The sequence below is a fragment of the Aegilops tauschii genome, chromosome 5, assembly GCF_002575655.3.
Source record: "Aegilops tauschii subsp. strangulata cultivar AL8/78 chromosome 5, Aet v6.0, whole genome shotgun sequence".
In the NCBI taxonomy this organism is placed as follows: domain Eukaryota; kingdom Viridiplantae; phylum Streptophyta; class Magnoliopsida; order Poales; family Poaceae; genus Aegilops; species Aegilops tauschii.
Genome location: NC_053039.3, coordinates 407,880,048 through 407,952,136, shown reverse-complemented (window position 1 = coordinate 407,952,136; position 72,089 = coordinate 407,880,048). Strand labels below are relative to the sequence as shown.

The following is a 72,089-nucleotide window of genomic DNA, read 5'->3' as shown; positions in this document are numbered from 1 at the left end:
TGTAATCCAAAATACACTATATACTGGAGTACTCAGTACACTTATACTCCACACTCAAAATATACTGAATTTAGGGAGCACTAACTGAATTTATATGTACGTACTGAATATGGAGTTATATAAATTTAGTACACCTGTTATCTACTCTTGTTCACAGTACAAATTTAGGTGCATATAAATTAACTGAATTAACATCTGAACATTTACATCTACCTCTTGCAAAGGAGAAGCAAATTAACTGAATTTTTAGAACAGGCAAATGTAATAGGTTGACTACAGTGAATCCAATTTGCAATCTTGACTACATAAATTTTGCAAATAATCCAAGGGGACAAATAGAACACTGGCAAAGTCAATTCAGGTTTATTTGAACTGACAGCAGTGTAATCATCTCAATAGCACCTAAATCCATTTATCCTAAATTCGGTTATCTTACTGTGAATTCAGGTTTGTTTGAATTGTTGTACAACAAAGATTTGACTACTCCAAATTCAGGTTTATTTGAATTGCTATACAACAAAGATTTGACTACTGTAAATTCAGGTTTATTTGAATTGTTGTACAGCAAAGATTTGACTACTGTAAATTCAACTATCTTAAACTCAGTGATCCTAAATTGCTGCATCATCTTCTACTTGTTCTTCTACTTCTACTTGTACTTCTCCTTCTACTTCTTCTTCTACTTCTACTTGTACTTATTCTTCTTCTTCATCTTGCATATTCATATCTTCAGGACAAAATGGATCTCCCTGACCTCAACTTCACTCCACCTGCAGAAGATATGGACGGAATGGATGAAGATGCAGAAAATGAAATGGAAGGAGATGTAGAAGATGGAATGGAAGGAGATGAAATTGTTCAAAATCCAGGTACAGTTACAGTTGATCATTTCATCACTTGATCATTTCATCATTTCATCACTTGATCATTTAATAATTTCTTTGTTGTATGTCTTGGTGCAGGTGCTGGGCAAGTTGGCAGAAAAAATAAAACCCTCAATGACCAGCAAAACTTTGCTGCTTATGTGGCATTGCATACACTGTGTATGAGTAGAGGAGGCACTTTTAAGAGAACTGATATGCAAGATATTGCATTTTTTTTGGAGTGGGTGTTTGGAATATACAAAGAATTTGGAGGAAAGCAATGTTGCAAATACAACAAGGTCAAGAGGTGGATGTTGCCAATCGGAGAAAAGGAAATTGTGTAAGAAAGCCTAAGGACATTAACCTAGAAAAAATCCTAACAATCCCATTCAATAGAAGGTCTACTATTAGGTCACTAGCCTGGCAACTGGGATGTAGCCCTACCACACTTCATAGAAAGTTTATGCTGAATTTGATAAGGAGGCATACAAACTGTGTGAAGCCAGCTCTAAAGGAAAAGAATAAGATGGATAGGAAAAAAAATTGTTTGTCGATGCTTGATGAGGCAACAATAACAACTGCGAAGCCTAAGTTCAAGACTATGCATAATGTTGTCCATATTCACGAGAAGTGGTTTAACATGACAAAGAAGAATAGAACATATTATCTACTGGATGGGGAGGAAGAGCCTACGAGGCCTATACATGGCAATTGTATTGGCAAGGTGATGTTCTTAACGACCGTTGCTAGGCCAAGGTGGGATAGTGAAGGAAACGTGACCTTCTCTGGGAAAATCGGTATCTGGCCATTCGTGAAAGAAGTTCCTACTCAGAGGAGAAGCGACAACAGGCCCAAAGGTACAATAGAGACAAAGTCAATAAAGGTCGACCGAAAAGTGATGAGGGAGTTCCTGATAGAGAAGGTCTTGCCAGCGATACAAGCTGTTTGGCCAGAAAGTGATGCTGGACAGACCATCTACATTTAGCAAAATAATGCTAAGCCCCATATCTTACCAGATGATCCAGAATTTCTATCAGCTATCGCAAAAACTGGACTTGACATTAGAATAATACAACAGCCCGCCAACAGTCCTGATTTGAATGTGCTTGATCTGGGGTTTTTCAACTCGCTGCAATCCCTGACAGATTGTCTGAGTCCTAAAACACTACAAGACCTTATTGCAGGTGTTTTGGAGGAATTTGAAGGCTATGAGGTTTACAAGCTCAACAAAATTTTCCTAACTCTACAGTTGTGCATGATTGAAATCCTCAGCCATGCAGGGGGCAATGGGTATAAAACACCACATGTTAACAAGGAAAGGCTTGAGGGTCATTGGCAGCTACCTCCAAGACTAACATGACCTAAAGAGGTTTACGCATGCCCTATACAACTTAGAGCTAATGGAGAGGGTTCGGTGATGAGGCTTGTGCTGCTTGAGATGAGGCTTGTTCAGATGCTTGACATGAGGCTTGCTCAGATGCTTGAGATGAGGTTGTGATCTACTGATGATGCTTGTGATGCTTGCGATGAGGCTGTGATGCTAGTGATGATGCTTGTGATGAGGCTGTGATGCTAGTGATGATGCTTGTGATGCTTGCGATGAGGCTGTGATGCTAGTGATGATGCTTGTGATGAGGCTGTGATGCTAGTGATGATGCTTGTGATGCTTGCGATGAGGCTGTGATGCTAGTGATGATGCTTGCGATGAGGCTGTGATGCTAGTGATGATGCTTGCGATGAGGCCGTGATGCTTGTGATGCTGTGACAGCCTGGTTTTTGCCTTCTCTCTTTTTCCGGACTTCTTTGCAACTGATTTTGAATTTGGAGTTTTGAATCAATTCAAATGGACTTCAACACTTGGGCATGTCCTTGATTTTCACCAAAGTGACCCATCCATCTCAAAATCATCATTCATTCTCTGAAAAATCTCAAAATGACCCAACGAATATTTTTCATAAAAGAAAAATATTCATTTTCCTCTCTGAAATTCAATTCAGCAACATATGCTCCAAAGCAACCCTCATTTTTCTTGCACCCAAAAGTCTAAGAAAATTCCCAAATATTCTGTGGACCTTGGCACACCTCCCTGAGCAAAAATATTGCATAAGTTTTAGGAATATTTTTGCTACAGAAAATCAATTATGTTCTGGCCTCAAAATGCAGTTTCTACAGCAAGTATATTTTTCCTTGATCTTATGAGGCTGTTTTTCTTGAGCCTCATTACCCTCCTAAGAAAACCTTAACCCCAGGAGATTATCCCTAAACTCTTTCTAGAACCTCTCCAAAAACAGTGCCAAAGTTTCTGACCAGAAACTTGCTGGCTAGCTCACGTTCCAACTGGTCGGCCTGGCAGTGTGCCATCTCTTCCTCTAGACTAAACACTACACGGACAACACACTAGACACGGTTTGGCATCGCCTGGGCATCGTTTTGACTGAGCTAGCGTGGTGACCGCGTGAGGACACGACCCTGGCAACGCGTTCGATGCGCTCTGCGCCGCGCCCGTGCTTCTGTTCAACGCGTGCTCGTCTCAGAGCTTGCCGACGACTGTCGCACCGTTCCACCAGCTTTGTCTCATCGCCCATGACCTCTCCCTGGCGCTCACCAACGCTGGAGCCGCCGAAGCGAGCACGGGCACGATGCGGCCAAAGCCACAGTGCGCCCCATGCCACTATCTTCGTCCGCGCCCGCGCTCCTGTGCTCGTCCGCAAGCTCCACAGTGGCCGCATGATCCCTGGGCCCTCTCCACCCCTCCCTGGCACCGCTCGTCGCCGTGCACTACTTCCAGAGAGCTCCGGCGGAGCCGCGAACCCCCATCCCCTCCGCCTATAAATACCGAGCCCCCTGGCCTCTCTGAGCTCACTCATCCACTTCGCCATCCACCACAAGTAGTAGAGGAGCCGCAGCCCGGCCGGGCAGGCCTCGGGCCGCCGTCCTCAAGCTCGAGCTCGCCAGCGATCCCCTCTACTTTCCCCCACTCATCCATCCCCTCTTGAGCTCGTGCCACTTCTCCAGCGACTCCCTGGTGCCTCACTGGTGCCTGCCAACCCGTTTGGAGCCCCTGGAACCGCCTCTCTCCGTCGTCTTCTTCAACTCCTGCGAAACCCGACCGCAGCCGCCGCTTGGGAGGTTGATGCCGAGCTGCTCCGGCCACCTCTCGATGAGCCACAGGTACAGGAAGGTGCGCCGTGACCCCCTCTAGCTTTCTATCCCTCTCAGATCGGCTGACAAGCCCTCCTCGCCCGCGTGAGCTCCGGTGGAGGACCGACAGCCCTCTGTTTCTCTCTCTCTCTCCATACCTGACAGGCGGGGCCCACTGTCAGCCTCTCCACTCGCGCCCGAAGTGATACGAGTGGAGGCGTATTCTCAAAATACGCTTTCGACGTCACCCCCTGGAATTCTTTTAATTGAATTTAATTCAAATATTTTGACTAGAAACTTTGACCAGCCATAACTTTTAAATCATAAGTCCAAATGAGTTGATTCTTTTTGCATTGTCTTTGTTTTGAAAAGTTCTAGCAGCACACCAAAATAGAGATTTTTCTCAGCTGTCTAGAATTTCTGGTGATTTTTAGAATGATTCTTGATATTTTCTTTTGCTGTTTTTAATTATTTTCAGAGGGAGAAGCTTGTCTTGAAGATAACCGGGAGGAGTGTGAACCTCCTCTGCACTAAGGCAAGCCACACCAACATTTGTATGGTGTCATTTCAATATCTATGATTTTTTTCCAACTTGAATATGGATTATTTCATGCATTTAATTATTTAAAGGAATATTGCTTATGGTAGTTACTTTGTCATGGTTGAAATGCTTAGTTTACATCACTGTTTGAATGCATGGACTAGTTTAAGGCAGTAGAATTTTTTTTGATTGTGTGGTTATGCTCTTGGATATGATTGATAACATTTTCCTTATGTGATGAATTAATTTTAATATATTATGGTATAACCAAAATGATGAGTGTTAAAACCAGTGAAGTAAAATCAGTAAAGCTTAATGATGAGTAGTGCAAGTAGAAAACTTTGATGATGTTGATCTGTTTATTTTAAGTGCTTTGTAATGCATGTCGAATAGTTGCATGTTCATGGCATATTGTGACTCTAGTATTTTCACTTCAAGTAAACCTGATGTTAATTCAACGTGAACATAATATTGATCGAGTCATGGTGCCACTGAATCGAGTTTTCCCAGTGCAACCACATTTGCCAGCTTTCAGGAAAGTCTTATCAGATCAGAGTGCTTCCCGTGTCTAGATCGTGTCCACATCGGTGTCCCTGTGCTATGGAGTTCCACACCGTTGTCGTTCCGATGACGCGTAGTTATCGTGATCGAAACCCCTTCATGTTCATTAAATAATGTACATATTGTTCAGCCGCACTGTGTGTGCCGCTTGGCCTCGCTACTTGATGTAGTATCAAACCTATGTTTCCGGTAGCATCAATAAAGCGGTTGTTTTCTGTAACAAGTTATTGTGTGTTGCTAGAAGACTTGATCTCTGGGCTGGCAATGCAGGGTAAACCGGTTGCTCTGAGCTAGGGTGCCACAACACTTGGTATCAGAACCGCGCTTACTGTAGGACACGCTAGACCGTCATCGCACTAGTTGAACGGTAGCTAGTTTAGTTTGAGTGATGGTAGTGATAGAAATTGGTTGCTGCATTGCATGCATTTTAATTATTATTATTGCTAACCGTCTAATGATTGTGAGTGTAGATGGCCCCAGTTCCATTCCTGTACTAGTCCGAGCCAGCACCGTACACCTCGTCGCATCTGCTTCAGAACGTGTGGCGTCGACTTTACCCAGAGGGTGCTGATCCAGTGTACCAGGTGTATCGGGAGCATCTGGCCGGCTCACTATACGAGTATTACACGGAGGCCACTTTACACCACAGTTCCCCTTCCAGCGCTTACACCCGTTCCTCTAAGGGTGGTTTCGCTTCCACGCCATCTCAGGCCATCCAGTTTGCTGCACTCGAGGCTCTTGTAGACTTGCGCTACACGAGGTTCGCATGCAGGCCCATCCAGGTTTCAATTTCTACCCGTCTCTGCACGAGAACGGGCGTATCCGCTTTCCTTTTATTGATTCGGCGTGTGATCGTCCTTCTAGCCACCTTTCTCGCTATATCACTGCCAGTTATCTCTTGATCTATGAGTTGGCCCGAGAGTTAACCCGAGCCCGGATAGCTCTTGCCGCTGCTCGGAATAGGAACCCTCCACCTACTGTCGGATTTACCCCGTTCGTTCCTCAAGCCTCTGCTACTCCTGTTACTCCGGTGACCACTCAGGTTACCACGAACCCTTTGGCAGTGACTCCTTGCAGTGCTCCTGCTGCGTGGGCTTCCCTTGTCGCTACTCTTGCAGCCCCTATGCTCCAGTCTCACCCTGCACCTGCCCCTGAGGGAGAGTCCTCGAGGCAGCGCTGTCGTGTCACTTTTAACCCGGAGGTTTCCACTATCAGCTCAAGATCTGAGTCCGGCTCAGGAGAGGAGCCACAGCACCAGCCGAGCACTAGATCGTTAGAGTATCCGCAGTCATCATGAGGTTGATGTACGGATGTAGTTGTACGTGTCATGATGCTTAGTTTCATGTATGAGGGTAGTAGAACCCGTCATGATGTTTGTTTTTCATGTATGAGTCTATGTATAATTATGTTGGGACTTTTTATTATTAGCCTTGATTTTTTTCTCTATTTTCTTCCGGGTTTGTCGCTGGCTTTTCTTCCCATTTTTGGATATTGCTCATCTCGGTTGCTTTATATTGGGAAAACAAACAATAGGATGACGCGGGGAGGCAGCAGCAGCCACACTTGTGAGGATGTCCCTGTTCGTCGCTCCGCAAGACAGGCAGGACATTCCCCCGAGCCGTATCCTCCGCCACCGCCTCCACCGCCACATCCGCCATCCACTTAGTAAATCATGCGCATGTTTGAAGAAAGAAGGAACAACGACCTGATTGAGCTGTTGAAAAGTGTGCAAGCTATGGTTGGGCAGGAAATCAGAATGGTCATCACTCCAAGCTGTCAGATTTTCAGAGGACCAAGCCTCCCAACTTCAGTCAAGTTATCGATCCTTTGGAAGCCGATGATTGGCTAAGGACTATTGAGAAAAAGCTTGAGATTGCTCGCACTGAAGAAGCTGATAAGGTTTCGTTCGCCACGCATTATCTTGAAGGAGCTGCCGCTATATGGTGGGATAATGCTAAAGCTATGTGGCCTGTGGACGAAGAAATCACTTGGACTAAATTCAAGGACCATTTCCGCAAGTACCATATTCCCGCCGGGATTATGAAGGTCAAGCAGCATGAATTCCTTGCTCTCACTCAAGGAAGCCTGTCAGTAAGTGAGTACCTGCATAAGTTCAGCCATTTGGCCCGTTATTCTCTCTATGATGTGGCCACAGAAGAAAGGAAGTTTGATAGATTTCTTGGAGGACTGAATCAACACCTCAGATGCACTCTCAGTATGCTCGACTTTCCGGATTTCCAGACTCTGATAAACAAAGCCCTCATTGCAGAAAGAGAACACAAGCTCGTGCACGACAACAGACCCACCAATAATGATAACAAGCGAAAATTCGAGCCTAAGAAGGATGGACAACCAGTGCAGAAGGCTCGTACCTGGCAGCAGACTCAGGTTGAGTACAAGCCCAATTGGCAGCAGAACGTGACCAAGACCACTACTCAAGTCAAGAATGTCGTAACCAGCCCGGCGCACGGAGAATGTCAGCGCAACAATTCATGCATCAATTGTGGGCAAACCGGACATTATGCTAGATAGTGCCCTAAGAATGGCAAGCCAAATGCCCCAGTCAGGCCGCAAGTCAACCACATGGGGCCATACCATGTCCAGAGGACCATCCAAGGGCAAGTTCACCACCTCTCCGTAGACGAAGCCCAAGAGGACCCGGAAGTCATCATTGGTATGTTTCCTGTTAATAGCATACCTACAATAATTTTATTTGACTCTGGGGCTTCCCACTCTTTTATTTCGCGGAGTTTTGTTGCCCAAGACAAGTCTCCTTGCTCGATTTTGGGAAAAAGTATGATGGTACAATCCCTGGGATCCTTGCTCAGAAGCAATCTGGTCTGCTGTAATTTGGAAATTGATATCAAGGGACTCTATTTCCCAACTTCCTTGATAGTCATCGAGTCTGCCAAGTTGGATATTATTTTAGGGATGAACTGGTTGAGCCAATATCAAGTGTGCATCAACTGTGCGACTAGAGAAGTCATCTTGACAAGCCAGGAAGGTCGAACCAAAAAATTCTATGCCCGTAGGAGCATACCCAAGAAAGAAATGGTCTTCACCACTGTAGCTGAAGAATTGGAGTTAATTCCTGCGGTCAGTGAGTTTCCAGATGTATTCCCTGAGGAATTACCAGGAATGCCACCAGACCGGGAGCTTGAGTTTGCAATTGATCTTGTGCCGGGGACCGCATCGTTATACAAGAAGTACTATGATGCCTTCATCAGAATTAGTGGAATTAAAGAAACAGCTTGATGAGATGCTTCAGAAAGGATACATCCATCCGAGCTCTTCACCATGGGGATCACCCGCAATATTTGTGGACAAGAAAGACGACAATCTCCGGATGTGTGTGGATTACCGTCAGTTGAATGATGTCACTATCAAAAACAAATATCCACTACAGAGGATTGATGATTTGTTTGATCAACTCAGTGGGGCAAAAGTATTCTCCAAGATTGATTGAGGACCGGATACCACCAGCTCAAGATTAAGAAGGAAGATATTCCTAAGACCGTGTTCACTACTCGATACGGTCTTTACGAATATACAGTTATGTCTTTCGGCCTCACCAATGCCCCTGCTTTCTTCATGCATATGATGAATAAGGTATTCATAGATTTCTTGGATAAGTTTGTGGTGGTCTTCATCGATGACATCCTCATATACTCGAAAGGGGAAGAAGAACACAAGGAACACCTCAGAGCAGTTTTGCAAAGGCTCCGTGACCATCAGCTATATGCGAAATTCATCAAATGTGAGTTTTGGCTCAAGCAAGTCGGATTTTTAGGGCATGTTCTCTCAGCAGAAAGCATAGCCGTGGATCCAAGTAAGGTGAAGGGCATGCTTGATTGGACGGCACCCACGGAAGTATCTGAGATCCGGAGTTTCCTTGGATTAGGCGGATACTACCACTGCTTCATCGAAGGTTTCTCTAAGATTGCCAAGCCAATGACAGAGCTCCTCAAGAAAGATAAGAAATTTGAATGGACTGAGGACTGTGAGAAAAGCTTCAATGAGCTAAAGACCAGGCTGACAACAGCACCTGTGTTGACCCTTCCAGACATCTAACACAACTTTGATGTATACTGTGACGCTTCTAGGAGAGGCATTGGATGTGTATTCATGCAAGATGGCAAGGTTGTAGCATACGCATCTCGGCAGCTACGACCTCACGAAGGGAACTATCCAACACATGATTTGGAGTTGGCCGCAGTTGTGCATGCTCTAAAAATTTGGAGACACTACCTCATTGGAAAAAGGTGTCAGATATTTACCGACCACAAGAATCTCAAGTATATATTCACTCAACCGGACTTAAACCTTAGATAGCGAAGATGGCTCGAGTTGGTCAAGGATTATGATCTTGGAATCAATTACCACCCCGGTAAGGCTAATGTTGTTGCCGATGCTCTCAGCCGCAAGCCTGCCAGCTTGAACGCCCTGATAGAGTCCTTGCCTCCCAAACTCCAAGAAGAGATCGCTCAGCTCAATTTGGTTATTGTTGATGCGGGCCTTGCCAATATATTGGAAGTCACTCCTACTCTCGAGGATGAAGTCCGCATGGCCCAGCAAAATGACCCAGTCCTGCAAAAACATGTCACGCGCATGCAAGAAGGCAAGACCCAGGATTTCTCTAAAGATAAGCAAGGTACTCTAAGGTTTCGAGGAAGGATTTGCATACGTGAGCAAGCATACCTGAGAAAGAAAATATTGGCAGAGGAGCATGAATCTTCATACTCGATTCACCCAGGAGGTACCAAAATGTACGAAGACCTTCGACGGATATTTTGGTGGGATGGAATGAAGAAAGACATCGTATACTTTGTCGCTTGCTACGATATATGCAACAAAGTGAAGGCGGAACACTAGAAACCCACCAAACTTCTTCAACCCCTACCCATTTCACAGTGGAAGTGGGATGATATCTGCATGTACTTCATCATAGGCCTACCAAGGACTCACCGAGGCAATGATGCAGTATGGGTCATGGTGGACACCCTGACACTTCATTCCCATTCGAACCACCTACCGAGCCGATCAACTCGCACAGTTATATGTGTCCAGAATCATCAGTTTGCATGGAGTGCCAAGAACAATCCCTTTAGACCGAGGTTCTCTCTTTACCTCAGCATTCCGGTCACGTCTCCATCAAGCCTTGGGGACTGCCGTAAAATACAGCACAGCCTATCATCCTCGGACAGACGGGCAGTCTGAGCGAGTAAACCAGATACTTGAAGATATGCTCCAAGCATGTGCTCTGCCCAAGGACCCAAGTGGGAAGATTGCCTGCCGTATGCTGAGTTCTCCTACAACAAAAGTTTCCAAACCATCCTGAAGATGTCAACTTATGAAGCTCTGTATGGCCGTAAGTGCCGCACTCCGCTAAACTGGTCTCAAACCAGAGATAGCCGCATTTTCGGAACTGATTTAATGATGGAGGCTGAAAAGCAAGTCAAGGAAATCCGAGATAGACTGTAGTTGGCTAAGTCCCGACAGAAGAGTTATTATGATGTGAAGCACTCTCAGATCAGTTTTGAACCCGGAGAGCATGTGTACCTCCGAGTCACACCCATGAAAAGAGTCAAGAGATTTCAGACCCGAGAAAAACTGGCACCCAGATATATTGGTCCGTTCCCAGTTATGACCAGAGTTGGCACAGTTGCTTATTAGTTGGAATTGCCACCAGAATTGTCAGAAGTGCACGATGTGTTCCATGTCTCACAGTTAAGAAGGTGTATTTTGCCACCCGAGAAAAGGACTGATATGGCAGAAATAGAGCTTGTTAAAGATTTAACATATGAGGAGAGACCGTTCAGAATATTGGATGAGACATAAAGAGTCACTCGCAGTAAAGTGATAAAGTTTTATAAGGTTCAGTGGGAGCATCACACCGAGGAAGAAGCAACTTGGGAAAGAGGAATTTTGAAGGACAGCCTACCCAGAATTGTTTTCCCAAGCAACTGAATCTCGAGGACGAGATTCATCCTAAGTGGGGGAGGTTTGTGATAGCCTAGTTTTTGCCTTCTCTCTTTTTCCGGACTTCTTTGCGACTGATTTTGAATTTGGAGTTTTGAATCAATTCAAATGGACTTAAACACTTGGGCATGTCCTTGATTTTCACCCAAGTGACCCATCCGTCTCAATATCATCATTCTTTCTCTGAAAAATCTCAAAATGACCCAAGGAACATTTTTCATAAAAGAAAAATATTCATTTTCCTCTCTGAAATTCAATTCAGCAACATATGCTCCAAAGCAACCCTTATTTTTCTTGCACCCAAAAATCTAAGAAAATTCCCAAATATTCTGTGGACCTTGGCACACCTCCCTGAGCAAAAATATTGCATAAGTTTTTAGAATATTTTTGCTATAGAAAATCATTTATGTTCTGGCCTCAAAATGCAGTTTCTACAGCAAGTATATTTTTCCTTGATCTTATGAGGCTGATTTTTCTTGAGCCTCATTACCCTCCTAAGAAAACCTTAACCCCACGAGATTGGCCCTAAACTCTTTCTAGAATTTCTCCAAAAACAGTGCCAAAGTTTCTGACCAGAAACTTGCTTGCTAGCTCACGTTCCATCTGGTCGGCCTGGCAGTGTGCCATCTCTTCCTCTAGACTAAACACCGCACGGACAACACACTAGACACGGTTTGGCATCGCCTGGGCATCGTTTTGACCAAGCTAGCGTGGTGACCGTGTGAGGACACGACCCTGGCAACGCGTTCGACGCGCTCTGCGCTGCGCCCGTGCTTCTGTTCAACGCGTGCTCGTCTCAGAGCTCACCGACGACTGCCGCACCACGCCACTAGCTTCGTCTCATCACCCTTAACCTCTCCCTGGCGCTCGCCGATGCCGGAGCCGCCGCAGCGAGCATGGGCACGACGCGGCCAAAGCTACAGTGCACCCCGTGCCACTGTCTTCGTCCGCACCCGCGCTCTTGTGCTCGTCCGCAAGCTCCAAAGTGGCCGCGTGATCGCTGAGCCCTCTCCACCCCTCCCCGGCACTGCTCGTCGCCGCGCCGCTTCCAAAGAGCTTCGGCGGAGCCGCGAACCCCCATCCCCTCCGCCTATAAATACCGAGCCCCCAGGCCTCTCCGAGCTCACTCATCCACTCCGCCATCCACCACAAGTAGTAGAGGAGCCGTAGCCCGGCCAGGCAGGCCTCGGGCTGCCATCCTCAATCTTGAGCTCGCCGGCGATCCCCTCAGCTTTCCCCCACTCATCCAGCCCCTCTCGAGCTCGTGCCACTTCTCCGGTGACTCCCTGGTGCTTCACTGGTGCCTGCTGACCCAGTTGGAGCCCCTGGAACCGCCACTCTCCGTCGTCTTCTTCAACTCCGGCGAAACCCGACCGCAGCCGCCGCTTGGGAGGTTGATTCCGAGCTGCTCCGGCCACCTCTCGACGAGCCATGGGTACAGGCAGGTGCGCCGTGACCCCCTCTAGCTTTCTATCCCTCTCAGATCGGCCGACGAGCCCTCCTCGCCAGCGTGAGCTCCGGCGGAGCACCGCCACCCCTCTGTCTCTCTCTCTCTCTCTCTCTCTCTCCACACCTGACAGGCAGGGCCCACTGTCAGCCTCTTCACTCGCGCCCGAAGCGGTACGAGTGGAGGCATATTCTCAAAATACGCTTTCGACGTCACCCCCTGGAATTCTTTTAATTGAATTTAATTCAAATATTTTGACCAAAAACTTTGACCATCCATAACTTTTAAACCATAAGTCCAAATGAGTTGATTATTTTTTGCATTGTGTTTGTTTTGAAAAGTTCTAGCAGCACACCGAAATGTAGTTTTTTCTCAGCTGTCTAGAATTTTTGGTGATTTTTAGAATGATTCTTGATATTTTCTTTTGCTGTTTTTAATTATTTTCAGAGGGAGAAGCTTGTCTTGAAGATAAGCAGGAGGAGTGTGAACCTCCTCTGCACTAAGGCAAGCCACACCAACATTTGTATGGTGTCATTTCAATATCTATGATTTTTCCCAACTTGAATATGAGTTATTTCATGCATTTAATTATTTAAATGAATATTGCTTATGATAGTTACTTTGTCATGGTTGAAATGCTTAGTTTACAGTACTGTTTGAATGCATGGCACTGGTGCGCGTCGGTCCTAAACAAACGGTTTAAAACCCCTTTCCGCGACGACATTTGGAACCGTCTCCAAGTGAGTGTGGGCGATAGGGGGATCCTTCCCACACGATCCAGAAACCGTCGGGGATAGGGCCCCTACAGTACTCCTACTCGTTTCTGCTCGCATTGCCATCGCAGTCGGTATCCTGTGGTGCTACGTTTACGATGCGCGGCCCATCACAAACGGTTCACTATTATAGAACGTGTATGATGCGCGGCCCATCACAAATGGTTCACCGTTAAGAAGATTAGCTAATCGTCGTACGAGTGTCGGACAGGATTACGAAACATCGGACCATCGTAACATCGTCGTACACGACAACTATCGCACATGCTATTCCGTGGTGCAACGTTTACGATGCATACTTCATCAGAAACAATTCATGGTTGCGAATCGTGTACGATAAGGCAACTAACACAAACGTTTAGTTTGCCCAAACCATTTGTGATATTGTCTAACATCACACACGCTTTGCAAACGGCAACTGTGAGCATGCTTGCACACGTTTCCTCTCTGTGAACCGTCTCAGATTATGGTGCATATCGCAAACGTTTGTGTTTTACCAACCGTGTGTGCCGTAACAACCTGGAGAGCGTAATTTCACCATAATTTAATTGCTACTTTTCCAAAATGTACCGGATTTGGATTTGAATTTGAATGTATGCTACAGCTTTATTCATATCCATCAGGTTCAAACAACCAATGCATTATTCGATTCATAGGTACATATGTTCAAGAATTACATAAGAACCATAAAGAATGATGAACCACAGTTGTATACTTGTACTATTAAAGACGGTAAAGAAAGAGGCGAAATATATTCTGGTTGCTGAACAAGGTGAGCGGAATGCCCATATTGTGCCCTCCTCCGTGCAGAAGGCACGCACGAATCTAGTCCAACCCCTTGTGATGGCCGACCGCCCATCCTTCACGATCTTCATGAAAACATCTAGATAATCATCGTGTTCTGGTAGAAATACTTTAACCTTTGCATGCCCACCAATCATGTAGTTTGAGAGGTAATCTTGAGTAAACTGCTTTGGCAACCACTGCAAAGGAATAAGATTTCAGACATTGTCATCTAACACAACTCATTATGGGCAGTAAAAAGAAGGCCGCAGAGTTCTTACTTACCATCCTGTTGTTCGCTGTTGTCTTGGATAAAGTGTAAACAAATAGTTTAATTGCCATCTTTGGACCCATTTTACTAACAATCTTTATCAGCTTCCTCACTTGATGCTGGTTCATCGATATCTCATTTCCCCATACGCAGAAAGGGTCGAAACGCGGATCTTTACCAATGACATATGTACCTAAAAGCACCAAGTTAATATTAGAAGCTAAACAGCAATTGCACAATGATGTAGTACAACACTCTTTTATAATATGTCTATATACATCCGTATGTGGTAGTCCATTTGAAATCTCTAAAAAGACAAATATTTAGGAACAGAGGGAGTATCTTATAACATCCAATATACTCACATATTAGATGAATTAACATCTTATATTATGGGCCGGAAGGAGTTTAGTTCATTCTTACAAATTATCTGCTGTTGTATCCACGGGTTACAGTTAGTTTGAGTTAGTTCGGGCTCAAATAGCCCTAAAGTATATCTAAACATGAGGGCTAGTTTGAGCTAGTTGCATCTATAACCTACCCAAAAAAACTAGTATCCAACCCAAGAGGTGCTAATTGGAGCTAGTTCTCCTAGTGCATTTATTGTCAATCTAACCCTACCATCCAAACAACTCTTTGGATGGAGTTAGTTCAGGGTTAGTAATGAGCTAGAAACTAACTCTAACCTCTAGCTAAGTTGAGTATCCAAACAGGGCTATGTTGTTGCTGTTGCTGCTGCTGCTCTTCTACGTATATCTAGACATCATTAGAACATTAATGTAACACTCTTCCTTGTTGCTATGTAGCCTAGGATTGCATATTTAGACATTAAGTACAGTTCATGTTGCTATGTAGCCTCAGATATATTACATATGGCCCTAGTTAACCTAAGGGAAAAATGGATTGCAGATATATTCATTTAAAAGTCCGATTCACCGATTAGTCCCTTATCAGCCGCCGGCCTATATGGTACCAGCTACGGATATCCTGAACAGTGAACAGATATAAGCCATGGGATGAAACTAACCTCGATGGAAAACAACAGTCGTTCCCAAAATTGTCCTGTGTAGGTACATCAAGAAGCATGTTAAGCACAATAGGCTAAACATCAACCAAAATTACACATGGCAGACAAAATAATCTCCAAAAGATAGCTTCAATGTGTAGGTTTAAGCACGCTAGTAAAGCAAAACAAGTGGAAAGGTGTGCTAACTGCAACAGGCCTAACATTTAACAACAAGCAAACATGGTCATTCAAACTGGTATTGTGCCGGTCTAAGTACACTGGTTATGGTTAAATAAAAATGGAAAGGCGTGTTAACTACAAGATGCAGCAACCAAATGTAGTCATTCATAGTGGTATTGTTGAAACTGGTACTGATGAAATTGAACTGCACAGTTCATACTTGCACATATAGAACATCACGTTGTGAATAAATGGCATAAACAAGGCATACTATGAACAACCAAAGATAGCATTTGAAACTGAACATATGTTAACTACAAACAACCGAACAATCAAAAAACTTTAAAAGAGGCATATGCTAGCTATAACAGGCTTAACAACAGGCAAATATATGCATTCCTATCGGTATGTTTAAAACTGGATTGATGAAATGTACTGCACAATAAATAAGTACACATATAGAGCATCACATTGTGAACAACTGAAATAAACAAATCATGGGTTTCCTCACTTGTCACAGATGGGCTCGTTCCCATGGGAAGAGCACGGACCCTGGATGCACTCCATGTTGTCGCAGATGGGCTCCTTCCCCTTGGAAAAGCACGGCTGTAGGGTGCCATCCCTAATGTCGCAGACGGGCGATTTCCCCTTGGAAGAGCAGATGGGCTCTTTCCCCTTGGAAGAGCCGGAGAGGGTGCCCTCCTCGTGGTCACCGTCGATGAGGTCTAACTTGGAAGCTGTGGATCCCAAGCCAGCGTCGCAGAACATGTCCTTCAAAAATGACAAAAGGGGCTCGATGGCGATGTAGAATGGCAAATTGTTGACAGCGAGCCAGAGGAGATCAGCGGCGGGGCCATGGATGAGATCGACGGCGGTTGAACCCGAGGGGTTGGGGGTGGGCCACTTAGCCTGTGACACAGCCCGCCTCAGGGCGTCGCTGTCGATGACCTCGATGTCATAGCCGGCGGACGAGACATGCCCGCATACTCTAGCCCGCTGCTTGAGTGTCTGCCACCGGTAATGGTCGTCAGCTTCCTCGGCGACGTCGGGCGAAGAGACCGCTATACACCTCTTTTGGGCTAGTCGCTCCTCGAGCTCCACGGGAAGCGTAGCCGGGCTTAGGCTGTGATGCTCTGGAGTGGGGGATGGGGAGGGGGATCTGTGGGAAAGGGGGCGTTTGGCAGGCGTCATCTAAGAAACTCAGGGCGGCCTGGGTATGGAGATCGGTGGGTAAGCTGCACGGGCAAACCGGCAGATGTTGACAATGGAGGCCTTGCGGCGGCGGCGGGGACTTTGCTAGGGTTTCGAGTGAGGGAGGGTGTGTGTGTGTGTGTGCGCGCACGCCCGAGGAGGTTTTGGTGTGTGTGTGTGTGTGTGTGGAGGGGGGGCGCGGGGTGTTTGAGGAAATGGCGCGGGTACTGAAAATTTTACTACGCGGGAGTCAAACACGGGAGTGAAATGCCGGGCTATTGAAAATTTTGATGATAGTGCATTGCACACGGTCCGAAGATAACAACCGTGTGTTATGAAAAAGAAAAACCCTCGAGGCGGGCAGATATTTTCGATGCAGGCGGGATTGGGAACAAGAAACATCGCACACGGTCCAAAGATAACAACCGTGTGTTATTGATAACCCACAAGTATAGGGGATCAATTGTAGCCTCTTTCGATAAGTAAGAGTGTCGAAACCAACGAGGAGCTAAAGGTAGAACAAATATTCCCTCAAGTTCTATCGACCACCGATACAACTCTACGCACGCTTAACGTTCGCTTTACCTAAAACAAGTATGAAACTAGAAGTACTTTGTAGGTGTTTTTGGATAGGTTTGCAAGATAATAAAGAGCACGTAAATAAAAAGTAGGGGCTGTTTAGATAAAGAAGTAATAAAGTTAGTATAGCGAGTGTGGAAAAGTGGTGGTAGGAGTTGTGAAATTGTCCCTAAGCAATTGACTACTTTACTAGACCGATAGCAAGTTTTTTGTGGGAGAGGCCACTGCTAGCATGTCATCCCTGACTTGGAATTCTATGCACTTATGATTGGAACTATTAGCAAGCATCCGCAACTACTAACGTTCATTAAGGTAAAACCCAACGATAGCATTAAGATATATTGGTCCCCCTTCAATCCCGTATGCATCAATTTCTATGCTAGGTTGAAGCTTCTGTCACTCTTGCCCTCCAATTGATAGTCCTATCAACATACAACTAACCCAATGGTGTGATCCACGCGCGCGCTCATATGATGGGCACCAAAGGACAGCAACATAACCACAAGCAAATTAAACCAATCATAGCAATTCATCAATTACCGATAGGACAACGAAAATCTACTAAGACATCATAGGATGGCAACACATCATTGCATAATAATATGAAGCATAAAGCACCATGTTCAAGTAGAGGGTACAGCGGGTTGCGGGAGAGTGGACCACTGTAGATAGATGGGGGAAGGTGATGGAGATGTTGGTGAAGATGGCGGAGGTGTTGGTGTAGATTGCGGTGATGATGATGGCCCCGGCGGCGTTCCAGCGCCACCGGGAGAGAGGGGGAGAGAGCCCCCCTTCTTCTTCTTCTTCCTTGACCTTCTCCTTAGATGGGAGAAGGGTTTCCCCTCTGGTCCATGGTCTCCATGGCGTGGGAGGGGCGAGAGCCCCTCCGAGATTGGATCTATCTCTCTGTCTCTCTCTCTGTTTCTGCGTTCCCAGATCTGGCCTTTCACCGTTTCTTTTATAACCGGAGATCCGTAACTCCGATTGGGCTGAATTTTGGACACGATCTCTATCCGGATATTAGCTTTCTTGCGGCGAAAGAAGGGCCCCAACCGCCTTACGGGGTGTCCACGAGGGTCAGGGGCGCCCCCTGCCTCGTGGCCCCCTCGGGCATCGTCTCGCGTTGATTCTTCTTCCCAAAAATCATAAATATTCCAAAAAAATCTCCGTCAGTTTTTATCCCGTTTGCACTCTGTTTGATATGGGTTTTCTGCGAAACAAAAAACATGCAACAGACATGAACTGGCACTGGGCACTGGATCAATATGTTAGTCCCAAAAATGGTATAAAAAGTTGCCAAAAGTATATGAAAGTCATAGAATATTGGCATGGAACAATCAAAAATTATAGATACGACGGAGACGTATCTGCATTCCCAAGCTTAATTCCTGCTCGTCCTCGAGTAGGTAAATGATAAAAAAGATAATTTTTGATGTGGAATGCTACCTAGCATAATCTTGATCACATAATCTAATCATGGCATGAATATTAAGACACGAGTGATTCAAAGCAATAGTCTATCATTTGACATTAAGACAATAATACTTCAAGCATACTAACCAAGAAATTATGTCCTCTCAAAATAACATAGCCAAAGAAAGCTCATCCCTACAAAATCATATAGTTTGGCCATGCTTCATTTCTGTCACACAAAATGCTCCCATCATGCACAACCCCGATGACAAGCCAAGCAATTGGTTCATATTTTTTAACGCGCTTCAGCCTTTTCAAACCTCACGCAATACATGAGCGCAAGCCATGGACATAGCACTGTGGGTGGAATAGAATATGATGATGGAGGTTGTGTGGAGAAGACAAAAAGGAGAAAGTCTCACATCGACGTGGCTAATCAACGGGCTATGGAGATGCCCATCAATTGATGTCAATGTGAGGAGTAGGAATTGCCATACAACGGATGCACTAAGAGCTATAAGTGTATGAAAGCTCAAACTGGAAACTAAGTGGGTGTGCATCCAACTTGCTTGCTCATGAAGACCTCGGGAATTTGAGGAAGCCCATCATCGGAATATACAAGCCAAGTTCTATAATGAAAATTCCCACTAGTATATGAAAGTGATAACTCAAGAGACTCTCTATATGAAGAACATGGTGCTACTCTGAAGCACAAGTGTGGTAAAAGGATAGTAACATTGCCCCTTCTCTCTTTTTCTCTCATTTTTTTTGTTTTTTTTTTTGTTTTGGTGGGCTTCTTTGGCCTCTCTTTTTTATTTGGGCTTCTTTGGCCTCTTTTTTTAAAGTCCGGAGTCTCATCCCGACTTGTGGGGGAATCATAGTCTCCATCATCCTTTCCTCACTGGGGCAATGCTCCAATAATGATGATCATCACACTTTTATTTACTTACAACTCAATATTACAACTCGATACTATAACAAAAATATGACTCTATATGAATGCCTCCGGCGGTGTACCGGGATGTGCAATGATCTAGCGTAGCAATGACATCAAAAAAGGACAAGCCATGAAAACATCATGCTAGCTATCTTACAATCATGCAAAGCAATATGACAATGAATGCTCAAGTCATGTATATGATGATGATGGAAGTTGCATGGCAATATATCTCGGAATGGCTATGGAAATGCCATGATAGGTAGGTATGGTGGCTGTTTTGAGGAAGATATAAGGAGGCTTATGTGTGATAGAGCGTGTCGTATCACGGGGTTTGGATGCACCAGAGAAGTTTGCACCAACTCTCGAGGTGAGAAAGGGCAATGCACGGTACCGAAGAGGCTAGCAATGATGGAAGGGTGAGAGTGCGTATAATCCATGGACTCACATTAGTCATAAACAACTCATATACTTATTGCAAAAGTTTATTAGCCCTCGAAGAAAATTACTACTATGCATGCCCCTAGGGGGATAGATTGGTAGGAAAAGACCATCGCTCGTCCCCGACCACCACTCATAAGGAAAGCAATCAAAGAACACCCCATGCTTCAAATTTGTAACACAACGTTTACCATACGTGCATGCTACGGGACTTGCAAAACTCAACAGAAGTATTTATCAATTTCACAATTACTCAACTAGCATGACTCTAATATCACCACCTTTATATCGCAAAACTATTGCAAGGAATCAAACATATCATATTCAGTGATCTACAAGTTTTATGTAGGATTTTATGACTAACCATGTGAATGACCAATTCCTGTCATCTCTCTAAATAGATATAAGTGAAGCAAGAGAGTTTAATTCTTTCTACAAAAGATATGCCCACGCTTTAACAAATATAAGTGAAGCAAAATAGCATTCTACAAATGGCGGTTTCTATGTGTAGGGAAACAGGCAATCCAAACTTCAAATTATATAAGTGAAGCACATGAAGCATTCTATAAAGCCATACTCAAAAGATATAAGTAAAGTGCAATGAGCATTCTATAAATCAACCATGTACTATCTCATACCAGTGGTGCATAAAAGAAAAGTGAAAACTAAATGCAAAGGACGCTCCAAGGTTTGCACATATCGCATGAACGAAACGAATCCGAAAACATACCGATATTTGTTGAAGAAAGATGGGATGCCTTCCGGGGCATCCCCAAGCTTAGACGCTTGAGTATCCTTGAATATTTACTTGGGGTGCCTTGGGCATCTCCAAGCTTGAGCTCTTGCTTCTCCTTCTTCTCCTCACATCGAGACATCCTCGATCTTCGACACTTCATCCACACAAAACTCAACAGAAAGCTCGGTAAGATCCGTTAGTATAATAAAGCAAATCACTACTCTAAGTACTGTTGCAAACCAATTCATATTTTGTATTTGCATTGTAGCTACTGTAATATAACTTTTCCATGGCTTAATCCACTGATAGAATCGATAGTTTCATCAAAACAAGCAAACTATGCATCAAAAACAGAATCTGTCTTAAACAGGACAGTCTGTAGTAATCTGAACATTGACCATACTTATGTTACTCCAAAAATTATGCAAAAATTAGGAAAAATAAAAAATTTGTATAAAAATACAGTGCAAAATGTTTCAGAACCATTTGACATTCCAGTAAAAAATGTAAAATTGCGCACTACAGCCAAAGTTTCTGTCCTGCACCGCACAAACCAACAAGCGTTGTAAACATCCTAAAGGCAAACCTTGGCACATTATTTTTATAATACAATGGAATTGTACAAGGGGATAATTATTTTTATTGAAATTTTTCTGTAATTAAGATTCACAAAGTTTCTGTGAGCATGAACAAAGTTCAAGGAGCTCTCCCACTTCAACAATGCTTGTCTCTCTCACTTTCACTTTCCTTTTTGAAAAGTTTTGGTTTCCCCTCTTTATTTTTTTGTTTTGAAACTTTATAAAAGCACTCAACAGAAATAAATGACTCTCTAAAACTTCCGGGTTGTCTCCCTGGCAGCGCTTTCTTTAAAGCCATTAAGCTAGGCATATAGTGCTCAAGTAATGGATCCACCCGGATCCCAAGGTATATCAAAGCCAATTTTAATTAGCAATGATTTTTGATTTAGTAGTGAGCAAAAAGTAACATATATCTTGTAATGACGAAGTCTAACTCTCTTCCTATGCATCGGCATGTCATAAAAGAACAATTCATGCACACATAGTAAAGGCCAATGCATAGTATAAACAGTTTCTTGCAATTTTATCGTATTGGAAACATGGAGAGGCAGAGATGTAGTTCCTCTCTCATAATAATTGCAAGTAGGAGCAGCAAGCACATGCATATTATATCTATCAAAACCATCATGTGTAGTAGTAAAACACAACCCATCAATATATCTTTAATAAGCACAAACTTCTCTGATATAGTGTATTTTGAAGAATTCAAAAGAAAATAGGACTATCATGCGTGGGTGCAATAGCAACAATTTCATGTTTAACATAAGGAACTATAGCAAGTTCATCTCCATAAGCATAATTCATATTGGCATCTTGGCCACAAGCATAGCAAGCATCATCAAAAAGGGATATTTCAAAAGAATCAACGGGATCATAACAATCATCATAGCATTCATCCTTCGGTAAGCACGAAGGTAAATTAAACAATGTATGAGTTGAAGAGTTACTCTCATTAGAAGGTGGGCACGGGTGATCAATCCGCTTTTCCTCCTTTTGTTCTTTGCTCTCCTCCTCATCTTTTTCATCCAATGAGCTCACAGTTTCATCAATTTCTTCTTCCATAGACTCCTGCAAAATATTAGTCTCTTCTTGGACAGCGGAGGAGTCCTCAATATATGGTTTAACATAGGCATTATAAGCATAATTATCATAACAATATTCAAGTATGGCAAAATTTTCAGACTTGTAAAGAGTAGCATCATACTTTTCAATCAAAGAAGCAATTTCATAAGCACCCTTAAAAGCAACAAATTCTTCAATTTGTTGAACATCATAGTAATTATAAACACCCTTAGCATACGAAGATACGATTCCATTATCACTAAACTCACATTGGTAGGGAAGGTGTTTCTTAGGGTTTTCAGAACAACAAGTAACATCGTATATTTCACATAAATTCCAAGCATAGCATTGCAAATGATGAATTTGATCCAGTAAAAGTTTCCCTTTTTGAGATAAGCGATGTCGCACATAACAAGCATGCTCATCTAAAGATTTGCCCTCAACTAAGCTAGTTGGGGTTTCAGCACGAGCACAAAGGGATCGAAGATGATCCAAGTAAAAAGCTTCAGGAGTGTGATATATTTTGAGTGGTTCTTCAACCATTGGTTCAGTAGGTACAACTAATTTTTTTGGTATTTTGCGTTTCCTACCCATAACTAAAGATAGAAAACAACTAAGAACAACAAATAAAAATTACTTAGTGATAACGCAAACAAGCAGACATGAGAATATTCACCCCACGCTATTGCTCCCCGGCAACGGCGCCAGAAAAAGGTCTTGATAACCCACAAGTATAGGGGATCAATTGTAGCCTCTTTCGATAAGTAAGAGTGTCGAACCCAACGAGGAGCTAAAGGTAGAACAAATATTCCCTCAAGTTCTATCGACCACCAATACAACTCTATGCACGCTTAACGTTCGCTTTACCTAAAACAAGTATGAAACTAGAAGTACTTTGTAGGTGTTTTTGGATATGTTTGCAAGATAATAAAGAGCACGTAAATAAAAAGTAGGGGCTGTTTAGATAAAGAAGCAATAAAGTTAGTATAGCGAGTGTGGAAAAGTGGTGGTAGGAGTTGCAAAATTGTCCCTAAGCAATTGACTACTTTACTAGACCGATAGCAAGTTTTATGTGGGAGAAGCCACTGCTAGCATGTCATCCCTGACTTGGAATTCTATGCACTTATGATTGGAACTATTATCAAGCATCCGCAGCTACTAACGTTCATTATGGTAAAACCCAACCATAGCATTAAGATATATTGGTCCCCCTTCAATCCCGTATGCATCAATTTCTATACTAGGTTGAAGCCTCTGTCACTCTTGCCCTCCAATACATAGTCCTATCAACATACAACTAACCCAATGGTGTGATCCACGCGCGCGCTCATATGATGGGCACCAAAGGACAGCAACATAACCACAAGCAAATTAAACCAATCATAGCAATTCATCAATTACCGATAGGACAACGAAACTACTTAGACATCATAGGATGGCAACACATCATTGCATAATAATATGAAGCATAAAGCACCATGTTCAAGTAGAGGGTACAATGGGTTGCGGGAGAGTGCACTGCTGTAGATAGATGGGGGAAGGTGATGGAGATGTTGGTGAAGATGACGGAGGTGTTGGTGTAGATTGCGGTGATGATGATGGCCCCGGCGGCGTTCCGGCGCCACCGGGAGAGAGGGGGAGAGAGCCCCCCTTCTTCTTCTTCTTCCTTGACCTTCTCCCTAGATGGGAGAAGGGTTTCCCCTCTAGTCCATGGTCTCCATGGCATGGGAGGGGCGAGAGCCCCTCCGAGATTGGATCTGTCTCTCTGTCTCTCTCTCTTTGTTTCTGCGTTCCCAGATCTGGCCTTTCACCGTTTCTTTTATAACCGGAGATCAGTAACTCCGATTGGGCTGAATTTTGGACACGATCTCTATCCGGATATTAGCTTTATTGTGGCGAAAGAAGGGCTCCAACCGCCTTACAGGGTGTCCACGAGGGTCAGGGGCGCGCCTGCCCCCCTGGGGCGCGCCCCCTGCCTCGTGGCCCCCTCGGGCATCGTCTCGCGTTGATTCTTGTTCCCAAAAATCATAAATATTCCCAAAAAAATCTCTGTCAGTTTTTATCCCGTTTGGACTCCGTTTGATATCACTACAAGAAATATATCAACTTGTGACCTTGACTATTGGTCACTGAATGGTCATTATTTTCCATTTTGTGACCTTTTTGTGACCAAAAACAGATGGTCAAAAGCTGGCAGTCGTAAACTGAAATTAACGACCTTCTCTGTGAGAAGGTCGTAGACGTTTACGACCAAAATATGCCTACTGTTTTGTTTTGGTCACTAGCAGCCTCCTCAGGCCACGTAGGCATCCGACGTGGCAATCTGATGTGGCACAAGAATCAGCCCGGTCCAATTCGATTTTCTACATGGGCCTAGCCCAACAATTCGGCCTTTTTAATGTATTTTTTCCTGTGCTTTTATTAGCTACATGGGTCTGGCCCAACAATTCAGCCTTATTGATTTCTTTGCGTGGCCCTTTTAACAGCAGATTTTCTTTTTGATCATGTATTTTTCTGGGCCATTTCTTTGCTGGGCCTCTCATGTTTTTCCCTAAAAAATAATTGTCCAATATAACTTGGGCCTAGCCCAGTTCCGAAAAAATTGATCCAATCCAAAAATTTTTATTATGCCATTGATATTACAACACATCACACCACAAGCTATCTTGGGCCTAGCCCAGTTCTGATACATTTTCAAAGCAACGTGCAATGTTATTATATTACAACCATTCATTCCAGCAATACATATCTAAGATATCTTTACATCCGAGGAACAGTAACTGCCAAACAAAACTATTCTACGACAAAGAAAATTAACACAGAAATTTAGATGCTAAGACATAACAGAAGTTCCTATTGTCCTCCTCCTTCCAACATTTGAAAACCTCATTCACCTGCAGTAGATCAATCATGAGTGAGAAACTGTAACAGCCCAAAATTCTAAATTTTGGAATGTTATAATAATAGATAGATTGGATTGATTGTTTGATTGATTGACTGAAAGTGAGTGGAATTCGAAATCTTTTGAAAGTTAAATGAGAGGGAATAAAAGGACTTTCCCAAACTTTCATTTTGCTTTTATGATCTCCATGAATTCAAATTCTTTTCACCACAAAACCCTGGAGAGAAGATGACATGACTTCTTCCATTTATTTAAATGGCAAGGGGTGTTGAAAATATTTGAATTTCATTTGAAAATATTTCCCATTTCTGAAACTTTATGCAACTCAATGATTTTCACGAGAGAAGATAATATGACTTCTTCAAAACATATGAAATATGAGTTGGGAGTTTCAAAGGATTAAATTCAAAGTCCCATTGAAATTATTTTTCAATATTGGAGTTATTTGAGTTTTATTCAAATTATTTTTCTCCAAAATAAAAATATACAGAAAATAGGGTAACATGATTCCCTACATCAGAAAATTGGAGAAAAATAAATTTGAAATCATTTTGGTATTTTTAAAATGATTTTATTGGATTTATTAAGGCAGTAGCACTGTTTGATTTATTAAAATTTGTGTGGATTTTATTTGACTTTACAAAAATGCCCATGCTGTAGGAAATCTTTTTCTGAAAATTTTGGTATATTATATGCCTATAGTATTTTTTATTTATTTAAGGTTTTCTTTATTTTCCTTGCGCTGTTTAAAAAAAAACTTCCTCTCTCCCGAACTGGGCCGGCCCAGCTGAGCCAGCCCAGCCCGCGCCGCCAGCGCCTAGCTCCCATCATGCCCGACAGGGACTCGCCGGAGTCCGGCATCTCCCCGCCGCCGGATGCTCCCTCGCCAAAGAAAGGCCTCGACCCCGTGCCTTTATAAGGCCGGCCCCGGACCCCCTCTCCCCTCGATCCCCGCAACCGCCGCCTCCCGCCGTGGCTTGCTGCCCCGCCGCCGCCGGATCTCACCACCGCCGCCGTGTTTTGCCGCCACCGCCGCCTCGCGCACTCGCCGGAGCAACCCGCACCTTGCCCCGCCGCCGAGGACGAAGCCGCCGCCCATCGGAGCCGCATCCGCGCCTCGCCACCGCGCCATCCCGCCGTCGCCACACTCGCCGGAGATGCGACTCGCCGGAGCCGCCGCCGCCGCGGTAAACCCTAATCCGATCCGCCGCCGGTTTTAACGAAAAAACCGACCCCGACCGGACCAATCCAGATCGGTTTTTTTTTTTAAAATAAACCGTTTCGTTTTATTATTATTTAGCGAATGTTTTCTGCTTAGGTAGTTTTAGCGAACGTTTTTCGTTCGTTAGGATTTCATAACGAACATTCACTACTTAGCTTCTTCTTTTTCTGTTATTTTCGGCCAGGGACCCATCTGTGAATAATTTATTTACAGATTAGCCCCTGATCTTCAAACGTCTACAACTTTTTGCTCGTTGGTCCAAATCCAACGAAACCAACGCCCACGTCTTCGTTATGATCCCCTCTATCCAGTAAAACAACTTAAACATGTTTTTGAAAGTTTTAAAATTTGAATTCAAACAGATTTGTATTCAAACTTCTTTTGTTCATAACTTAAGTTTCGTAGCTCCGTTTGAGTTGATTCTTTTTGCTAATCGAAGCTCTTGACCTAAACTTTCTGATAAGGCCAAATTTACGTAATTTTGGTGCTGTTAGAAATTGTTTTATGTCGCAAGAGTTATTTGCTTGGTTTTGAAGTTTTCCGAATTGTTTTCTTCGTTCTTCTCGATCTTTTGAGTGATTGCTTATGTGTGGTTACCATTGCTTGCTTACGATAGATTGACCGGAGTGTGACGAGTAGATCTATCCAGAGTATTGAGTGTGAATCATCTTCATAAACATTGCAGGCAAGTTCACACGTTGATCATATCCCTTTCATACCCAGTTTTTTTATGCATTAGATTCAACCCTCAAACAATGCATGGTTAGGATCTAATTAAATTGTGGGTATTGGGAAGTAGTTGATGAGGTAGTACCTATTGCCCTGTTTACAATCAAACCCTTGGGAGTTACTTCACGTTTGCTTATATTGCTATGCTATGCTCGTAGACGTGGATTGGGTTTGAGTGAATTTCCATGACAGATGTGAGATTTTAATTAATGGTTCAACTTAAGGTGGCTACTTAAATAAACATCTGGGTGGATTGAGGCACCTGGAGAACCCAGTGTTGCCTGTATTTTTGGATATCCCGGAGTACCCGTGTGATCATCCTATGGACCGCCACCCAGACTCAAAGGGATCATAAGATTATTCATGCTAGAAACTTCCGTGTGCAGCCACAAGCCATTATGGGCTCTGGCATAGTTGAGTAAGTTGTGTGAGCTCTTGAAGAGGTGGACTAGCAGATGTAGGGGGATTGTAGGTGTAACGGTCTGCCCGGAGTAGAGAGTAAATGCTTGTGAAAGATTGTGTCTCGATCATCCGTTTCTCAAACACCATGTAGTGCGAGAAATCCAACGGAGGAGATCGAGTCTTGTGGGGAAAAGTGCGCAAACCTCTGCAGAGTGTACAAACTAATCATGATTAGCCGTGTCCCCGGTTATGGACATCTTGAGTTTCTAGTTCTTGGATTATCCCGTTGATCTCATCATGTTACTTTAATTAATATTGTTGGGTTAATGATGATACTTAATTTGGGATTGAGATGCTGTCAACCATCTCAATGTTTCACAACCACCATGATAGTTAAATAAAATTTATTCCTTTGAAGTAGGGAAAAATTGGCTTTTCGCAAAAACATTATAACCATAGAGCTTTTTCCACCAGCCATACATGCATGTAGTATAGTATTATTCTGTTCATTACTCTCTATGTGTTACATTGCCAGCATATTCCATGTGCTGACCCGTTTTCGGGCTGCAACATTTCATGTTGCAGGATATCTTACGACGAGTAAGTGATACGTTAGGGTTACGATTTCTACACTCAACTTTGCCGTTGGTGTTGATGGGAATCCACAACCTTGTTACTTCCGCTATTTTGGATTGAGGTAATAGTATTTACGTTACTTTATACATGTGATTTACCTCTGTTATAAATCCTCGAGTACTGTGTGTGCCAGCATACCGATCCAGGGATGACACTTAAGCACAGAGACTTGATCCATTCGGGTCGGGTCGCTACAAGATGGTATCAGAGCACATGTTGACTGTAGGACGTGACCCTAGAAACTGGCAAGCCCATAGGAAGGATTTTCTCAAAAAACTTTCCTTTTCAAAAAGATCTTTTACCTCTCTTCTCTTCTGAGCTTATTCAAATATTCCCTTTAAGTGAGACCATACCCTTTTTCCTTTTGGACCACTCGAAGATTCGACGGATAAGACCATTGCAATAAGTACAAGATATCGGACAACTAAGACCATTCGGAATGAAGAGGATTTTACCGTGCATTATGATAATGGAAACTACAACGGTTGAAGACTCCGAAGACTGGGAGAATTTGAAGGCTCTGAAGAATTCCCAGAAAATTTTATGACCTAGGAAGGTTACCCTTATGGAACTTGGCAGACTATGGAAGCCGTCAATACCCGAGACCAAGGTGTATCGGAGAAAGACCGGAACATGGAGCATTAGAACTCAAAGTTTTTGTTAAGAAAACCCAAAGACAGGAGATATCAGTTATGGAATGAAAGCTCATGGCAGTAACATGGGCATAAACACGGCTATCCATGATGTTATCGTCCGCTTATGCTATTATCACCGTGCCGAGTTAAGCATGCATATGCATGGAAGGATTGGATGGTAGAAAACTGATGGAGCACCTATCAGCAAAAGATGAAGTTTTAACTTTAGACCGATGTATCACCAGGATCTGGAACATTACATCAGGAAGTTTAAAGATGAACCTTCAGGAAGCAGTTTTTGACAAAGAAGTGTTTCGTGAAGAACTCAGAACCCAGAAACTGAAAGTAGCCAAGCTAGAGGAGCAAAACCTCGAGACATCAAAGACTCGTCAGGAACTGAAGGACAGTAGGATCATGGTTCATGTCAAGGATGTTGAAACCTAGAAGTTTGGAACGCAACTCCAGAAATTTAAAGGACGTCACGAGAGACTTCGCGTCAACAGAGATGATTTGGCAAAAGAACTTGAGAAGGACAAGCATGATTGGAAGAAGCCATCGGAGACATTAACAAGACTTGAAGAGTTTGGCGACGTTGAAGACTTATTGACCTTTAGAAGACCAAACCCCTGTTATACCTATGTTAGATGCGACGTTTGTGAGCTGTCATTTGTTTGTTGTTTTTTCGACAGCCACAATAAAAAAAAATCTGTCTTTTCAAAATTTTGTTTGTATTGTGTGCATCCCTCTCGACCTCTCTTATCTCACCCCAAACCCATGGACCCAACAGAGGATGAATGGAGATGAGCTTGTATTTTCTGGACCGATGAGTCAATTGGAGACGGACCGATGGATTCAGAACATGGAGGATCACATGAAGAATAACCCTATAGTCGGAAAGGATATGACCCGGCATGCTCTTCAATGTTTTGAAAGAGGTGCTGCTACTTGGTGGACGATGTACCAAACCATCAATGGATGGCAAGGAGTAACCACTTGGAAAGAATTTAAGTGGACTCTACAAAGATCTCGTCTTGTGTCCCAGAAATTGAAGCCTTATGGAAAGGATATGAAGAAACCTTGTGCATACAAGCCTTGTGGAGAAATAGGACACAACCATAAGAAACACAAGGATGAATGCCCTAATTGTGAAGGAAGTCACCCAGCTGAGGAATGCCCAACTAGGCAGATCACTTGTTTCTTGTGTGAAGGGACTACCCACTACCCTGCTCAGTGTCACATCTACCCCATGGTACAAAGGACTATCCAGCAGAAGAAAGAAGCAATGAAAAGAGCCTCATGGAAATATTAGAGGAATCTGTGATGAAGGAAGAGGTGGAGGACACACCCAAAGAAGAACGAAATAAACCCTGCACCAAGTCATGCTATTCATGTGGAGAAGGACACATCTCCCAAAATTGTCTGAATGGGGATTTAGTAGAATTCCCGACAGAGGAAGTAGAGTATGACCCACAGGAAATAGAAGCCCTGATTGGAACGGAAAAGTCCAGGAAGAAAAGTAGATTGGATCCCAGGAACAACCCAATTTCTACAAAGAGAGACCTGAGTCATATCACATGTTACAGGTGCAAAAATTCAGGACACTACTTCAATGATTGCCCAAAAGGGAAGATGAGGACCCCAGGAGGCTATATAATCACAAGGAAACCTCGAGATATGTCAGAAGTAAAATGTTTCCGTTGTGATGAAGCAGGGCACTTTGCCAGAGAATGCCCCAAGGAGACGGAGACTTGTGACAAATAGTTGAGTGCAACGAGAAATATAGTAGTAGAAGTGTGGACATTTCTTTTATTAGTGAGGTGTCGGATTGAGGCATGTAATGGAATGCAGGAGATTGTAATAATTGAGAATCAATAAAGTTAGCATCATTGGTATTGATTTGGATTCTATGAGTTGTTACTCTATGAAGAAAGATTTTGACCATTTTCGAGGATATGAGAAATATGGTCTATGGAAGATTGTGCATTTTAAAGGGGGTAGTACCCTGTGAGGAAACTTGACCCTTGGAAAAAGGTAATGATATTCCACGAAGTGGATTTCGAACAAAATAAGTATGAGTTTTATCTCGATATGTTGGATACCCCAAGAATATGAGGGTATGGAGTATTATTGGATGTAAAGGAGGTAGTCTATGAAATTGGAGACGGAGCATGTCTTCGTATGTTCCCTCTGCGAGGAGTTAAACTATTGGAGTTAAGGGAAAGTTAGCCCCGAGATTTATAGGACCATACCGAGTTTTGAACGTATGGGAGAAGTGGCCAACAAGTTGGAGTCACCCGAAGGACTGTCATGAGTTCATGATGTGTTTCACGTTTTCTAGTTGAAGAAGTGCCATGCAGAGATGGCCAATATTCCCCTGTAAGGACGCTTGACCCTGGAAGGGATAATGATGTTCCACGAAGTGGAGTATGGACTCCATAAGTATAAGTGTTTTTTTATCTCGGTATGTGGGATATCCCCCGAGGATGAAGAGATGAAGTACTATTAGATATAAAGGAGGTATGATGTTGGAAATATGTATCAATGGAAATTCCATGATGAGTCTGAGTAATCATGTCCTAGTTTGGTGCCAATAGAAGGAAGGAAGACAGTACAATTGGATGGATTTAAGAATACCAGGAAGTTGGATGTTGGATTAAGGATCAGTTGCCCGATGATGAGTTCAAGGTTTACAAGTGATGAGATGGGCCATAACCCACAGGCTCCAGGACCTGCCAAGAAGCAAGCACACTCTTGTTGAAGGGAAAACCCTGTAAGAAGTTACGATTTTATCGATAGACGATCTTATAGGAGTTACGCAAAACCTGAGAGTTGTGAAGAAACAATAGAGGTTTGTTTGGCTTGCAGAATCAATGGATTTATCCGAACCTAGTTCGTTGACAAGAGAAATTCTGCAATGCTTGTGAGGATGACCGAGTGTTAGAATGCGAGATTCGCTAAACCATATACAAGGTAATGATTTGGGTGCGGGATGGATTGATCACCATACCAACTTACTCTTATTATTCGCTTTGCTATATGGTATGGTAAATCTGAGTGACCTACCTATAGTAGAGAGACGACGGTATTAAACCTTGCTTGAACCTTAGAATGGTATAAGAATGTTTCCCTTGTACACGGCAGTTCATGCCAATCGTAGGTTATACGGTGAGGATCAACCAGACCCATTTCCTGCAGGAGAAACCGTAAATCGTTGACCACCGTGAGATATCGATAGTTGTTTAGTATTGGCGCCTGACCCGTCAGCTAAGAAGACCCAGTCATGGAATAACCTTACCAAGATGGAATGGACAGAAGAATTGTGGTTATGCCACCACCGGAAGAACCCAGAGAAGGAATTATACTGAAGATCTGAGAAGACTGACACTGTCAGGAATAAGGATGGAGTATACGAGTTTTGGTGGAACTGTAACAATGTTTCTAAGGGTGGTAGCACCCCAAACCCCGGTGATGATCGGTGGATTTTGAGAAGACCCCCAAACCCTAACCTATTTCTTTCTAGCCTCTCCGAATCTCGAGGACGAGATTCATTTTAAGGGTGGTAGGTTTGTAACATCCCAAAATTCTAAATTTTGGAATGTTATAATAACAGATAGATTGGATTGATTGTTTGATTGACTGAAAGTGAGTGGAATTCGAAATCTTTTGAAAGTTAAATGAGAGGGAATAAAAGGACTTTCCCAAACATTCATTTTGCTTTTATGATCTCCATGAATTCAAATTCTTTTCACCACAAAACCCTGGAGAGAAGATGACATGACTTCTTCCATTTATTTAAATGACAAGGGGTGTTGAAAATATTTGAATTTCATTTGAAAATATTTCCCATTTCTGAAACTTTATGCAACTCAATGATTTTCACGAGAGAAGATAATATGACTTCTTCAAAACATATGAAATATGAGTTGGGAGTTTCAAAGGATTAAATTCAAAGTCCCATTGAAATTATTTTTCAATATTGGAGTTATTTGAGTTTTATTCAAATTATTTTTCTCCAAAATAAAAATATACAGAAAATACGGTAACATGATTCCCTACATCAGAAAATTGGAGAAAAATAAATTTGAAATCATTTTGGTATTTTTAAAATGATTTTTATTGGATTTTATTAAGGCAGTAGCACTGTTTGATTTATTAAACTTTGTGTGGATTTTATTTGACTTTACAAAAATGCCCATGCTGTAGGAAATCTTTTTCTGAAAATTTTGGTATATTATATGCCTATAGTATTTTTTATTTATTTAAGGTTTTCTTTATTTTCCTTGCGCTGTTTAAAAAAAAACTTCCTCTCTCCCGAACTGGGCCGGCCCAGCTGAGCCAGCCCAGCCCGCGCCGCCAGCGCCTAGCTCCCGCCGTGCCCGACAGGGACTCGCCGGAGTCCGGCATCTCCCCGCCGCCGGATGCTCCCTCGCCCAAGAAAGGCCTCGACCCCGTGCCTTTATAAGGCCGGCCCCTCTCCCCCTCTCCCCTCGATCCCCGCAACCGCCGCCTCCCGCCGTGGCTTGCTGCCCCGCCGCCGCCGGATCTCACCACCGCCGCCGTGTTTTGCCGCCACCGCCGCCTCGCGCACTCGCCGGAGCAACCCGCACCTTGCCCCGCCGCCGAGGACGAAGCCGCCGCCCATCGGAGCCGCATCCGCGCCTCGCCACCGCGTCATCCCGCCGTCGCCACACTCGCCGGAGCCGCCGCCGCGGCGGTAAACCCTAATCCGATCCGCCGCCGGTTTTAACGAAAAAACCGACCCCGACCGGACCAATCCAGATCGGTTTTTTTTAAAATAACCGTTTCGTTTTTATTATTATTTAGCGAATGTTTTCTGCTTAGGTAGTTTTAGCGAACGTTTTTCGTTCGTTAGGATTTCGTCACGAACGTTCACTACTTAGCTTCTTCTTTTTCTGTTATTTTCGGCCAGGGACCCATCTGTGAATAATTTATTTACAGATTAGCCCCTGATCTTCAAACGTCTACAACTTTTTGCTCGTTGGTCCAAATCCAACGAAACCAACGCCCACGTCTTCATTATGATCCCCTCTATCCAGTAAAACAACTTAAACATGTTTTTGAAAGTTTTAAAATTTGAATTCAAACATATTTGTATTCAAACTTCTTTTGTTCATAACTTAAGTTTCGTAGCTCCGTTTGAGTTGATTCTTTTTGCTAATCGAAGCTCTTGACCTAAACTTTCTGATAAGGCCAAATTCACGTAATTTTGGTGCTGTTAGAAATTGTTTTATGTCGCAAGAGTTATTTGCTTGGTTTTGAAGTTTTCCGAATTGTTTTCTTCGTTCTTCTCGATCTTTTGAGTGATTGCTTATGTGTGGTTACCATTGCTTGCTTACGATAGATTGACCGGAGTGTGACGAGTAGATCTATCCAGAGTATTGAGTGCGAATCATCTTCATCAACATTGCCGGCAAGTTCACACGTTGATCATATCCCTTTCATACCCAGTTTTTTTATGCATTAGATTCAACCCTCAAACAATGCATGGTTAGGATCTAATTAAATTGTGGGTATTGGGAAGTAGTTGATGAGGTAGTACCTATTGCCCTGTTTACAATCAAACCCTTGGGAGTTACTTCACGTTTGCTTATATTGCTATGCTATGCTCATAGACGTGGATTGGGTTTGAGTGAATTTCCATGACAGATGTGAGATTTTAATTAATGGTTCAACTTAAGGTGGCTACTTAAATAAACATCTGGGTGGATTGACGCACCTGGAGAACCCAGTGTTGCCTGTATTTTTGGATATCCCGGAGTACCCGTGTGATCATCCTATGGACCGCCACCCAGACTCAAAGGGATCATAAGATTATTCATGCTAGAAACTTCCGTGTGCAGCCACAAGCCATTATGGGCTCTGGCATAGTTGAGTAAGTTGTGTGAGCTCTTGAAGAGGTGGACTAGCAGATGTAGGGGGATTGTAGGTGTAACGGTCTGCCCGGAGTAGAGAGTAAATGCTTGTGAAAGATTGTGTCTCGATCATCCGTTTCTCAAACACCATGTAGTGCGAGAAATCCAACGGAGGAGATCGAGTCTTGTGGGGAAAAGTGCGCAAACCTCTGCAGAGTGTACAAACTAATCATGATTAGCCGTGTCCCCGGTTATGGACATCTTGAGTTTCTAGTTCTTGGATTATCCCGTTGATCTCATCATGTTACTTTAATTAATATTGTTGGGTTAATGATGATACTTAATTTGGGATTGAGATGCTGTCAACCATCTCAATGTTTCACAACCACCATGATAGTTAAATAAAATTTATTCCTTTGAAGTAGGGAAAAATTGGCTTTTCGCAAAAACATTATAACCATAGAGCTTTTTCCACCAGCCATACATGCATGTAGTATAGTATTATTCTGTTCATTACTCTCTATGTGTTACATTGCCAGCATATTCCATGTGCTGACCCATTTTCGGGCTGCAACGTTTCATGTTGCAGGATATCTTACGACGAGTAAGTGATACGTTAGGGTTACGATTTCTACACTCAACTTTGCCGTTGGTGTTGATGGGAATCCACAACCTTGTTACTTCCGCTATTTTGGATTGAGGTAATAGTATTTACGTTACTTTATACATGTGATTTACCTCTGTTATAAATCCTTGAGTACTGTGTGTGTCAGCATACCGATCCAGGGATGGCACTTAAGCACAGAGACTTGATCCATTCGGGTCGGGTCGCTACAGAAACTATATAGCAGAAAAAAATGTTTAAATGATGCAAAAATAACAATCATTACACATGGTATTCGGGTACAGATTCATTAGTCATTCCACATGGTATGGCAGGTACAGATTCATCAGCCATTAGAGTAGATAATAACATCACTGGCAACAATTAATATGGCTTGGATCAAGTCTCAAGCATAATAGAGTACAGATTATTCCAGTTTATACTCCTCTTTTAGAGGTACAGATTATAGCTAATGGGAGCTGATGTCCAGGAGTATTTGCAAATGATACAACATCATGGAGTAGGATAACATGTTTAGCAATACAGGTTATATAGTAAGCAAGCAAGCAATTTGGCAAGCTATGTTGCAAGATAATTGTTGTGTCGCTAACAATCACCATGTAAGAATGCTTTGTTGTACTAATACATGCACATCAAGTGAGAGTGGTGTTCTATTCTTACCACAGAGGCACAAGTGAGATGATGCCCGATTCGCCCTGCTTCTCCACAAGACTCGACCAGGAGCACAAGAAAGTAGGCTGGTAACAAAATAACAAGCCACACATAAAACTGTTATGCCCTGGACAACTACATAGAAGAAAGCAAAAGTAACCAGAACAGTAGAGGTGTGGTGATCAAGTATATAAACACTCCTAGCAGCTAATCATATAAGGGCACTGCTCATAATGAAGAGCAAAGTATTTTTATGGGGAGGAAAGGCTCCCAGCTTCACCACCCCCAGGATATGCATTCAAACAAGAATTTATTAGTGAAGAACAAAAAGAGCGGCTCCCCTGTTTTTTGCTGGAACTGCAGTAGCCTAGCTTAGCTTCAAACAAGAATAACGAATTTGTAAGACATGTATGTCTGCCATAACCAAGCAAGCAGATTCGGTAGCTACTTAAACAAAATCCTAGTTCATGAATTCTTTCATACAGTAACGGTGACTAGATGAAGGTTATTGAGTAGTAGTAATATGCATCTACATCCACATAAGTTAGGCCCGGATAATTCCCTTTAAGAAGTTGTATTGACACTCACACATAGATATCTCAAGGCAAATTCTAACTGTATTTGTGGGTTTCAGCTAAAAAGGGCAACAACAACAGTGAGCATCAGCGTGACTGAAATACTAATAATCATGCTTGCTGCCTTTCCTGATGATCAGCCGAAGGTTGCTTCTCACCACACAAGTACCTGCCGCCATGGCACCTGCCCTGTACCGTGGTCACTCGGAGTTGCCGAACAGCCAAACCACTTCGTGCTCCCGCTCATCCCAGAAACTGCAAGATGACTGAAAACAGTCAAATATTAAGATTCTTAATCATTCTGATATATATAACAAATATGTGATGCAAATTTGATAAAAAGGTAAGAAATGCTACGTGAACACCGCTAGCGTGGGCTACTCCTACTCCTACTCCACTGTTGACCCAAAAACTGGGGGGATACTTTGGAAACGTTGTACTGTTGCTGCTGATATGTTGAGTCGAGTTTTTGAAACTGAATCCTATTTGGTTCATTCGATAAGGAACGAAGTCAAGCCATGTATGATGCCAATGCCTATCTATTTGCATGAACAAGTTAGCTTCCTGTAAAAGTAAATAAGTGAATAGCTTCCTATCTAGTATAACATGAGTAGTACAGAAGAAGTAAACCAAGTCGCCGATCGAACGACCAACGACCAAACAGGATGGAAAGCGTGCATTGATTGCGAGCACAGTGTCGCTACCAGTACCACGTCCGTACTCGATCGGTACTGCTGTATGATGGCCAAGTACCCCAACGACTGACAACGAGGTCAACAGAAAAAATTGAATCACTGACGGGCGATCATGGATCGCATAATTTGCCCCTGAGTGCACGGCAGGAGACGGTGACTAGACTGGCGTATACGTACGTACCTCGGCATCACTATCTAGTGCATATCACGAACAGATCTAACGCGGCAAGCGAGAACGAACCAAGGATAAAGGCGGGAGGGAGATGGATCTCATCTATTACCTGGGAGAGACGCCCGCTGCCAGTCGCAGTCGCCGGAGCCGAGGGTCGATGGCGCTGTCCCGTCCTAGTGGCCGGAGACCCTAGACAGGCCACGCACGTGCCGGGTCCGGCCAGATTGATGGAGCGCCGTGCTCATCGGCGAGAAAGACAGCCATGGTTGCTGGGCGGCGACGCCTCTATCTCCTGCGAAGTCGAGGTGGGCGGTGGAGAGCAGGGCCGATCGAGATCATAGAGGGAGGGAGAGGGTTGGGGGTGGCGGGCATGGGTGCGTGGGGGCTGAGAGGGTGAGGGAGATGGATCCATGAGGTCTGCTGCCATCGCTTTTCGATCCGCATGACCGTCGCCGTGGTTTTGGATCTGCGGGAAGGGGAGAGGATGGCGATGGTTGCGGCGGCGTATGGATCTGGGAGAGAGAGAGGAGGGGAAGTCATGCGGGGGACGAGTGGTGTGCGGGGGAGAGTGGGTGGGTGTGGGTGGGTGAGAGGGTGGACGTTGGATCCATCCGCCGTGGACGACTCAGATTTCATAGAGCGGGGCGATCCGCGTGAGAGATCCTGATTTGTTCGATATTTTTGTCATTTAAAATAGTTTCTAAGTGCAAAAACATAGTAAAATGTGAAGCAACTGCCCGTATTATTTTGCAAAATGGCACCACTAAAATTTTCACTCAAATTATACCACATTTTATGAATGATCACCAACTTTAATGCATTTTCAATCTTTCTACCTATTTTTGGCCATTTAAATGGGTTCCTTCCGAATCAGCTGGGACTGGGTCAAATTTGAACTACACCTACTTCATATCTTGCTCGTTATTTTTTACATAAATCATTTTAAGATACACAAGTATATATTTCATCAGAGATGCGCCAATAGTTTTGCAAGATTCCACACATAGGTACAAATGGTCAAGCCTGCCGTTTTGACCGCATTTTGAAACGGGCATAAAAAATTGAAAAAAAATCAAAAAATTGGAAAACCTTCGCATTGTGTCATTATATGTGACCAAGTTTCCAGGAAAAATAATATACTTGTAATACGGAAATTATTTTAAAAAAGTGTTCTCAGAAATGAGCTGTCATGCGTGAAGATTCATGGCTTTCAAGCCAAATGATCAATCTTATGGCCACATTCATGGCATAGTTTGTTCAAATGATCTCATATTGTGCACAAGGGTGCATCTTGGAATTCCAAACAATGTTGCCTAAGGGTTCACTTTCATTGCACAAAAGAGCCATTTTCCATTTTTCGAGTGCCCCAAATGAGGTTTTTTTGTGAAGGACCTACCAAATAATTCTTGCAAAATTGGACCAAATCATTTTTCTAAAATACTAGGCCATATTTAATGCACAAGGGTGTAAAAAGTTTTGATCCACCTCTGGTGAAAAAGACAAATTTTCGCCGATTCAGCTGGAAGCGGGTCAAATTTGAACTGCAGCTGCCTCATAGTTTGCTCTTTATTTTTTCCAAAAATTATTTCTAGGTACATAAGTATCTATTTAATTAGAGAAACATCAAAAGTTTTCCAAGATTCAACCACTAGCTAGGAACGGTCAAGCCCGCTGTTTTGACCGCATTTTGAAACGGGCATAAAAAATTCAAAAAAATCATAAAATTGGAAAACCTTCACATTGTGTCATTATATGTGACCAAGTTTCCAGGAAAAATAATAAACTTGTAATACGGAAATTATTTTTAAAAAGTGTTCTAAAAAATGAGCTGTCATGCGTGAAAATTCATGGCTTTCAAGCCAAATGATCAATCTTATGGCCACATTCATGGCATAGTTTGTTCAAATGATCTCATATTGTGCACAAGGGTGCATCTTGGAATTCCAAACAATGTTGCCTAAGGGAGTTTTCACTTTCATTGCACAAAAGAGCCATTTTAAATTTTTCGCGTGCCCCAAATGAGGTTTTTTTGTGAAGGACCTACCAAATAATTCTTGCAAAATTGGACCAAATCATTTTTCTAAAATACTAGGCCATATTCAATGTACAATTGACCAAATGGTTGGGTGTAAAAAGTTTTGATCCACCTCTGGTGAAAAAGACAAATTTCCGCCGATTCAGTTGGAAGCGGGTCAAATTTGAACTGCAGCTGCCTCATAGTTTGCTCTTTATTTTTTCCAAAAATCATTTCTAGGTACATAAGTATTTATTTAATTAGAGAAACATCAAAAGTTTTCCAACATTCAACCACTAGCTAGGAACGGTCAAGCCCGCCGTTTTGATCGCATTTTGAAACGGGCATAAAAAATTCAAAAAAAATCAAAAAATTGGAAAACCTTCGCATTGTGTCATTATATGTGACCAAGTTTCCAGGAAAAATAATAAACTTGTAATACGAAAATTATTTTAAAAAAGTGTTCTCAAAAATGACCTGTCATGCGTGAAGATTCATGGCTTCCAAGCCAAATGATCAATCTTATGGCCATATTCATGGCATAGTTTGTTCAAATGATCTCATATTGTGCACAAGGGTGCATCTTGGAATGGCAAACAATGTTGCCTAAGGAAGTTTTCATTTTCTGTGCACGGAAAATTCATTTTCCATTTTCCGAGTGCCTGAAATGAGTTTTTTTTGTGAAGGACCTACCATATATTTGTTGCAAAATTGGACCAAATCAATTTTATAAAATACTAGGCCATATTTAATGCACAATTGACAAAATGGTTGGGTGTCAAAAGTTTTGATCCACCTCTGGTGAAAAAGACAAATTCCCGCCGATTCAGTAGGAAGCGGGTCAAATTTGAATTGCAGCTGCCTCATAGTTTGCTATTTATTTTTTCCAAAAATCATTTCTAGTCACATAAGTACCTATTTAATCATAAATACATGGCTTGGTGGCGATACGTCGAGGTTTGGACGGTGGTCGAGGGCCCCAACTCTAGAGCGCGTAAACTCGCATGCCCGCCGCGTGGTCACCGCGTGACTGTGGCATTGCCATGTGTTCTGGGCGGCCTAGGCATGTCTAGTGGGTTGGGCACTCCCCAGGTAGGTGCTAGGAAGAAAATCACAACATAAGATTCTCACGAGGAGACCGATCGATGCTCAAACATGAATAAGCAGCCAAGTGTTTGATTAGCGGTACGAGAAATGCACATGGCTAATGGGCGTGAGTTTTGGCTGAGCATGATCAGTTATTAAGAAGACCGTCTTCACAAATTTTCAGCTCAAAAGGAGGAGCGTAGGTGGTACTTGCTTTGCAAAGTACCACACTGGACATAAATACGAATGTTGAAGCTGGGCTCAAAATAATGAATGGATTGAGCTGGCATTTGGTGGAGGATGGTTATTTGGGCATAGGAAAGAACTGTAGAAAATGGATACCATTTGGACATGCCAAAGTGGTACTTCCTTCACAAAGTGGTTTTCTGAACAGAATAGGAAAACAAATATTTTTTGAATTATTTCTGAACTAGGCAAGGAAGGTTTTTTACATATTTGACGAAGATATGACCCAAAGAATTAATGAGATTTTTTGGGAATTTTGGGAATGACAGAAATATAGGTTGCTTCACAACCTAGGGCAAAAACTGCCACATGGACATGACACATTGGCAAAACTAATGAGGTGGCGCCTAGTCATAGCAACCCACCACAATTTACAAGGTTATGACCATCTATATTGGTCATGATCAGCTAGAAATAAGGCAGTGGAGCAGTGCTATCTGCTTTATGACCATTTCGTGTAAGGAAATTACGACCTTTCTGACCAAAATGGTCGTTATAGTTTAGGGTTTGGAGCCCCCGACCAATTCTTCCAGGGTCACTGACGGAAGGTCACTAGTTGACATATTTCTTGTAGTGTATGGGTTTTCTGCGAAACAAAAAACATGCAACAGACAAGAACTTGCACTGGGCACTGGATCAATATGTTAGTCCCAAAAATGGTATAAAAAGTTGCCAAAAGTATATGAAAGTTGTAGAATATTGGCATGGAACAATCAAAAATTATAGATACGATGGAGACGTATCAGTTATGAAACAGAAAAACCCTCGAAGCGGGCAGATATTTTTGAGAGGGGGAGCCTCGTGGAGCCCAATGTACTGTGCGGATGTGTGCGTGACAGGTGCACCGGCGTGGCACATGGTTAGTTTGAGTGAACCGTGTCTGTTGCGTCATCCGACTTGTCTAATGTTCATAAATTTGATGAAAAATGACAGGGGAGAGGGTCAGAACACGAACACACTTGCATGTGGACCAAATTTATGTATCAAAAGGGTGGTTTGATTTTCAAATACCAAATGCAACTTCGATGTGGCACCTCTCTCGCAAAGCGCACGGTATTGCATGCCCCCTCCCCCTCAACCGAGGTTCACCTAGCAAAGTGCGAAGTAGCTAGCAGCCCCCCTCCTCCCTCGTGTCAGTACGAAGGGAATCCTAAGCTATATATGAATGCATGCCCTCCCAATCGAGGTTCACCGTAGCAAAGTGCGAAGTAGCTAGCAGCCCCCCTCCCTCGTGTCGGCACGAAGGGAATCCTAAGCTATGAATGCATGCCCCCCAACCGAGGTTCACCTAGCAAAGTGTGAAGTAGAGCTAGCAGCCCCCCTCCCTCGTGTCGGCACGAAGGGATTCCTAAGCTATGAATGCATGCCCCCCCAATCGAGGTTCACCTAGCAAAGTGCGAAGTAGCTAGCAGCCCCCACCCTCGTGTCGGCACGAAGGGAATCCTAGCTAAGCTATGAATGCATGATCTCCCCCCCCCAACCGAGGTTCACCCTAGCAAAGTGCGAAGAGCTAGCAGCCACCCCTCCCTCGCGTCGGCACGAAGGGAATCCTAAGCTTGAACATGCCCCCCTAACCGAGGTTCACCTAGCAAAGTGAGAAGTAGCTAGCAGACCCCCTCCCTCATGTCGGCACGAAGGGAATCCTAAGCTATGAATGCATGCCCTCCCCCTCCAACCGAGGTTCACCCTAGCAAAGTGCAAAGTAGCTAGCAGCCACCCCTCCCTCGTGTCGGCACGAAGGGAATCCTAAGCTATGAATGCACATGCCCCCCAACCGAGGTTCACCTAGCAAAGTGCGAAGTAGCTAGCAGCCCCCCTCGTGTCGGCACAAAGGGAATCCTAAGCTATGAGCATGCCCCTCCCCCCAACCGAGGTTCACCTAGCAAAGTGCGAAGTAGCTAACAGCCCCCACCCCCCTCGTGTCGCCATGAAGGGAATCCTAATTAAGCTATGAATGCATGCCCCCCAACCGAGGTTCACCTAGCAAAGTGCGATGTAGCACCCCCCCACACACACTTTCAGTCGGCGGGCCATAGAGGCATATATTTCACCAAGATGGATTGTAAAACAGACCGGGAATAATCCACCTTGGTCGTACAACCTCTCTCTTGTTGTTGGTCAAAGTGATGGCCGTCCATGCGACCCCGGAGATGGGCTAGCTCGCCAATAATCATGCAAGTAGCTAGTCCCCAAAGACAACCACTGCATGCGTGTGGCCCAAACATATGTATGGAGAGGTGTGTTTTTGAGTAACAATGAACAACTTTGATGTGGCACCGTGATTTCCAACTAGAAATCCCCACACTGAGTGAGGGTTAGGTTGATGATGCATATGTATGTTACACCACCCTTCAAGCCAACGATGGGGATTCATATATGCATGCATGCGTGCATAGTATATGCGCTCAAACTTAATTAGGTCCGAATCTCACCATGACCTATACTACGATAACACGAACCAAATGAAGAATCCGCCATGGTAACCTATCTTGTTGTTGGTCAAGGTGATCATGGATGTCCACGCGAGCCCACGAATATATAGGCTTGTCGCCGATAACCACGCGAGGGAGTGTATCGTTCGAAGGCAACCACTACATGCATATGTATGGAGGTGATGCGTGCATGCATGTTTGAATACACAACATTGATCTGGCGCGTGTGTCAAAAATCGTAAACTAGCTTCCCACACAGCGAGATCGGTTCATGATGGTGTCGTTGTACTAGCCACTTCGACTCGATGGGAGGGATTCATGCGTACACATGCATGTGTGTGTGCTCAAAGTGTATCATGCATATCATCCTAGAGCAAAAATAATAATCCCCTCCTAAGTCAAATTAACCTCTCTTGTTGTCAGGCAAAAAGAAGTGATGGACCAAGCAGGCCCACAGATGAAAGCATCGATATCGCTGATAACCGCTTAAGTGGGTGCGAGAGGACAACCACCACCGCTTTGCATGTGGGCCAAACATATATATGTTGAATACCCAAAATGCACAACTTTGATGTGCCACATGCCTCAAAAACCGTAAACCATGCACCCACACAGAGCGAGGCTCATATCAAGCGTACTACATATGATGGTCCCCTTCCCCCCTCTTCACCGCATGCTATATGCTCCTGTCGTAATATATCTACAACCCAAAAGAATCCTCATCGATGGTGAAATTAATTAACCTCTACCGATGTAGGTCAAAGTGATGCATGCATGCATGCATCGACGATGGCCTCGTGGGCCCACAGATGGAAGCGTCACACATGAGTGTCCTAGCTAGGATATATATGCATGTGGCCCAAAAAGGTGTTGTGTGATGTTTGAATAACCAATTTCACAATTTTGATGTGGCACATGCCTCGGTAACCAAAAAGTCCCGACACTGAGTGAGGTGTACTTGTTCACGGACGCATAAGTATAGTATATATGCTAGTCCCCTCCCACCTCTTCGATACGTACTATATACCACCATAACACAAACAAAAAAGATTCTACCAGGGTGGTCAAATTAACCTCACTACCGGCTGTTCGTCAAAGTGATGGACGACGACCTCGCGGGCCCATAGAAAGCGTCACATGCGAGTATCGAGTGTCGTGTAGGACAACCATCTACTGCATGTGGCCAAAACATTTATGTTTGAAAGGGTTGTGTAATGTTTCAAATAACGATTTCACGACTCTGATGTGGCACCAGCCCGCCTAACAAAATGGCCAACCCACACGGTGGCTCACAACTCGTAGTGTACTGCGAGCCACCCTCCACCCCCAGACGCACACACCCACACACACACCGCAAATCCACCGCAACTACGATGCATGTTAAATTAATTATCCCGTGGTGAACATACATGTTACCAAAGGAGGGACGTTTTAATTTCAAAAAAACCACAGAGATCATTAAGACATTTTAGTACATTGATTGATTGATTTTCTATGGGTATAATGTGCAAAAATCAAATTTGAGCATGCGAGCAATCCGCAGTGCAGGCAGACGGGGAGGTGTGCGTGCAGGTGTGTGAATTGACGGAGGCGTGCTCGCTGCGCAGTGTCATCGGGAGGCGTGCGAGTAGCTATGTGAAACTTTGGTAGGCATGCCAGCAGTCTGGTGCGCAGGCTCACCGGGAGGCGAGCCATCGGTTTGACCGCCGCCCACCTCTCTCCCACAACTCCCACTACTCCATATTAATGGTGCGCCCGAGCGGCCGCACCCCTCATCCTCGCTACACACACACAATCCTTTCTCTCCGCTTGCATCCTCGACGCCGCTCTCAGTCCTCAAAGCCGTCCGTGTATGAGGATGCCGCCGAAGCGCCCCATCGGAGGGAGTGGCGACGCCAGGGCTGCTAAAGCACCGGAGCACGGCGTGGAGATGGAGACAAAGGTTGTTGTCACCGCCGGTGAGTTATCGCTGCACCCTGACGTCGTCGACTGTGTCGAGCTTCCACAGCCAGATGCGGAGTTCCACACCGACTCCGACGACCACTCCGGTGATGACTCCGACGACGACGAACAGCTGGTTAGTCATCTATACCCATTTATGTGTCAAATAGATCATAGGGTTTCTCTGGTTACTCCTGCCTCCCCCTTTTGGAATAGAAATCCTGTGGTTATGTTCTCCCAATCCATGAAATCTGAGTAAGTTTCGTTAGATCCGTGTAGTGTATTGATTGTTTGAATGGTACAGGTGATGAGTGATTAGTTGTTTCATCTGTGCAAATGATTTCTACTAGTAATCCGACTAGGGTTAGTGTTCGTGCTAATAATTCCTAGCCAGGACTTGACAATTGATTTTGAATGACCTACATATGTTTGTGCCATTATTTTCTTCAAGATTGGTCTGCACATGGACGACTGTGCTTAAAAATCGAACCATAATCTCTGAATATGTATAAATAAATAGCCATAAATTCCTAATCCTACTTCACGGCATGTAATCAGTGATTTCATGCCAAATTTGTTTTACTATATATATAGGTGTTGTCTGACAATGTGGATAGCGAGGATGAAGATGCCCAGAGGAGGTACAAGAGGCGAATCCTGAGGGAGCTTTATGCGGGAATGCATAACAGGCGTATTAGGACCTGGAACGACGGCTATGGATTCCCATTTTGCAACCACAAGATTCATGACGCGTATCTAAGTGTTCTGGCGCATGCAAGAGGACGGGCCGTTGGCTCCTTCAAGCAGAAGTATTCTCGCAGGGTGGCGCACGACGCGTACGCCGAGTACCTGGAGAAGCTTCAGGATCGTGCCGGCCGCATGTGAGATGAGATGTGGGATGGATCGAACTATGTACGCTTGAGTATGCTTAATGACGGTTGAACTATGTATTTATGGTTGAACTATGCTTATGTACGTGTACGCTTATTATATATGTCTGAGTATGTTAAATATTTCGCCAAATTTTGGTAAAAGCTACAACGAGGGACCAATAAACCAGGACGGAGGTAGTTCGTCAATCACACACGGTTCCCAAAATTGGAACCATGTGCAATGACTATCATTTTGCCTGCTGCGTCAATCACACACGGTTCGCTCTAGCAAACCGTCGCCCCCAAAATTCTTTGTGGGACAGAAAACCCTCACCACCCAATTCAAAAAAGAAAAAAGAAAACCCTCACCATCCCCACGTCACAAAAACCCTCACCCCGCTCGCCACCCCCTCGGCCCCTCCGGTACGTTCCCCATTCACACCTGCAGAAGCTCCTCCGTGTCTATGCCATGGCACCGCCTATCGCGGCGGTAAACACTTAGCTCGACGCTTGCCGCCGCCGCCAGGCTGCCGGCAAAGCCCACTGCATTTCGCCACTTCCGCTTGCCGCCGCCTATCGCCATTGACTTTCTCGATGTTGCTCGCGGTCGACCCAGCTCCGCTCGGTTGGGGAATCTGCCGTACTGAGGGTTCTTTCTCATGGACGACAAGGTAAATAATTTAACAAGATATTATCTCATCTCTTATCCCAGTTCATCTGCCTCCTTTAATCACCCGACGGAAATCACCGTGAATTCATTTTTATTCGAGCTGATTTGAGGGTTTTCTTTCATTCATAGAATGTACAGTGCGCCGACACTTCAGGACTTGGTGACCGCCGCCACAGATTCCATCTCATCATACCAGATAACTTGAGGACGCGCGCGATATGTTCAATCTCACCCTAAATCGATTGGCATGGCCTACTTTCCTGAACATATTCTAAATATTGCTACATTTGGATAAAAGGTGCCACATGCACCATATACTTCAAAGGGGATTCTCCCCTCTTCTTTCTATATTAGGCAAATTAATGATGTATTGTTCTTTCGGTTACTCTCATATTTCCATGACATCATGTTTACCCTATCTGTTTAATTATAGACTTTTGTCCTTCGATTTCAACTGCTGTACAGTTCTTTCAATTTGGGCCCATATTTGCATGTTACCATATTTTCTTTAACAATCCTACCATTTTCTGCAGGACATCCCTCGCTATGCAAAAAATTGTGTAGTGCACAATTTTTCCCTTTACATACATCAAGGCTCCACGAATGTCATACTGCACACAAACCATGGATTTACAATCGTTGCTACTGTAAGACTTGATGAACGTGGTGACTCCTATTTTGGCACTGGCTTTTGGAATGAAATTGCAAAGTTTTATGTACTGAAAGCTGGCACTAAAATTGCACTGCACATAGAAGGGCCTGGTCACGAGATATATGCTAACTTCCCCGACAAAATCATCCATCCAGACTTTGTTCGAAGTAAGTTTTCTTTTCAACTATCTGCATATGTTGACTTACCCAGCAATGTCAAATGAATTGTGTAGTATTTAAGCAACCAATTGTTATTCCCTTATCTTACAATATTCCTACCTAATAACTTCTAGTTACCAATACACTTTTCTATTGCCCTGTTTTAACTAAATATTCCTTGTACTCCCATTTCTATCAGAAAGCGCCGCTGACAAGGAGACTCCGGAGGTGGAGAATGGGGCTGCCAACAAGCGGAGACGGGGCGAGCTAGAATCGCAAGCGACTTAATCAGCAGCCTCCCCGATGATATGTTGAGAGTCATCATCTCCCTCTTCCCAATCAAATATGGGGCACGGACAACCCTCCTTTCCCGGCGGTGGCGCCCCCTATGGAACTCCAACCCTCTCGACCTCATCGACACCCACAAGCTCTGCCATGGCTATCGCAAAAGCTTGGATGCGTTCTCCAAGATCCTCGACAGTCACCTTGGCCCAACCAAAGGCCTTAGAATGGGCAAGTTCCGTTCCAACGGCAAGGACCAAGCCAAGCTTGACGATTGGTTCCGACCCCCCGCCCTAGATCAGCTCGAGGAGCTCACTTTTGATGATGGGCATATGCGGTCGCTGCCAACGTCTGCACTCCGCCTTGCGCCCACGCTGCGCGTCGCCAAGTTCAGGAACTGCCATTTCCCGCCCCTTAATGACGCGCCCGCTCTTATTCTACCACGACTGAAGCACCTCGAGCTCGTCGCCGTCTGCCTCTCAAAGGGTGACATGGAGCGCCTACTCCGTGGCTGTACTACACTCGAGTACCTTCGTCTTCAGGCGATCAATGGGTTGAGTACCTTTCACATCACCTCCATGACTCTCCGGACTATTTATGTGTGTTGCTGGTGCGCCAGGAAGACATCACAAAAGGTGGACCACAGTATGGTCATCCAGGACACACCTGCACTTCTGAGATTACTTGTAGTTGATCAAGAAGGTCCAACAAGAATCAATGTCATTTCTGCACCGAAATTGACAGTGGTGGGCTACTCGTCTGACAAATACTTCGAACTTGTTATTGGATCCACACCCGTTCAGGTAAAATAGCCGCCTTCTACCTCTCCTTCTACAAATTAACATTATTTCTAATTTTGAAGATGTTTGTTCGTCTGTCATTCAGAAAATGATTCCGACAAGCTTGACCCCGAAACTGCGCACAGTGAAGGTCTTGGCAGTAGAATCTATCGGGTCCGACCTGGAGCAAGTTGTTAGTTTCCTGAGATGTTTTTCGTGCCTGGAGAAGCTATATATCGAGGTGATGTTCCTTTCCTGTTAAATGTTAACCACAAGGGAGTTCAATTTGTGACACCTTTTTCCAAGTTTACAATGACAATGTACTACGATTTCTGAAGGTTCTTTTGGAGGATTTCAGTACATATTGGTTGCTTGATCCATATGGTTACAATCACTAAGCATTTCTCCTTTGGATTCATCTGTACTAGTTTTCTTAGGGAACTTTTCATCCACTCCAACCTCTTGTGAAGAAGGCTACATTTTTCTAGAATGTAATCAAATGCCCATGTTAATCATGTCAGATCGAAGATGGCATGTTAGTGCATTTTACAAATCCTGCAAACCAAATAGCTAGGCCTGTAGTAATGTTCAAAACTGCATGTAGGCACTAACACGTTTTCTTCTTTTGCAGATAAGATTAGGCCCAGTGGTGGATAATGTGATACAATATAACAATCACATCGAATGCCTAGATCTGCATCTCTCAGAAATTACTTTGAACTCCTACCGAGGGACCTTACGGGAGATTATATTCGCCAGGTTCTTTGTTCTCAGAGCAAGGGTGCTGAAGGAAATGAGGTTTGCCCTACATTTATTTCGCAAAAATGAATGGTCTGTTGATCAGCGTCGGCGCCTGCGGCAGAATGGAGTAGGCTCCAAAAATGCTGAATTTCATTTTGGAACTTCAGATGACAGAGTAATCGGAAGTCATCGGGTCAACCACATACATGACTTCTCAGTGGCTGACCCCTTTGCGAAAATTGTGAGGTTTCGAAGCCAGACTTAGAAGTGGTGATATTAGTTTGAACCTCTCTGATATCCATGTTTAGCGTATCAGCGCGAGCGTTTGCAGCTGATGAGGTGAATTTCATTTCTAATATCACTTTGAACCTTGTAATCTTCGAATTTGAGCCATATAACTCTGGAATTTGAACCTTGTAACATTTCGAGCTTTTGTGGTACAATCGTTGAAATGGCATGGTATGAGGCTCGTATATTGCTAGCACTATTTTGACCTTAATATGCAACGGTCTTAGATTCTATTAACCATTCTCGAATCAGTTTACCTTGTCGACCTCACAACACACGATCTGTATAGCTAACTCGACTGCGATCTTCGACATTATTGCACACAGTTGGTTTCTTCCATCGTGTGCACTTTAGAGCGCGGAATTAATTATCGCACTCGAGTGTCCATCATCACCCTTCTGTGTAACTTTGACCTCATCACCCAAGGGTAAACTTATGACCGAAGTCATTCCACACACTTCATTTTTACAAAGCTTTTTGCCAATAAACGCCCACGATTTGTCCCTCTTCTAGCCGACGTGTGGCCAAACTAGCCGGGCGGGAAGCTTGCGCAGTAAACAGCACGGTAGTGCGGGAACAGGCTCACCGACGATACATTTGGCACGTCTTCGAGCCCACGCCTGGGGTGCGGTGTTGTCGAGCGTGCACTGGATTCTGGAATCCTCCGCTATGAATGTCGTGATAAGACGTGGCGATTACAGGCCGGTCGGCCCCCATTTATTACAGCGGCCATTTAACCTACCATTGTGTCTCTTCAACCTTTCGATCGCTCCCCACCATTGCAAGAAGCACACCCACCACGAGAAATTCTTAGAGAGTATCCTGCGCGGCTCCAATGGCGCTCCGAGCGGCTGCCGATGACGAGCAGCAGTTCACCATCCATGCCGTGGTGGACACCCACCGAAGGTTCGAGGACCTCTCAGTGGTGTACACCAACCACCCGGTCTGGGCGGAGCACCCATCGGCATCATGGAGCTGTTGCTTGCCGAGGAGAAGTACAAGGTGGTCGGATTCGACCTCGAGTACACCCGCGCTCGTGCCGGATCTCGTCCCAAGGTTACCGTCGCCCAGATGTGCGTGGGCCACCACGTCCTCGTCTACCACTACTGCCTGGCCACAAGGCCTTGCGAGCGTTTTGCCAGGTTTGTCAACAGCCCCCACTACATGTTTGCTATGGTGGACATCCCCAATGATGTAAAGGTGCTCGAGAGTTTGGGCATTGCCTGCCAGAATCTTGTCGACATCCAGGGCCAATACAAGATCTGGGGCAGCAAGGAGCATGAGAAGGACTCACTGGTTCACCTCGCCGAGGCCATCATCGACCCCTACTACAGAGACATGAAGGATTCATGCAACAAGGACAAGCGTGCCTAGCACTCGGCCTGGACGGAGAAACTCGACAAAGCTCACGTTGTGTACGCGGCCAAGGAGGCGTACACGAGCGATGACATGTACAGCCGGATCGTTGACATGAGGAAGTGCCTCCTTCCCCAAAACGGCCAGGGATCCAGCCAGAAGCAGAGCAAGGCAAGCGTCATCACAACAATAAGTAGATGATTAGACCCTTGTTTCTCCTACTTTAGTATGCATGTAATTGCTTACTTTGGTGTGTGCAAATGCAATGTGTGTAGTCACTTGTGTAATTGTATGCTTAATTTGGTTATGCAATGCTGTCTTTTTAAGTATATATGTTGATGCTCTATAGACAGAGCGTAGATGGTGTGCGGACAAACAAAATCATATCGCACACGGACTAAACAATGGAACCCGTTGGTGATGTTTTCATCAATCACTCACAATTGTATACCAGCAATCGTTTGCTCACAACACACACGGCTTGTTAGCATTAATCGTATGTGTTCTTATCGGTCTTCGCACACGTTTCTGATTACAGACCTGTTTGCCTTGTATCACACACATCTTGTTCATTTGAACCATTTCTGTTCTCATGTCTCAACGCAAATAGTTCATCCGAGTTAATCGCATGCCGTATATCGCACACACCTTTGATCTTGCTGACCATTTCTTTTGTGTTGCCTAATCACAAACAGTTCATCCGAGTGAACCGTGTGCTGTACATCGCACACACCTTCATCTATCTGCCCGTTTCTTTTGTGCCTCCTCATCGCAAACGATTGATTGAATTGAACCGTATGCCCTGCATCGCACACGCAACTAAAATCTAAACCGTGTTTGATGCATCCTCCATCGCAAATTTTTTATACATTTCTGACAGTTTTCCTACACCACCGTTTGCGATCATTGCATCGCACACAGTTTCTCGAAGGGTCTCCGATCGTAGTGTCACGTTAGCAGCATCCTGTAGTGGTGTGGACTAGTTTAAGGCAGTAGAAGAAATTTGATTGTGTGGTTATGCTCTTGGATATGATTGATAGCATTTTCCTCATGTGATGAATTGATTTTAATATATTATGGTATAACCAAAATGATGAGTGTTAAAACCAGTGAAGTAAAATCAGTAAAGCTTAATGGTGAGTAGTGCAAGTAGAAAACTTTAATGATGTTGATCTGTTTATTTTAAGTTGTTTGTAATATATGTCGAATAGTCGCATGTTCATGACATATTGTGACTCGAGTATTTTCACTTCAAGTAAACTTGATGTTAATTCAATGTGAACATAATGTTGATCGGGTCATGGTGCCACTGAATCGAGTTTTCCCAGTGCAACCATGTTTGCCTTTATCGGAAGGTCATTATTCAGCCCGTTGTCATGCCTCTGGTCGGTACCTCAAACGAGGGAAGGTTATGGGCATGCGGTACCCTGGCCCGGTAAGCAGACATAACCTTGTGTGCCCGTTTGTTGTTATGGTACCTTGTCCCCATTTGGGACCGTTTAAGTTTTGCCACGACGTTGGCCGTTGATGCCTTTGGTAGGCCCGGGGCCACCCATGACTTATCCCAAAGGGGAGTTGGTCGGAGTGGCCGGGAGAGTGTCATGGTAATGGGAGGGTTCTGTCGGAATGTCGTTGGTCTACCCGAATGGGAGTGCGAGGCCATGGATTCCGTGGTGTGGATACAGTGTGCTAACCTCTGTAGAGTGTTTATGAAACCTATCGGTAGCCGCGTTCTCGGTTATGGACATAGCTCGTAAGTAAGTCACACCATGGATCAACATGATTAAGTAATCTTGCACACTAAATTCTTATGGTTCGCACTGTTTATGTGATGATTTGTGAGACCATGAAGATGATCATTGTGGAACTGAAGTGTTGGTTTCGTTTGTGATCCGGGTATGGTCACCGTTTTGGTTACAAGGTAACCCGTCTGGTAAGAGAGTCCACGGGACTCGGTGCACGAGTTGATTTCACCGCATCAGTAGTATGTTTGGCATTGCATTTAACCTGATTAAATGTCATAATATTGTTTGCCATTATGCTTATGCTTGTTGTGAGCTTGCAAGTACATTCAATGTACTGACATGGTGTGTCATGCCAGCTTTCAGGAAAGTCTTATCAGATCAAAGTGCTTCCCATGTCTAGCGATGAGATTTAATAAACACTCTAGCGCGATGAGATTTTCAAGAGTGACAACCTACCCTCATGGATGGCATACACTGGATACGCCGTGCTTAGCATGATCTCATCAATCAGCATACCCCTGATGTTCCGTCAGATCAAGTGGTACTATGTGATAGTAGCATATCTCCTTGCACCTGTGCTCGGGTTCTCCAATTCGTACGGAGCAGGTCTCACTGACATCAACATGGCCTACAACTACGGCAAGATCGCCCTCTTCAGCTTCGCAGCCTGGGCTGGCAAGAAAAATGGTGTAATTGCCGGCCTGGTTGGTGGTACGCTGGTGAAGCAGTTGGTCCTCATGTCTGCCGAATTGATGCATGACTTGAAGACAAGTTATCTCACGTCGACATCCCCAAGATCCATGCTTGTCGCACAGGCTATCGGGACGGGCATGGGCTGCATCGTCTCACCCCTCACCTTCATGCTCTTCTACAAGGCATTTGATGTTGGTAACCCAGATGGCTATTGGAATGCGCCGTATGCACTCATCTACCGTAGTATGGCGATTCTCGGTGTGGAAGGCTTCTCAGCTTTGCCAAAGCACTGCCTATCAATCTCGGCTGGAATTTTTGCATTTGCGATGCTTCTGAGTATTGCAAGGGATACCCTACCACGCAGGTACGGCAAGTATGTTCCACTACCGATGGCAATGGCGGTGCCTTTCCTTGTAGGTGGGAGCTTTGCCATTGACATGTGCATCGGGAGTTTGGTGGTATTTGTGTGGGAGAAGATGAACAAGAAGGAGGCTGCCATCCAAGTGCCTGCTGTTGCATCCGGCTTGATATGTGGGGATGGCATATGGGTATTCCCATCTTCCTTACTTGCTCTTGCCAAGATTAACCCTCCAATCTGCATGAAGTTCACTCCTGCCAGCTAGGGAGCTTTATCAGTCACACCTTCTTCAACTATCTTTGGATTTTACGTTGTGTTGCAAGTGCTCCATGGTTTGAACTTTGTGGAGTACATTTTATGGTGTGTATATATGATTCCATGGCATTAGGTCTTTGTGGCGAGCGTTGATTCTTACAATTTTATATTGGTCGTGTGCTTATATTTTCAATCAAGTGTATCTACTGAGTTTATCCTGACATGTAATGAACTCTCTGAATGTAAATTTTTCAGCTATCTTAATATTTTTTTAGACAAAAGGTAAACTATATTCACAATGATGTGCACCTGCACTTTTTTGTGGAGTCGGATGCATACACATGGTTACACTATTAGGGAAAACCCTATAGGCATATGCTTAGTAGTAGCACGGGGTGGAGACTGCGTGCTACTGTTAATTAGTAGCATTGCGGAGCCAAACCCCGCGCTACAGGTAGTACATAGTAATAGCACGGATAGAGCGGCCCCGCGCTATTACTAAGTGGTCCCCATAGTACCCCCAAGACAGGCCATAGTAGCAGCGTTGGGTATACGACCCATGCTGCAGCTAATCTAATAGTAGTAGCGTCGTGTGTGTACCCCGCGTTGTTACTACTTATACACGGGGCCAGCTGGTGGGTCCCGCTTAGCAGCAGCGCGAGTACATACGCCTGCTCTACAGGTACTAACCATAGCAGAAGGGCGGGCGGGTTATCCCGCGCTACTACTAAGGGTACTAGCCAAAATATCAACCACCTTTCCCCTCCTTCGCCCTTCCCCTTCCTTTTCCCATAGCTTGCTTTCCTCTCTCATTTGCTTTCTTCTCTCTTCCTTCAATTCTCCGCCCTCCTCCCTCTCTCTCTCCTTTGCCCCTCCACCATCTCCATTAATGGCTCCCTTTCCTCTTACTTGCTTTCTTCTCCCTCCACTAGTAGAAAACAAGGCTTTGGTTGAGGCCTGGGTAAGGGCATTAATCCCGGTTCACTCACGAACCGGGACCAAAGGGTGCATCAGTCCCGGTTCGTGAGGCCAGGGCGCCGGCCGGGCCTCGGGGGCCATTGGTCCCGGTTCGTCTGACCCCTTTGGTCCCGGTTTCAGACACGAACCAGGACCAATGGGCCTTGCTCCTGGCCCAACACCTTTAGTCCCGGTTGGTGCACTACTAGGAAAAGGGCTATAGATGATATGGCCACTAATGGCACACGAGACATGTGGTGCGCCATTAGTATATACTAATGGCGCACCATGTGTTGGTGCGCCATTAGTGTCCAAATACTAATGGCTCACCACATCCACGGTGCGCCATTAGTAACAATTTTTTTTTCATTTTTTTCAAAACTAGTAATGGCGCACCAGTGGATAGTGCGCCATTACTAGTTAAACTAGTAATGGCGCACCACATCCTCGGTGCGCCACTACTAAATTTTTTTCATTTTTTTTAAAAAAATTCAATTTTTTTTCAAACCAAGTAATGGCGCACCAGTGGATAGTGTGCCATTACTAGTTAAACTAGTAATGGCGCACCACATACACGGTGCGCCACTAGTAAGTTTTTTTCAAAAAAAAATTCAATTTTTTTTCAAAAGTTTTTTTTTCAAAACTAGTAATGGCTCACCGTGTGAGCGGTGCGCCATTACTAGTTGAACTAGTAATGGCGCACCACTCCCACGGTGCGCCATTACTAACTTGGCCCAAAAATTCCACCGAATGCACCGCCCCCCCTGGACCGCTTTTTCAGTTTAAAAAAATAAAAGAAAATGATGGAAATGTCAAAAAAATAAAAGAAAATAAGTTTCCCATGTGATATGTGGTCTACTTGTTGGGAAAATTTACAAATATGAATTTCGACTTTATTTGCAAAATCTCTCTTGAATTTGTAAAATGGGCATAACTTTTGCATACGAACTCGGATTAAAAAGTTTTTTTATATGAAAAATCATCTACTCAAAAAGTTACATCCGATGAGATTTTCAAGATGGATGGCATACACTGGATACACCGTGCTTAGCATCATCTCATCAATCAGCATACCCCTGATGTTCCGTCAGATCAAGTGGTACTATGTGATAGTAGCATATCTCCTTGCACTTGTGCTCGGGTTCTCCAATTCCTACGGAGCAGGTCTCAGTGACATCAACATGGCCTACAACTACGGCAAGATCGCCCTCTTCATCTTCGCAGCCTGGGCTGGCAAGAAAAATGGTGTAATTGCCGGCCTGGTTGGTGGTACGCTGGTGAAGTAGTTGGTCCTCATGTCTGCCAAATTGATGCATGACTTGAAGACGAGTTATCTCACGTCGACATCCCCAAGATCCATGCTTGTCGCACAGGCTATTGGGACGGGCATGGGCTGCATCGTCTCACCCCTCACCTTCATGCTCTTCTACAAGGCATTTGATGTTGGTAACCCAGATGGCTATTGGAAGGCGCCGTATGCACTCATATATTAGTGACAACTCTGGATCCAGCCAGAAGCAGAGCAAGGCAAGCGTCATCACAACAATAAGTAGATGATTAGATCCTTGTATCTCCTACTTTAGTATGCATGTAATTGCTTACTTTGGTGTGTGCAAATGTAATGTGTGTAGTCACTTGTGTAATTCTATGCTTAATTTGGTTATGCAATGCTGTCTTTTTAAGTATATATGTTGATGCTCTGTAGACAGAGCGTAGATGGTGTGCGGACAAAAAAAATCACATCGCACACGGACTAAACAATGGAACCCGTTGGTGATGTTTTCATCAATCACTCACAATTGTATACCAGCAATCGTTTGCTCACAACACACATGGCTTGTTAGCATTAATCGTATGTGTTCTTATCGGTCTTCGCACACGTTTCTGATTACAGACCTGTTTGCCTTGTATCACACACATCTTGTTCATTTGAACCGTTTCTGTTCTCATGTCTGAACGCAAACAGTTCATCCGAGTGAATCGCATGCCGTATATCGCACACATCTTTGATCTTGCTGACCATTTCTTTTGTGTTGCCTAATCACAAACAGTTCATCCGAGTGAACCATGTGCTGTACATCGCACACACCTTCATCTGTCTGCCCGTTTCTTTTGTGCCTCCTCATCGCAAACGGTTGATTGAATTGAACCGTATGCCCTGCATCGCACACGCAACTAAAATCTGAACCGTGTTTGCTGCATCCTCCATCGCAAACTTTTTATACATTTCTGACAGTTTTCCTACACCACCGTTTGCGATCATTGCATCGCACACAGTTTCTCGAAGGGTCTCTGATCGTAGTGTCGCGTTAGCAGCATCCTGTAGTAGTGTGGACTAGTTTAAGGCAGTAGAAGAAATTTGATTGTGTGGTTATGCTCTTGGATATGATTGATAGCATTTTCCTTATGTGATGAATTGATTTTAATATATTATGGTATAACCAAAATGATGAGTGTTAAAACCAGTGAAGTAAAATCAGTAAAGCTTAATGGTGAGTAGTGCAAGTAGAAAACTTTAATGATGTTGATCTGTTTATTTTAAGTTGTTTGTAATGCATGTCGAATAGTTGCATGTTCATGACATATTGTGACTCGAGTATTTTCACTTCAAGTAAACTTGATGTTAATTCAACATGAACATAATGTTGATTGGGTCATGGTGCCACTGAATCGAGTTTTCCCAGTGCAACCATGTTTGCCTTTATGGGAAGGTCATTATTCAGCCCATTGTCATGCCTCTGGCCGGTACCTCCAACGAGGGAAGGTTATGGGCATGCGGTACCCTGGCCCGGTAAGCAGACATAACCTTGTGTGCCCGTTTGTTGTTATGGTACTTTGTCCCCGTTTGGGACCATTTAAGTTTTGCCACGACGGTGGCCGTTGATGCCTTTGGTAGGCCCGGGGCCACTCATGACTTATCCCAAAGGGGAGTTGGTCGGAGTGGTCGGGAGAGTGTCATGGTAATGGGAAGGTTCTGTCGGAATGTCGTTGGCCCACCCGAATGGGAGTGCGAGGCCGTGGTGTGGATACAGTGTGCTAACCTCTGTAGAGTGTTTATTAAACCTATCGGTAGCCGCGTTCTCGGTTATGGACATAGCTCGTAAGTAAGTCACACCATGGATCAACATGATTAAGTAATCTTGCACACTAAATTCTTATGGTTCGCACTGTTTATGTGATGATTTGTGAGACCATGAAGATGATCATTGTGGAACTGAAGTGTTGGTTTCGTTTGTGATTCGGGTATGGTCACCGTTTTGGTTACAAGGTAACCCGTCTGGTAAGAGAGTCCACGGGACTCGGTGCACGAGTTGATTTCACTGCATCAGTAGTATGTTCGCCATTGCATTTAACCTGATTAAATGTCATAATATTGATTGCCATTATGCTTATGCTTGTTGTGAGCTTGCAAGTACATTCAATGTACTGACATGGTGTGTCATGCCAGGTTTCAGGAAAGTCTTATCAGATCAAAGTGCTTCCCATGTCTAGCGATGAGATTTAATAAACACTCTAGCGCGATGAGATTTTCAAGAGTGACAACCTACCCTCATGGATGGCATACACTGGATATGTTGTGCTTAGCATGATCTCATCAATCAACATACCCCTGATGTTCCGTCAGATCAAGTGGTACTATGTGATAGTAGCATATCTCCTTGCACCTGTGCTCGGGTTCTCCAATTCGTACGGAGCAGGTCTCACTGACATCAACATGGCCTACAACTACGGCAAGATCGCCCTCTTCAGCTTCGCAGCCTGGGCTGGCAAGAAAAATGGTGTAATTGCTGGCCTGGTTGGTGGTACGCTGGTGAAGCAGTTGGTCCTCATGTCTGCCGAATTGATGCATGACTTGAAGACGAGTTATCTCACGTCGACATCCCCAAGATCCATGCTTGTCGCACAGGCTATCGGGGCGGGCATGGGCTGCATCGTTTCACCCCTCACCTTCATGCTCTTCTACAAGGCATTTGATGTTGGTAACCCAGATGGCTATTGGAATGCGCCGTATGCACTCATATACCGTAGTATGGCGATTCTCGGTGTGGAAGGCTTCTCAGCTTTGCCAAAGCACTACCTATCAATCTCGGCTGGAATTTTTGCATTTGCGATGCTTCTGAGTATTGCAAGGGATACCCTACCACGCAGGTACGGCAAGTATGTTCCACTACCGATGGCAATGTCGGTGCCTTTCCTTGTAGGTGGGAGCTTTGCCATTGACATGTGCATCGGGAGTTTGGTGGTATTTGTGTGGGAGAAGATGAACAAGAAGGAGGCTGCCATCCAAGTGCCTGCTGTTGCATCCGGCTTGATATGTGGGGATGGCATATGGGTATTCCCATCTTCCTTACTTGCTCTTGCCAAGATTAACCCTCCAATCTGCATGAAGTTCACTCCTGCCAGCTAGGGAGCTTTATCAGTCACACCTTCTTCAACTATCTTTGGATTTTACGTTGTGTTGCAAGTGCTCCATGGTTTGAACTTTGTGGAGTACATTTTATGGTGTGTATATATGATTCCATGGCATTAGGTCTTTGTGGCGAGCGTTGATTCTTACAATTTTATATTGGTCGTGTGCTTATATTTTCAATCAAGTGTATCTACTGAGTTTATCCTGACATGTAATGAACTCTCTGAATGTAAATTTTTCAGCTATCTTAATATTTTTTTAGACAAAAGGTAAACTATATTCACAATGATGTGCACCTGCACTTTTTTGTGGAGTCGGATGCATACACATGGTTACACTATTAGGGAAAACCCTATAGGCATATGCTTAGTAGTAGCACGGGGTGGAGACTGCGTGCTACTGTTAATTAGTAGCATTGCGGAGCCAAACCCCGCGCTACAGGTAGTACATAGTAATAGCACGGATAGAGCGGCCCCGCGCTATTACTAAGTGGTCCCCATAGTACCCCCAAGACAGGCCATAGTAGCAGCGTTGGGTATACGACCCATGCTGCAGCTAATCTAATAGTAGTAGCGTCGTGTGTGTACCCCGCGTTGTTACTACTTATACACGGGGCCAGCTGGTGGGTCCCGCTTAGCAGCAGCGCGAGTACATACGCCTGCTCTACAGGTACTAACCATAGCAGAAGGGCGGGCGGGTTATCCCGCGCTACTACTAAGGGTACTAGCCAAAATATCAACCACCTTTCCCCTCCTTCGCCCTTCCCCTTCCTTTTCCCATAGCTTGCTTTCCTCTCTCATTTGCTTTCTTCTCTCTTCCTTCAATTCTCCGCCCTCCTCCCTCTCTCTCTCCTTTGCCCCTCCACCATCTCCATTAATGGCTCCCTTTCCTCTTACTTGCTTTCTTCTCCCTCCACTAGTAGAAAACAGGGCTTTGGTTGAGGCCTGGGTAAGGGCATTAATCCCGGTTCACTCACGAACCGGGACCAAAGGGTGCATCAGTCCCGGTTCGTGAGGCCAGGGCGCCGGCCGGGCCTCGGGGGCCATTGGTCCCGGTTCGTCTGACCCCTTTGGTCCCGGTTCCAGACACGAACCAGGACCAATGGGCCTTGCTCCTGGCCCAACACCTTTAGTCCCGGTTGGTGCACTACTAGGAAAAGGGCTATAGATGATATGGCCACTAATGGCACACGAGACATGTGGTGCGCCATTAGTATATACTAATGGCGCACCATGTGTTGGTGCGCCATTAGTGTCCAAATACTAATGGCTCACCACATCCACGGTGCGCCATTAGTAACAATTTTTTTTCATTTTTTTCAAAACTAGTAATGGCGCACCAGTGGATAGTGCGCCATTACTAGTTAAACTAGTAATGGCGCACCACATCCTCGGTGCGCCACTACTAAATTTTTTTGAATTTTTTTTAAAAAAATTCAATTTTTTTTCAAACCAAGTAATGGCGCACCAGTGGATAGTGTGCCATTACTAGTTAAACTAGTAATGGCGCACCACATACACGGTGCGCCACTAGTAAGTTTTTTTCAAAAAAAATTCAATTTTTTTTCAAAAGTTTTTTTTCAAAACTAGTAATGGCTCACCGTGTGAGCGGTGCGCCATTACTAGTTAAACTAGTAATGGCGCACCACTCCCACGGTGCGCCATTACTAACTTGGCCCAAAAATTCCACCGAATGCACCGCCCCCCCGGACCGCCTTTTCAGTTTAAAAAAATAAAAGAAAATGATGGAAATGTCAAAAAAATAAAAGAAAATAAGTTTCCCATGTGATATGTGGTCTACTTGTTGGGAAAATTTACAAATATGAATTTCGACTTTATTTGCAAAATCTCTCTTGAATTTGTAAAATGGGCATAACTTTTGCATACGAACTCGGATTAAAAAGTTTTTTATATGAAAAATCATCTACTCAAAAAGTTACATCCGATGAGATTTTCAAGATGGATGGCATACACTGGATACACCGTGCTTAGCATCATCTCATCAATCAGCATACCCCTGATGTTCCGTCAGATCAAGTGGTACTATGTGATAGTAGCATATCTCCTTGCACTTGTGCTCGGGTTCTCCAATTCCTACGGAGCAGGTCTCAGTGACATCAACATGGCCTACAACTACGGCAAGATCGCCCTCTTCATCTTCGCAGCCTGGGCTGGCAAGAAAAATGGTGTAATTGCCGGCCTGGTTGGTGGTACGCTGGTGAAGTAGTTGGTCCTCATGTCTGCCAAATTGATGCATGACTTGAAGACGAGTTATCTCACGTCGACATCCCCAAGATCCATGCTTGTCGCACAGGCTATTGGGACGGGCATGGGCTGCATCGTCTCACCCCTCACCTTCATGCTCTTCTACAAGGCATTTGATGTTGGTAACCCAGATGGCTATTGGAAGGCGCCGTATGCACTCATATATTAGTGACAACTCTGGATCCAGCCAGAAGCAGAGCAAGGCAAGCGTCATCACAACAATAAGTAGATGATTAGATCCTTGTATCTCCTACTTTAGTATGCATGTAATTGCTTACTTTGGTGTGTGCAAATGTAATGTGTGTAGTCACTTTTGTAATTGTATGCTTAATTTGGTTATGCAATGCTGTCTTTTTAAGTATATATGTTGATGCTCTGTAGACAGACCGTAGATGGTGTGCGGACAAAGAAAATCACATCGCACACGGACTAAACAATGGAACCCGTTGGTGATGTTTTCATCAATCACTCACAATTGTATACCAGCAATCGTTTGCTCACAACACACACGGCTTGTTAGCATTAATCGTATGTGTTCTTATCGGTCTTCGCACACGTTTCTGATTACAGACCTGTTTGCCTTGTATCACACACATCTTGTTCATTTGAACCGTTTCTGTTCTTATGTCTCAACGCAAACAGTTCATCCGAGTGAATCGCATGCCGTATATCGCACACATCTTTGATCTTGCTGACCATTTCTTTTGTGTTGCCTAATCACAAACAGCTCATCCGAGTGAACCGTGTGCTATACATCGCACACACCTTCATCTGTCTGCCCATTTCTTTTGTGCCTCCTCATCGCAAACGGTTGATTGAATTGAACCGTATGCCCTGCATCGCACACGCAACTAAAATCTGAACCGTGTTTGATGCATCCTCCATCGCAAAATTTTTATACATTTCTGACAGTTTTCCTACACCACCGTTTGCAATCATTGCATCGCACACAGTTTCTCGAAGGGTCTCTGATCGTAGTGTCGCGTTAGCAGCATCCGGTAGTAGTGTGGACTAGTTTAAGGCAGTAGAAGAAATTTGATTGTGTGGTTATGCTCTTGGATATGATTGATAGCATTTTCTTTATGTGATGAATTGATTTTAATATATTATGGTATAACCAAAATGATGAGTGTTAAAACCAGTGAAGTAAAATCAGTAAAGCTTAATGGTGAGTAGTGCAAGTAGAAAACTTTAATGATGTTGATCTGTTTATTTTAAGTTGTTTGTAATGCATGTCGAATAGTTGCATGTTCATGACATATTGTGACTCGAGATTTTCACTTCAAGTAAACTTGATGTTAATTCAACGTGAACATAATGTTGATCGGGTCATGGTGCCACTGAATTGAGTTTTCCCAGTGCAACCTTGTTTGCCTTTATGGGAAGGTCATTATTCAGCCCGTTGTCATGCCTCTGGTCGGTACCTCCAACGAGGGAAGGTTATGGGCATGCAGTACCCTGGCCCGGTAAGCAGACATAACCTTGTGTGCCCGTTTGTTGTTATGGTACCTTGTCCCCGTTTGGGACCGTTTAAGTTTTGCCACGACGGCGGCCGTTGATGCCTTTGGTAGGCCCGGGGCCACCCATGACTTATCCCAAAGGGGAGTTGGTCGGAGTGGCCGGGAGAGTGTCATGGTAATGGGAGGGTTCTGTCGGAATGTCGTTGGTCTACCCGAATGGGAGTGCGAGGCCATGGATTTCGTGGTGTGGATACAGTGTGCTAACCTCTGTAGAGTGTTTATTAAATCTATCGGTAGCCGCGTTCCCGGTTACGGACATAGCTCGTAAGTAAGTCACACCATGGATCAACATGATTAAGTAATCTTGCACACTAAATTCTTATGGTTCGCACTGTTTATGTGATGATTTGTGAGACCATGAAGATGATCATTGTGGAACTGAAGTGTTGGTTTCGTTTGTGATCCGGGTATGGTCACCGTTTTGGTTACAAGGTAACCCATCTGGTAAGAGAGTCCACGGGACTCGGTGCACGAGTTGATTTCACTGCATCAGTAGTATGTTTGGCATTGCATTTAACCAGATTAAATGTCATAATATTGTTTGCCATTATGCTTATGCTTGTTGTGAGCTTGCAAGTACATTCAATGTACTGACCTGGTGTGTCATGCCAGCTTTCAGGAAAGTCTTATCAGATCAAAGTGCTTCCCATGTCTAGCTCGTGTCCACATCGGTGTCCCTATGCTATGGAGTTCCACATTGTCGTCGTTCCGCTGTCACGTAGTTATCGTGGTCGAGGCCCCTTCATGTCCATTAAATAATGTACATATTTTTCAGCCGCATCGTGTGTGCCGCTTGGCCTCACTACTTGATGTAATATCAAACCTATGTTTCCGCTAGCATCAATAAATCGGTTGTTTTCTGTACCAAGTTGTTGTGTGTTGCCAGAAGACTTGATCTCCGGGCTGGCAATGGATGGTAAACTGGTTGCTCTGAGCTGGGGTGCCACAGATACTTGCGATGAGGCTGTGATGCTAGTGATGATGCTTGCGATGAGGCTGTGATGCCAGTGATGATGCTTGCGATGAGGCTGTGATGTTAGTGATGATGCTTGTGATGAGGTTGTGATGCTTGTCATGTTTGTAATAATCCATATTTGAGTATGTTGGAGTATGTTGTTTGTGTGGAGTATGTTGGAGTATGTCTAACTCCACTTGTATGTAGTGTAACTTCATTTAAATTTTTACTCCAAGTATTTTTACTCCATATATTTTTATTCCATGTATTTTTTACTCCATATATTTTTACTCCATACTCCATTTGTATGTGTATATTTCTACTACTCCATTTGTATGATCACTCTCTGATACTCCATAATCCATAATAATCCATTTGTATGATCATTTGATTTTTGAGTAGGAGAGTAGTAGGAGAGGAGAGGAGTGAATCTAGAGAAGAGAAGAGAAGAGAAGAGTATTTAGAGAAGAGAAGAGTAGTACTCCAATAAAGAAGAGAATTTAGAGAAGAGAAGAGGAGTATGTGTAATAATCCATAATTACACATAATTTAGAGAAGAGAAGAGAAGAGAGCAAGAAGATGGAGGGCACAAGACAAACTACTGAAAAGAGAAGAGAAAGAGAAGAGAAGAGAAGCAAAGAGAAGAGAAGAGAGCGAGAGTAGAGAAGAGAAGAGTAAGAGAAGAGAAGAGAATTCTTTGCACTGCTCCTCTTCCTACTCCAAGAACTACTCCTACTCCTAACAGAAAGAAATTAAGTTAATTAACTTTAAAAAATCAGTTAATTAACAGGAGTAGTTCTAAGGTGAAAAGTAGTTTTAGTTAATTAACAGGAGTAGTTCTAAGGTGCAGAGTAGTTCTAAGAACTACTCCTACTCCTAAATTTAATTTACTGAAGAGAAGAGAAGTGAGTAGAGGAGAAGTGAAGAACACTAAATTCCTACACTAAATTACTCAAGCCTTGCTAAACAGCAAATCCTATACTCCAGCACTTAAAAGTAAAGTTCCTACAGAGCAAGCAATTGGCTTTCTTCCAATGAGCTTGATACTCCACAGATTAGGTTGCAGCAAAAATGCAGTACAGAGCAAACAATTACTCCAAACAAGCACTATTGATCAGCATCCTACTCCTGAAAACAGGCACTACTTGCACTTACAAATTCGTTGTGAATTACTGTAAAGTAACACACTGATCATGGGAGTACAAAAGGTTTCAGTTAATTCAAATTAACTGAAAAGGTGTAATTTAGTTTCAATTACTGGTCAGTGCAATCAAGAGTTTATTTACTGTCATTATTTAAGTTGCGAGACAAACTGTATGTGCATCCAAAAGATTTCGGCTATGAGTATCCGCTTACTAAGATTCGGTGCATCCTTTTCCTGAAGTTCAGCCAAGTGTTCTTTTCCCGAATGCTCACCTACAGCAGCAACATTGCACAAAAGAGGCAAATTCAGTCAAGTGCAGAGACGAGTCAGAGGCAAATCCAGTCAACATTTGCACAAAGAACTATTGTCTCATGTAACTACAGAGGCCAGGACGCCCTCGTCGCCCACCAGGACCAGCCTGTACGCGTGCACGCTTAGATTCTGACTCGATGCCTGAACGACGGTGAGGTGAGGAATGATGGTGAGGTGAGAGGGAGTACCTTTGTTTGCAAGGGAGTGGTTGTCGTCCGCCTCGGCGAAGCCACAGCCCAGCGCCTCGGCGAGCATCGCTGCCACGGTCCTGCAGTAGAGCATTCGCATAAGAGCAGAGCAGAGGGCAACTGCTGCTCCCCATGTTCTCTTCTTCAGTCTTGTAGTTGAGAGAGCAAGCAACAAGAGGGGATGATTGCTGGAATTACCCACAAACGGCAGGCGATTCAGTAGAAATTCGTAGCTGGAGGCTGGCCGAATCGGCTCTGCCCCAAACAATTTCATGGAGAGAGGGAGAGTAGTGAACTGACCTGGAGCTGGATCTAGACGGAGGAGGTCAGAACCGGCCATGGCGCTCCTCCCTCCGCCGGGCTCTCCGTCTTCCTCGGCGGCGACGACAGGACGAGAGCAGAGAGGACTACACAAAGTAAGAGCGTCCGGCACCACCCCCTCCTCCCGCTGCTCCAGTCCAGCACTGCCCTCCTCCTCCCGCTGCTCCAGCACAGATCGAGCACCGCCGCCCACAGATCGAGCACCCCGGCTGGTAAAAATTTCACCTTTAACCAATGAGGGGGAGACATGTTGCTAGTTTCAGGGGTGGTGAGGAGCAAGGCTGCGGTGAGGAAGACACCGACGAGAGGGAGAGGGCGGCGGCGAGGGATCTAGGGCGGGGAGGAGCGAGTGGTCGTCGGGGGCCTTGTGGTCGTCGGGGAGAGAGTGTTGGCCGGGAAAGAGCGTGTGGTCGGGGAGAGAGGGAGTGCGAGGGCAAGAGGGGAAACGGGAGAAATATCATAAGGCGACAAAAAAATGAACTGATTATTCCCAATGACAAATACTCCCTCCGTTCTGATTTAATCCTCGTGGTTTTAGTTCAAATTTAAACTAAAACCACGACGAGTAAATCGGAACGGAGGGAGTATATCGGAACAGAGGGAGTACTTCCTTTACTACTATATATGCATGCATGATTACTACTTACATGCAAACAGTATGCGCAAAAAAAAAGTATGCTTGTAACATGTTCATTTTATATTACTATATATTGGCTAGTTGTTACAATCAGTTGTGACATGTGGTGGGGGACGCTACGGGTTAGTTTGATCAAGTGTGGGGTTAACCAAGGTAGAGGTGCCCGCATGATTGGTCTGAGCGCAGAATAAGTCAGTGTACGCTCTCGCACTGTTTAGCGACCCTATATGTACTAGTAGAATGGCTGTGCGTTGCCATAGGCTTTTTGTAATTTTTACTGATTGCATAAATAAACATAATGCATGCCAAATTCTCATGTATAGAAAAGATAGCAATGGGATAACATAACAATGTTGCTCTTCTTGTATTTGTCCATATCTCTTTCTCCATTGGTTCTAAATTTTCTCGACACACATCTTATTTCTCCAACCCTACGAAATCCTGCCCACGATTTACCTTATAGTTTGACGAGAAGTTTGATAAGTAAACTAAGGTGGAAATTGTTCAGAAGATAAGTAAATTAAGGTGATTGATTAAGGTGTGGACAAAAGGTGTTGCGGACAAAACAAACTGGTTGGAAGATTTTATTTTTCTTCTCAAGGGTCGTGGTGGGTGGGGAGAACCAGTTAACAAAGCATTCTGCCAACAGGAAAAGGAACGCTACTCTTTTGTTTTTAAGTAGTATATTTCTACCGTTAAAGGCAGTTGGTACGTAGTCATATCTTCCCCCCAACCCACCTCTCAATCGAGTAGTCTCCCCCTCCATCAATGTTTCTCTCTTCTCACTGGGTTTTTTTTCTCCCACCGTTTTTTCTGCTTTATTATCTTTTTCTTCTCATCCGCCGCTACCCCTTGCTAATCCTCGCCCCTGTGCTCTTGCCCACACACGAGGTTGCCGTCCTAGCCTCTTCCCACGACATCGGTCCCTGGTGACATCACCACCCCATGGAACAACAAACTAAAAACATTGATATGCACACATGGTATAGAAAATACATAGACGTCATATGCACACATGGTATAGAAAATACGTAGATGTTATAAGAATAAACAACATTTACCTTACGAGGAATGAGCTGATGATTGCCCGCAAAACAACACCACAATTCGCCCATAGATTACAGATTTACAGGCAAACATAACAGTATAATCAGTGGCACTTATAAGACATGCATTCCAGCAGTAGAAGAATTATAGGTCATCATGTAAGAAAAGGAACGATAACCCATGAAATTTACTTAGAGGGGTTAACAAAATCAGAAACTTCTGTATACAATTCGCATAAAATATTATGAGTTGAAGTCTTCCATGGGTTCAACATGTATCACTGGCGCCCTACACTCTCGCACAAACTCTTTCTACCCGTATAAAATATGCGAAAGAAAAACAACATTACGAACATGATTTAGAATTTGCAAGGACTTGAAACAAAATGGCAGGATGCAAAGTAACATGGTAATCTTCTGTTAGTAACATGACACCCTTCTGTTAGTTATTGGCCCGTACATATGAAACCCCTCATCATATAAATATCAACTTACGTCCAAAAAAATTAGGGCAAGATGATACATAGGCGTAAATCAAACTGAAAACGATATTGCCGTCCATTGATCGAACATTACCATCTACATGCGTACATAAATATTTGTAGACAGTTTTGGAAAGAAACAATGACATTTGTAGTCCACAGTTGTTTATTTACACATGCTTATCCTGTATATATGTTGTCTACACATCAAGACCTTTCATAAGAGAAATCCACTTTCAAATATAGGAGTGCATTTTGCAGCGTGGAAGAATATAACCATTGGATGTAAAAACAATATCCTATGTTACTGAATATTGACAATATATAATATGGTAGTGTGACTCTGTATAAAACAAAATGCAAGAACTATAGGGGTGCATTTTGCAGCATGGAAGAATATAACCTTTGGATGTAAAACGTAAATCAGGATTTACCAAACAGCACATGGAGGAAAATGGAGCGACATCCAGTAGTGCAGACAATCTTGGAATGCACCTAAAAACAAATTCTAGAAGCTTCTTACGTGGGTGCACTGCTAAAAAGCAAAGAGCCTCTTTCAATGTTGTCTATCCCTTTCCGGTGAACAAAATTAAAAACTTGTAAAAAATAATAAAACTTCATTGTATATGAATGCGGGAAAAAGAATGGTGTTAAACGACTTATATTGTGACTTGTATGCCACGCCTAGATAGGTAGAGATAGGTGGAGATCTTTTCTGTTTAAGTCTTGCGCATGTCTATCTCTATGTATCCTCATGTAATCTCTTCCTGGTTGTTAGCTGTTACAACCGAACCATGTAAACCCTCACGCAATCAATATATAACCGCGGGCCTCTGTGTATGGAGGTTTGAGACGCTTCATACACATCGAACATGGTAACCAGAGCCGACTTCTTCCCCAACATCTAGCTATCCCCATCCCAGCCATATCCACCCAGCCTTCTCCAACTCCGGCCAAACCCACCTCCATCCACCATGTCTTCTAGCAGCCAAAACAACTCCACCGGCCTGAACTTCACAACATCTGAGCCTCTCTCCAGTACAAACTATATCCTATGGCGAGCCCAAGCTCGTTCCCAGATCAGGGGATCGGGTCTATATGGGTATATCGATCAAACAATCCGAGTGCCACCCAAAACCATTATCACCAAAACCTCAGAAGGAAAGGATCAAACTAGTCCTAACCCTGCCAATACCCCATGGCTGATTCAAGATCAGCAGATTGTTGCATACCTGCTCCATAATCTTTCCAAGGAAGTATTAGTTCAGATAGCTTCGTTAGAAACATCCCATGCCATCTGGGCACACTAGTGCAGAACCGGGATCTAGCACCGGTTCGTAAGGGCCTTTAGTGCCGGTTCTGTAACCGGCACTAAAGGGTGTGGACTAAAGGCCCCCCTTTAGTACCAGTTCAGCACGAACCGCCACTAAAGGGTGGGGACTAAAGCCCCCCCCCCTTTAGTACCGGTTCAGCACGAACCGCCACTAGAGTGCCACCACGTGGCACGAGCCAGGGCCCGGGGGCGGGGAGACCTTTAGTACCGGTTGGTAACACCAACCGGTACTAAAGGTTTGGGGGGTTTTGGTTTTATTTTTTATTTTTCCTTTAATTTTGTGTTTTCAATTTAATTTAGAGATTGTTTTTACATTATAATGAGTTGTTAAATCACTAGGTGAAAGTACCGCGGATTAGTTTGAAGTGGATATGGATCGTCCTAAGTGATCAAGTAATATGGATATGGCATATATATACTTGATCACTTAGCTAGGATCGATCCATCCAGTTGAAACTAATCTGCGGTTTCTTTCATAAATGATATAATAACTCATCATCATCATCATCATCATATTAATATAAAAACTCTTTCATCATATCATCACCAACAATAGTACTAGCTAGCTAATAATCATCATAGTCGTCATTACCACTATTTAATCATCATAGTCATTACCGCTATCTAATCACCACCAACACTAGCTTAAAGAAGAAACATTCACTTGTACCAGAAGCAAAGATATCATCGAGTTCAACATGGTCATGAGATTATAAGCATTCATAAAACCACAAAAGCAAATCACTTTGAGATTAAGTTCAGGATGAAGAACATGGACATGAGAGGACAAGTACTAAGAGCATGAACTAGCTAATCACTCCTGCTGCTCTCTCTCAGGTAAAATAACATATAACATGTGTAGCTTGCCTGATTCATCATATTGGAGCATGCAGATGAACCTGTCTCCTAATTGTGGGCTGCACTTCTGATTGCTGCCCCCTAATACTTCTCCGCGATCATTCATAATTTTTCTCCAGTCTTTCACTATTAAGCATGCCTCGGTTTTAGAAATCCTGAATGCACTCATGTGCGATGTAGGATGTCTTGGCCGTAAGCTAACCATTGACATGCGACCTTTAGTCTCGATCCACTGAGGCACAACTGTCATCGGGAGTCCCTGTTGAAGAACATCGTATAGTAACATACTTAGCAATGAAGTTTAGCTTGAAAAATAATGTATGCAAAAGATGCATTGAGGACAAATAGTAAAAATCTTACCATCTTTCCTAAATAGATGTGACCGTAGTTCAATACGATCACTATTGGTCACACGTTTTGAGTACTAAGATTTTCAAATTCAGGAAAATAATTTCTCTTGACAGCATTAAGATCCTCAAGCCATGAAACATAATGACTTATCTTCTCGCAGTTTAGTTCAGCCCCGGGATAGTGGACGGTCCTGTCTACCAAGCGCTGGACATGTTTTCTTGAATGGAAATAAGCTGTCAATAGAAATTAGTTGTCAACTATTTTTGAATAAACAATAACAAAGACATAAATATGGTTGAGAAATTCACATAATGGTAGAATTGGAGGCGTCTGCACATCGACCCAAATGTCTCTATTACCTTCAATATCATCTTCTGGACGAATATCAAAGGTGATAACCATATCAGGCTCAAATGCATAAGCCTTGCATAGTGCTTGCAAAGTTTTGCATTCAAAATAGGTGTAGGTGCCTGCATTGTATAATTTGATGTCGAAGGTACAACCATGCTTGGTCTTCAAGTAAACTCTCTTTACCTCCATAGTTTTGTTAGGACTGAAACCTATCTTATCCAAGACAAAAATTCTTGCATGGCAAGGGATATGCTAGTAGAATAGTGAAAATTTAAAATTATAAGTTGAAGCAAATGAAGCATAAGTCATGCTTAATTATGAAAAAAGACTTGTCATTGTGACTTACTGTGTGACACCCGGATAATTAAGCTACAGCAACCCTCGGCTAATGATGCCACGTCACCTCGATTACTATTGCTAATCTCGCGTTAGTTCAAAACCTATTCAAATTCAAATTCAAAATCAAGCAAACAATAAAACTTTTCAAATATTAAAACTAAAATGTTTGGAGTGAACCAAATAATTCATAGGAAATTGTGGTGGAGAAACCACCCTTTTATAAAAATGTTTAAATACTCAAATGTGAATGAAACAGCAGCATAACCAATTTACTAAATGCCTTTTATTATTTATAAAATGTTAAACTATTTTATTTAGTTACCCAAATTAATATGGCAGTAATAAATATAGTAATACTAATTTAGAAACCATTTGTGTATTTTATAAAACTGTAACCATTAAAGAAATAAAAGAAAACAGGAAAGGATAAATAAATAAAAAGTAAAGAAAACA

General features: G+C 43.9%; 1 long non-coding RNA gene and 3 pseudogenes across 9 annotated transcripts; 3 read left to right on the top strand and 1 right to left on the bottom strand.

The window, feature by feature from the left end:
• Positions 1-25,084: 25,084 nt before the first annotated feature.
• On the bottom strand, positions 25,085-66,681 carry LOC109774455 (uncharacterized). 9 transcript variants are annotated; one of them, XR_012185047.1, is made up of 7 exons: positions 66,219-66,681; positions 65,919-65,998; positions 65,631-65,690; positions 36,902-36,987; positions 36,167-36,243; positions 35,620-35,721; positions 25,085-25,376 (listed from the first exon to the last, which is right to left on the bottom strand). It is a non-coding gene; the product is annotated as an uncharacterized lncRNA (long non-coding RNA). The 9 variants fall into 9 exon arrangements; XR_012185046.1 differs by having other exon boundaries at positions 36,891-36,987; positions 65,919-66,106; positions 66,219-66,678; XR_012185045.1 differs by having other exon boundaries at positions 65,919-66,106; positions 66,219-66,678.
• On the top strand, positions 53,254-55,218 carry LOC109774450 (iron-phytosiderophore transporter YSL15-like; annotated as a pseudogene).
• On the top strand, positions 58,343-60,765 carry LOC109774452 (iron-phytosiderophore transporter YSL15-like; annotated as a pseudogene).
• LOC141023467 (iron-phytosiderophore transporter YSL15-like) lies at positions 61,088-65,157 on the top strand (annotated as a pseudogene).
• Positions 66,682-72,089: the final 5,408 nt, after the last annotated feature.